Here is a 71,762-nt window from a genome sequence, read left to right as displayed (position 1 = left end):
GCAGAGGTCAGTCACTACAGACATCCTCTGCTCCCAGGGCCAACCCAAGCCTCCCACACCTATAAGCCCTGCGCAACTGCGCAGGTACGCAGCAGCGGGTGCTCCTTAGTCCGTGGGCGGCACTCCCGGGGCGGTGCGCAGATGCGCACCTCCGACACCCCGGGAGGAAGCCGCCCGGCAAAGGCGCAGTCCCTGGCAGCGGTGGCGGCGACGGCGGTGGTCCGGCGTGGAGGCGAAGGGGGCATGTCAGGAGGGTCCGGTTCCCCGGCTTTTAACCCCACCACTCTCACCTGGTGGGGCTCCTCCCAAACTTCCCCCCAGATGGTCCTTAAAGGGCCCCACACGCCCAAACGCCCTTTCTGTCATGAGGCTTGGCATCATGGTGCCAGGGTTCAGGGGCAGGAAACAGAGATGTAAGGCATTCTTGTCTTATCCCAGATTTTCTTGAAGTTCATTCTGCATACCAATGCCAATAGTCAATAAAGTGTGACCATAATTACCCCGTTTATTGTGCCTGCCTCTTCCTCCCAAATGGGCAGTGACAGCACAAGGAGAAAACTTTAGGAGAGGGAGCATAGAGGACACAATATGTATTTCTAGATGAGAAAGCTGCATGGCAAATTGGCAGCTTGCAGTGCCCATTTTGAAATTAAACAGAGGTTGCAAAAAAGCTGAGTGGTTCCATGAGTTGACCTACCCAGCAGATAATATATAAATGTGTTTACATATGTGAAATAGTGCCTTTCCTTCAACTAAAAAAATGTCCAGAAAGGGGAGGGGTGGCAAGTGTGTGGGGCCAGCTCCTTCTTTGGTGGGCTTGCTCTCTGTAGTCACTGTCTGAAGCCCTCCTTCCAAAGGTGTGCAAATGCCACTCAGGAAGCTTGTTGTTGTTGTTGTGTGCCTTCAAGTCATTTCCAGTTTATGGTGACCCTAAGGTGAACCTATCATGGTTTTTTTTTGGCAAGATTGGTTCAGAGGAGGTTTGCCATTGCCTTCCCATGAGGCTGAGAGATGATGTGACTTGCTGAGGGTCACCCAGTGGGTTTCATGGCCAAGCTGATCTCTGGAGTCATAGACCAACATTAAAACTACTACACCACACTGGCTCATATGGGGTTATTCTATTTCTCAGAGTCTTGACTATCACACTGACCTGAGCATCACACTACACTGTTATAGTGCTATATTCCACTTTAACTGCCATGGCAACATCCTGTGGAATCCTGGGATTTGCAGTTTAGGGAGGAGTATTTAGACTTCTCAGCCAGAGAGCTCTTGGGCCTCGCTAAACTACAAACCCTGAATGCCACAGCATATTACGATGGCCGTTAAAGTAGAATAGTGCACTATAACAAGATAGTGTGCTGTGAAAACACATGAGATAAAGAGAAACTCTATGCATGTTGCCCAGTGCTTGTCATGAGTGTCGACCCCATAAATTAAGGGGCCAGAGGCCTACACTGAAACAGGATGGGCCTGAAGAACATGTAAACAAGGTGACCTTATCTTTTGTGCACAACTCTTCATGCCTGTTTTCCCCACACTTCACCTGTGGGCAGCCTCTGTTGTGTCAGTCATCGCCTCAGTCAGGTCAGAAAGAGACTTTTTATGACTTTCCTTGCAAAAACACGGACAAAGTCTCCACACTCTCCATCCCCAAAACTGTTATTTAACAGCATGGACACTGAAAAAATCTGTCAAAGCAGGTAAAAACCAGCCTATAAATTGAGCATAATTTCCAGGTGACACATAGAGAGGAGGGTCTAAGGCAAACATGGTACTGTGGCTGCATCCACACTCCAAACATAGTCCAGTTTGACACCACTTCAACTGCCATGCCTCAGTACTATAGAATCATAGGAATAGTAGTTTGCTGTGGCACCAGAGCAGGGCTCTTATGCCACAACAAACTAGCATTCCCACAATTCCATAACACTGAGCCAAGGTAGTTAAAGTGGTGTCAACCGGGATTATTTCTGCAGTGCAGATACAGCCAAGGACAGGATGGAACTGCAATTAGCCTTATTTTTTAGCAAAGAAGCCAATCTGAGGTTGGTTTCAGAGGGTCTACTGAGCCCCAAACATGACTTCAGTCTGTTTTAAGATCATGTGTTGTCTGTCTTGGAACCCATCGACCTCTAAAGTGAAAGGAATTAAAACTGGGGTGGAATGGAGAAGAGAAGTCAGTTCCTTTACTTACAAAAACCTTTCCAAGGAAGGGAGCTTCCCAAAGAAAAGAAAACATGCAAAAGGAGCCATTTCTTTGGCCCTGGGAGGGAAGAGTCCAACCTGCCATTGATCTGAGGCTTTCTCCTCAGGCCTCAGAGACCCCAGACCTTGTTTTTCCTGTGCTTAGCCTTTTTCCCTCAGCCTCTCTGGCCAAATGTGGCCAGATGTCCTCATAACCTCAAAGGAGGACAAGGCATCTCAGAATGTACTACGTTCCAGAAAAATAGAGGACTTCCCTAAAGATCAGCTCCAAACATTCATAGAAAAACTTTCATCCGTGCTGCTTAGCCTTGCTCGAAATGGAGGACATTTTGGAATTCCTCTTGGACAGAAGGTAGACATGTAGGCCCATGTCATGCAAAAAGGAGGACTTCTGGTCACCCTTGTTCCAACCTTGAAGGAGGACAACGTGCCACCAAAAAAAGGAGGCCACTGAAGAAATAGAGAGGACAAGACAAAATGAAAGCTTAAGACACTCATAGAGAAATCTAAAGGCACTGAGCTGTCCCCCCAGGTTTATTTATTCATTCATTTATTGTATTTTTATCCCACATTTCTCCCAAGTTGGGACACAAGGCAGCTCACTGTGTGTGTGTGTGTGTGTGTGTGTGTGTGTGTGTGTGTCTGTCTGTCTGTCTGTCTGTCTGTCTGTCTATCTATCTATCTATCTATCTATCTAGTGAGCTGCCTTGGGTCCCAACTTATTATTATTTTATCCTGCCTTTCTCCCAAGTTGAGACCCAAGGCAACTCGAGAGAGAGAGAGAGAGAGAGAGAGAGAGAGAGAGAGAGATGTAGATATAAATATAATGGTCCGCCTTGGGTCCCAACTTGGGGGAAAGGCAGGATAAAATCATCATCGTCATCATCATCATCATCATCATCATCATCATCATCCCCCCTCACAATAGTTTTCTTTTTTGGAGGGAAGAGTGGCCCTGTTGGTCCCAAAGAGTCAACCAAGACATTTTTAATTCAAGCAAGCTTTTTAAAATCATGGAGGCCTGCTTTTAATGGGGGAGATGGTGGGGTTGTTTTAGATGATTTTAACTTTGTTTTTAATTTTGTATGTTGTAATTTAAAAAACTTTTGACTGTTTTATTTCAATTGTTTTAAAAGTGTTGTTTTAATGTGTGTGTGTGTGTGTGTGTGTGTGTGTACACATTAAAACAACAACTGTCGTGAGGCTTGGCATCCTGGTGCCAGGGTTCAGGGGCAGGAAACAGAGATCTATAAGGCGTTCTTGCCTTATCCCAGGTTTTCTTGAAGCTCATTCTGCATACCTGGCAGGGGAATTACTTAAAGAAATCCAGCTGGAACGCGTTGACCTGAAGGTATCCCTAGACTCTGCTTCCCTACTTTCCTTGCAAACTCCTGAGGAAGCAAGTGAAGGTTGGGATGGCTGTTTGGGAGCAAAACAATCTCTCTCTCTCTCATATATAGACACATCCATACATCTGGGAGTGGGGGGTGTTAATGCCAAAATCTGAGAAAGGAAATGGCCTGATGTTCTGGGGGGACGTTATCTAATCAGGGCGTAAGAAATCTAATCTTTCCAGCAAGCAGGTCATATAATTAATGTTAATTTAACGCTCAGATTCCCAGTCATTAACTTTGATTCTCTTAAACGTAGTTTGGCAGGGCCCCCCTGATCCACAGCAATGGGTTTCACCGAATGTAAGAGCACAACTTGGTCTTGGGAGCGAATTGCTCCAGACCTCCCCGTCCCACGTCGCCCAGGCATTATTAAGCCGTGTAATTGAACGGTCCATAGTTTGCATATCAGACTATTAAAATAATGGGCTTTGCTTTTCCTCCGACACGTAACGATGCGGCCCCGGCGAAGGCTGGATGATGCGGATAATTATCACCGAATTACTACAAATGTTCTCTTCATTAAGATGATTTCTTTCGAGCGTTTTTTTATTAAAGTGTGAATAATGCATTCAACGGTGGCCTCATGGAGCCTTTAGAGAGCCCCCCTCCCCAAAACACAAATAACTTCCATCATCTCCCTACTAAAAAGAAAGAAAATACAAAGGAGACAGAACGCATTCCTTCTGTTACTCTTTATCATAAATTCAGGAAGGAATAATGACTGTCCCAGTGCAGTTCATTCATACTTTGCAAACTTCTCGTTGCTTTCTCCTCGCTTTGGAAGCAACAAAGTTTATATATATAGACGGCAGTCGGGTTTAGATCCCAGAGAGAGCGGATGGAGGATGGAAACCGACGGAAGCAGACATACACAGACAGGTCCCTTTGAAAAGATGCTGACCTCTTTTCTTCAACCGCAGGATAAAACTCTCCCGAAAAGCGGGGGAAGGGAAGGCGACCCCATTGTGGCGGGGAAAGGGGAGGGAGAAAGAAAGAAAGGGGGGCAAACCCCAGGCCATTTTAAACAAACCGCTGCAAGGTTCAGGGCTGACTCTCCATGAACTCATTCCCAATTAACTAAAGTATCTAACTTTCTTCTTGTCACTCCCAACCACGCGCATAACTAAAACCTTGAGCCAAGAACCTTCATTATAGTGCCATGGCTATTTTCTGGATTGAATAGGAAAATCAAAAAGGAGGAAAGGGAAGGCAAGGGAAGGCAAGGAAAGGACCCGACGCTGCAAAATAAGAGTCTCTCTTCTTTTTTCATTCATTCTTTCTTTTTTATATATAGATAGATATTTTAAAATGAAGAGCTCTACTGCCCTCTCTTCTTTTTCCGGTAAGAAAGGAGTTGTTGGTTGTGTTGTCGCCGTTTCCCTTAATAACAAGAGAAAGAGGACCAAGGGACACTACTAGTCGAGGACTCTGAATCCTCGCTTTAAGGAGCAGAGCTTTAAGTTTTTCAGCGGTCAGCACAAGCCCAAGTGTTACGGTTACAAAAAAAGGAAAGTCCCGCTGAGGGCCAAACACACTGCAGAGATGACCCAGTTTGACTCCGCTTTAACTGCCCTGGGCTCAGTGTTAGGGAATCTGTCAGAGAGAGCTCTGGTGTCACAATTAACTCCAGTGCCCAGGACTCCCTTGTACTGAGCCAGGGCAGTTAAACCGGCCTCGAAATGGATGATTTCTGCGGTGTGTTTTGGACCTGAGTTCTTCTGAATCGAGCCAGGATCTCTGCACAGTAACTTCGCTTCCCCAACAGAGCAAGAGCCAGTGATTTCTAAATATTCATCAGCACACTGGAAGACAAGCAAGAAATGAGATGGGGGGGGGGTAAACAAGGCCAGAGCAATGCCCCCTCCCTGTATTGTTTGCAGGGAAGACCGTCCAGCCATGAGGTCAACTTTAAAATGGAGCTGTATTGGAGGCAACCATAAGGAACCAGCATAGTGTAGTGGTTTGAGCATTGGGCTAGGACACTTTGGGAGACCAGGATTCGAGTACGGCTGGGCCATGAAACCCACTGGGTGACTTTGGGCAAGTCACACTCTCTCAGGAGAGGGCTGATTCCACAAACCTGCCTGATTCCATGCCCTCCTTTTCCAAGACATGTCCCCCATTTCTCCCTCTTGTCCAGGAAGACTTCTAGAATGCACTCTCTCTTGCCTTTGCAAACTCCAAAACCACACACACACACGCACAGGAGGGAGAGAGAAAGGAGGAGGCTGGGTCCAGTCCCCTTAGGGTCGCCATAAGTCAGAAAGGACTTGGAGGCAGACAACAACAACAACAACAACAACAACAACTGGGGGCAAAGCGACTAGTCTTAACCCTTAGAGCCGAAATGGCAGGGCTTCTGTTTTCTATCCTGGGTGTGTTTGAGCCTGTTGTGGTCCTCAATCAGTTGGGTGGCTGCCCACCCCCGGACCCCTTGCTCCCGATCCCTGCTCCTCCTTCTCCTGCCTAATCCTGACCTGTGCCCTGGCCCCCCATCATTAGTTCTGAGGCCAGACAGCTCCCTCGGAAGAGGGCTGCCGCTTTTCTTTCGCCCGGGACGAGGAGGGAGGGAGGGCAGCTCCCGCTCCTCAAAGAAAGATCTGGGGAGAGCCGGGGGAGGCGAGCTGTGTGTGCTCTTCTGTTTGGTTTCGCCTCCTCGCTATAGCAACCAGCAGTGGGCTGACAAAAATGCACCCTCGCTGGACAATGAATGGGCCGGCCTCCTTGTTGGCCTCCCTTGGAGGCTGCAACGACCTCCTCCTCCTCCTCCTCCTCTTTTTCCAAATCCGAGCAAAGGAAAAATACTCCACTTCCCTTCCACCCCCAACTCTACATTCCCCATCCCTAGCCGTTGCTGAAATCCCTGGCAAGAGGTCAGCCCCCTCTCTCCTCACGAGTAGACCCATTGCACCTCCCTCCTCAGGCATGACCCTTATTGGTGTTTTGTTTCGTTTATTTATTATTTTCAAGCCGGTTTACAGCCTCGAACTTTGGCTTTTAGGCTTGCCTAAACCTTGCCAAGAAAACCCTACGAGTCAATACAAGAAAACCCGCTACAAGTCGGAAATGGCTTGAAGGCACACAACAACAACAACAGCAGCAAAGGCTCGCACTAGGCAGCGTGGCCAAATGGTCCAAGTGCTGGGCTGCTACTCTAGAGACCGGATTCAATTCCCAGCTCAGTCATAAAAGCTCAGAGAGACTTTGGGCAAGTTGCACTCTCTCAGCCTCAGGGAAAGACAATGGCAAACCTCCTCTGAATACATCTTACCAAGAAAACCCCATGGTAAGGTCGCCTTAGAGTCGCCATATGTGAGAAACTACTCGAAGGCGCACAACAACAAACAACAGCAAAGCTCTTCAACGTGAAAAGAGATCTTGTAGCCCCTTGGAGACTAACTGAAAGGAAGAAGTTGGTATCAGGAGCTTTCCTAGACTTAAGTCTACTCCCTCAGATGCCTTTGGTGGAGTGGAAAGTCCAGGGAGAGACCTGTAAGTCTGTCATCTGTGTGAGAGAATCTCTATTCAAATTGTCTTCAACGCGTTTAGGAAATAACTAGCCTCACAGCTCAGGAGCAAGGATTGGGTGATACTTTTCTCTGAAGATGCCAGCCACAGATGCTGGAGAAACGTCAGGAAGAAACTCTTCTAGAACATGGCCACAGGGCCCGAAAAACCCACAAAAAAGCTATACTTTTTGTTGTCGTCGTCGTTGTTGTTGTTGTTGTGTGCTTTCAATTCGTTTCCGACTTGGGGAGACCCTACCATGGGGTTTTCTTGGCCAGTTCCAAGCCACTAACGAGCTTGGTTCTCTGAAGAGCTGGGAAGCTTGCCTCTTGACAACATGCAGGCATCTGACTAACATCTCCAGTGGCTGGTGGTGGTTTTTCCCCGTCCTGTTTGGTTTGTAACGTCTTGCCTGATGAAGAAGCCCATGGAGCTTCGAAAGCTTGCCACAAGTATATTGTGCATTTCGGTTGGCCAATAAAGATATCACTGATGGATTTTTGTTTGGATCTGTTAAATGGCCAACACAGCTACCCCTACATGTTTGTTTTCTTTACAAGAGTAACTCTTCCTGAGTGCAAAGGCACAAAGCCGGGTTAGTCTGGAGAATCAGTCTGCCAAAGGGATCTTGAAAGCAAGAAGTTGGCAGCAGGAGCTTTCGTAGACTTGAGCCTACTTCCTCGGATGCATGTCTTCCCGAAGGAACATCCTCGGGGTTTCATGGCATGGCTTCGGAGCCTATCCTGGGCTGGAGGGGAAAGAGTTTCGAGGGCCGCCAGGAAAAGCGTCAGGGGCCGGCTCTCATTTCCATTTTAAAACCGAGGAGACGGAGAGGGAACCGGGACCTTTCCCTGCTTTTGAACCCGGACCAGGGCGACTAGGCGTCCTCCTCTCCCAGGACGTGTCCTACATTTCAACTTTCTGCCCAAGTGGAGTTCCCAAACGTCCTCCATTTGGAGCAGGACTAAGAAGTTAAGACTGGACATTTCTAAGAGTGTTTTGAGCTTTTCTTTGGTCGTGCCCTCCCTTTTGCTCGGATGTCCTCCATTTTGCGGTCTCCCGTCCTCCTTTCCGGTTAGGTCCCCCTCACCCTTGCAAGAAGCGGGACTGCCCTCACCCACCCACCCCCCACCCCCCACCAGGGTCCCCTCTCTGGAGTCTGAGCCAAAGCAGGTTTTACTTTCCTTGAGTTTGAATTTTGCAGATCAGGGCTTAATAGAACAGAGGCAGGTCTGCTCAGGATTTTCTCCCCACTCTCAAGAAGCGTCGACTTCTTTTAAAAGCCCTTAACACTTTCCTTAGGGGCAAAGATCCCTATGGCCCTTTCCATCGTCCCACCTTTTCCCAACAAAAGGGTAAAAGCTGCTGGAATCGACTCCCAGGTCTTTTCAAGGAGGAGGAAAGGCACTGCCAACCTGCCCCCGCTTTCTGCTTTAAGTTAAGCACTGGAGCTTTTCCAAGCTGCATTCTTTTCTCTCTCCTCCTTCTTCTTCTTGTGCCGGGACTCCCCCTTGATGTCTATGTAACCTGTTCGAGGGGGAACCCTTTCCCTGAGTCAGGCAGAATCAGAATGAAATCCCTTTCTGAGCCGCATGTCGTCTCTCCCGCCAACTTCCTCGACTTTAATCCTCTGATCCCGAGGAAAATAAACTTATTTAGGTATCAGGGAAAGTGACCTTATTACTGTACTGGCACTTTGCCTCTCTCACGCAGACAAAGTGATCTGGAATGCAATATATAAAAGAGGATCCACTATAACCTTTTAAATGAATGCCATCCTGTGCAGAGGAGTTGGAAATTCTGTGGCTGATAGGAATTGTAATGCAACCCATTTGGAGAGCAGCAGGTAGGGGAAGACTGATCTCTACTTGACTATAGCAAAAAGTCGTCCTGAGATCTCTTATTGTCAAAATAGTATGGGATGTGTCCAGTTTTGAAGATGGAGGCTTCTCTCACAGAGATTCCCTCTGAGATTTCAGATCACTGGAGAGATACATCAACCCACTGTTAAACAGTGTTAAAAGCATCACAGTTTTGTGGATGTCGGATGATGCTGTATTATGCTACATGGCCAACACCGGCTACCCCTGGATACGAAATCCAACCCAGAGGTCCTGTAAAAAGGGAGTCCAGACAGGAATGGGGGAAAGACTCAACTGTTTCCACAAACAGCCATTAAAAAGGAAAGGAAGGTTACAACATGGAAGGCTTTCCAGGGACCTTTAAATGGGTCTGAGGGACCTTTGCATTGCTGCTCTTGATGACTGGCCTTCTTGGTTGACAAAAGAAATCCCCTTTAAAGCCGACTGTTCAGCGCGGAAGGAGAGTCACTTTAACCACAAACCCTTTGAAAACCACATTGCAGGCAGACAAACTCCTCTCCACCAATAAACGCATTTCTGTCTAAACGACAGTACGGAATTGTTTCCCAGCCTGATGGAAATTGTCCCCTTCTATATATATATATATTCACCCTCTTCTTTTCCTTCCTCCTCTAAGGCCTGATATTCGCCACTCCAAATTTAGCAGCCTTGCTTTGATAAATTACTCAAAGTAATCCCTGAAACAGCTAAAGTCTGACTGGTTGACGTTCCGTTAGAAGTGTTCATGGCGGTATCTGCCTATAAAATATTCACTGACGGACTACAAAGGGTGGATCATTTTTAATGACAAGATTCAGAACCGGCGGATGAAGCAGGGGGTTGGGGAGCGGGTGGGGTGGAGAAAAGAGATTAATATCCTGGAATTCACATCATTTTAATTTCAAGTACTGCACTTAGAGCAGTCTATCCTGCCTTGTTTGAACAGCGAGGGGGATAAAAAAAAATTGGCAGTCGGCTTAGGAGTTGTCAGAGGAAGACTAGTTGGAGGGGAAATTAGAGAATTTCCCTTCAAACTTTTATTTCCCCCCAGGAACTGGGCTGGAGAAGGGAGATGGCACCACTTTTCTGTCTTGTAGGAGTTGCCCAAAGATATTGTGGCTCGGCGGGGGGGGGGGGGAGTGGGGAGGAGGAATTTGCAGTGGGTCCTTGGTATCCCCTGGGATTTCGGTCCTGGATATCAATATCCATGGATGCTCAAGTCCCATTAAACACTAACAATTCTGTCCTTTATACAAAATGGCAAAAGGAAGGTTTGCTTTTTTTGGAATTTATACAATTTGGAATTTTTGGAATTTATATTTTTTTAAATATTTTCAAACCGTGGATGCTTGGATCCGTGGATAAGACAAAACACAGAAATACGGGGGCTGACTTTATTTCACCATTTTGCCCGACACGAGGGAGGAGGGAAGGAGAACTCCCCTAAAAGACGGCTTGAGAGGATGCCCGACCCAAGTTATCCATTTCTTCCCATTCTGCTTGGCTCCTTGGTTCAGCCGCCTATTTGTTAGAGCCACCACCTGGAGGAGAGCCCCCCGACTTGAAAGTGTTGCTTTTCCAGTCATCTTATCAATGCCTCCCTGAGGCTGCTGTTCTTTGCGGCTTGAAGGCAGATTTCATTAAAAACCAGCCCAGCTGCCTCCTCTTTGTGCCAGATCGGCTTCTTCTTCTTCTTCTTCAAGCGATCACTTGTGAAGAAGCCCCGGCTTCGGAGGGCCTGCTTTCTCTTTGGCTTCCCCCCCTCCTCCTCCTCTCCTTCCCCGCCCTTCACCTTCTTTCTCTGTAGGCCCTTAAAAGTTGGAGTTTCATTCATGTGTAGCTGGGCTCTCCCTCTCCACTAAATCAGGCTCATTCCAGCCCCATTGGGAAGCGTAGGACTGAATAGTGCCTCGTTCCCAAAGGTTAAAAGGAAACAAGATCAAAACCCACCAGGCTCACAATAGTTACATTAAACGCGTCCCAAGCTACCACATGCGAGTCTCCCATACATCCCCTAATGCTCGGCCTTTGAATGTGTGAGGGGAGCAGTGTTTGTGTGTGTCTGTATTCACAAGTCCTCTACACCTTAACCTCTTTTGTGTAGGCATGGTGTCCCAAATATTTAATGGAACATTTAGGATCGAGGGGCAAAAGTGGCAAAGCAATGGGAGAGTGTGGACGGAGGGAGAAAACAGCATCTTATTAGGATTGAGCTGGAAGTAAATCCTACTGTGAAGTCGGAGGCTTTCATGGCCGGCGTCCATAGTTTTTTGTGGGTTTTTCGGACTATATGTGGCCATGTTCTAGAAGAGTTTATTCTTGACGTTTCTCCAGAGGATGAAATCGGCCATAGATGCTGGCGAAACGTCTGGAATAAACTCTTCTAAAACATGGCCACAGATAGCCCGAAAAACCCACAAAAAAATCCTACTGAGTTTGAGGGGTCTTCGGTGATGCAATTAAACTCAAGGGATCTTAATCCTAGGGGTTACTGACTAGCTCCCCGAGTAAATATGAGTTGGACTGCCAAAACAACAACAACCATGTAGTTTTTCTTAGGTTCTGTGTGTCAGTGACAAGCTAAGTTTTCATATCTGTGCATTAATGATGTATGTGTGAGACGGAGAGAAAGAAGGGAGGGCAGCACGGTAGATAATATTTTAAAAACCTATCCGTTTCTTCCCGAACTAAGTCATTCATTTATCATTCGGGAAACAATATTGAAGGCACTGCCTGGATTAAGAGATGGAGATAGATGCTTTTGAAACAGTAAGGCTTACAGCAAACAAACAAATGGGACCATTGGAGAAAAGTTTCTATGTTTATATCTGCAAACGAATCCGTTCATCTAGTTAATCCAGGTGTCAGAGGATAAATAGATGAGCAAGAGAGCAAGGGAACTCTCCATCGTAAGCATCCTTGGGAAAAGGCTGGCTGGCCTTTACAGTTCTTTTGTAGCCTTCTCCTCTGGGCATAAGGAAGCCTGGGAGATAGCTTGCAGTTTTGAATGTTAGTCTGCGCAACCTGAAGGAGATTTCCTAGCTTGGTTGGCAACAAGAGACTGGCACCCACACGAGGAACCCCCTCTGGGACTGTTTTGCCTTCCTAGCTTAGTCAGTCCCTTGAGCTTCTACACACACACACACACACACACACGGGCCAAGCATCTCCCACATAGCATCCCATATCCCCCTACACACAACAAAGATACACACATTCGGGCACACACACCTCAAGTGCTCTGCACTTACTTACTTACTTCGTTCCTTCCATCAATCCTTCCACCTATCCTTCCTTCCTTCCTCCCTTTCCTTTCCTTCCCTTCCTTCCATCTTTCCACCTTTCCTTCCCTCCCATCCACTTCCTGCTTCTCTCTCTCTGTGTGTGTGTGTGTGTGTGTATGTGTGTGTGTGTGTCTCCCTCTCGTTCTTCCCTACGGAGACTATTCTCGGGGAGCGATGCGAGGAACGAAGGGAGATATCAAGGAGGCCTGTCAGTTCAAAGCGTCTTAGGGGTTGTTTGAAAACCCTCTCTTCCCCGTCAAAAGTAAGCAGCCCTTGTATTTGAACAGCTGCTTTGAACAGGGAGGGGATGGAAGGAGAAGAAGGACCGAGTTTGGGGGAGAAAGGGGGGGAGAGAAAAAGAAGAATAGAGAGAGAGAAGAAAAATAAAAAGAGGGATAGAAGGAAGAGGAAAACCCTCCACGGTGCCCACGACTCCGCCCCTCCAAGCTGCCTTTCTGTGGGTAGAGAAGAGGCAAGGAAAGCTCCGGAGACCTCCAATCCATCGGAGGAGGAGAAATACGCACAAGACACACACACACACGTACAAACACACTCAGCTTGGCCTCAACTGGACCACCGCCTCCTGAAGCCTTCTTCTCCCTTTCCCAGCTTGACACCCCCCACTTGCTTTCCTTCCAAGGAGCCTCTGCCTCCTCCTCCTCCACCACCAGCCTTAGAAGATAGGCTTAAAAGACTGGGATAATCCAGAAAATGATGGGGAGGCAGAGGCGGGACTCTGGCTTCCTGCCTCTCCTGAATTCTCCCACTTCAGCTCCTGGCGCTTCCTTCTTCTTCTCCTTCCTCCTCCTCCTCCTCCTCCTCCTCCTCCTCTCTGGGAAAGAAGCACACACCAGATATTTTTTGAGTTGGGAAAGAAGGGGAAAGGAGGAGGGATTGTGAGTGAAGAAAAACAGCGCTGGGAAGGAGGGGGGAAGGAGGGGGGATCCGTGTGAAAGAAAAAGGTGGGAGGGAGAGTCTGAGGGTAACAGGATATAATATCCTAATATAATATATTAGGACATAATATCTTAATAACCACAAAAGAGGACAGGGCACCGCAAAAATGTAGGGCTTCGCAAGAAAAAATGGAGGACATGACTCAAGGAAAAGCTGGACACACTCATATAAATATAAATTCGTGCTTCTTAGCTCTGCTCAAAATGGAAGACCTATTGGAATTCCTCCTGGGCAGAAATGTAGGCCATGTCCCGGAAAAAGGAGGACCTCTGTTCACCCTGTCCGCACCGTCCTGCTCCTCTGTGAGTGCTTTCCTTCCCTCCCCTCCCTTCCCCAATTCCTTTTTATTAGTTTGTAATGTCGTCTAATATGCGCCTGGGATTCGTGCCATCGATATAGAATCATAGAACCCTGGAGTTGCAAGGGACCTCAAAGGTCATCCAGTCGAACCCCCTGCCATGCAGGAACTCACCATCAAAGCACTCCCTGGGAGAGATGGCCATCCTTTACAGCGCTATATAAATAAAGCTTAATAATTATTATTATAATTATAATAATCCAGACTCTGTTTCAAAGCCTGCCAAGAAGGAGACTCCACCACTCTTCCAGGCAGCCTATTCCACTGTCAACCACAGGGTGACCAGAAGTCCTACTAAACGCAAAGGAGGACAAGGCACCGCAAAATGTAGGACATTCTAGAAAAAGGGAGAGCATTGTTGGAAGATCTATCCCTTAGATAGATAGGGATTTCCTGCATGCAAACATTCCCCCCCTCCTCTCTCTTTCATTAAAACTAACCATGTGATTTAGGTCACTCTAACTTTGGGACTAACAGATATTCTCTCTCAAGATTTTCTCTTGAACTGCTGTGCTCCCATCTTCCTCCTCTCTCAACTTTCTTTCGAAATATGATGAGATAAATATTTTTTTCTCTCTCTCTCTGCTTGAACTATTCACTAGTCAGATTAGGATATAGCTTTTACTGTATGTACATATAAATGAAAGCCATTGGTAAACTTTTGTTTGAACTCCAAGCCACTTGTGTTGTTTTTGGAGTCAGTCTTAGTTCTTAGGCGAAGCATAGTTAGACAAAGGCACATTTCTCCTACTCTGGTAATTTAAAGCTAGACCCTAACAGGCTTAGCTTTGACATTTTTGATATTTTAATATTTATGTTTCTTTACCAAAGGCCTTAGGAAACTTAAATTTTCCTACAAGCATGACGAAAGAAAAGCTCAAAACACTCGTAGAAATGGAAATTCATGCTTCTTAGTCCTGCTAAAGATGGAGGACTAATGTGGAATTCCTCCTGGACAGAAGGTGGAAATGGAGGACAAGTCCTGGCAAAGGAGGACCTCTGGTCACCCTGGTCAAACAGCTCTTAGTGTCAGGAAGTTCTTCCTAATATGTAAGGATAGTAAGAAAAGGAAAGGGGAAGGGGGGGGGAGCAGGAAAAGAAAGAGAAGTTAATGAGAGAGCTGGTTCTCCTGCCTTCCAGGGGCACCCAAACACTCCTGCTTGCAATCTTGGGGGTGGAGGAAGAAAGTAGCACCCTCTTCCTTTTCTACTTCCTTTTCCTTTTCCTTTTCCTCCTCCTGAGGCTCACTCAGCAGGACTGCGAAGACTGATTTCATGAGGCTTGTTAAGGGGAATAGAAAGAGAAAATTGCTGGCTGCTTTCCACTAGCTTTTCCAACTCATGCCAGGAGTGGGTTGGCCTTTTGGGAGATCTCTCTATTCCAGTGGGCTGCCAGAGTTATAGCAAAAGGTCTGGAGGAGACGTCTAAGGGACCAGCTCTCCAGCCTCCCTGACGAGACCAAAAACCCCTCTGAAACAAGCAAAGTGGGCTGTAGTTCTTGCAAGGTGGCCACTGGCCAGGTGTCCTTCTTGGAAAACCATTGCATCCTCTCTCCTCCTCCTCAGATAGGTTTTTTCCCCCTGCATGTCTTCTCTCTATTTGCATGCCATTTGGTCCTGCTGGATCACAAGGGCAATAAATACCTTTGTAATTTGGTAAACACATCGTGTGATCCAGCTAAACTTCCTTAGGAAGTTCTCAAACAACAAAAGATTTCCCTGCTTACCCTTCGGTCTACCATCCCCATGTTCTCTCAACTTTCTTCCGAAAAGCGGTGAGAGAAAGACTTCTTTTACCCCAACTATATTCACTAGATAGGTTAGGATGTAGCTCCTTCAAGTTTTGTTTTTAAACTTCAAGCTATCTGTATCATCCTCAGTTCTTAGAAAAGCAATGTTAAACAAAGACTGCTGCTCTGATGATCTAAAAGCAAGACCCTAACAGGCTTGGCTGTGATTTTTTTTTTTTTTTTGATATTTTGATATCTTTTTGTTTCTTTACCAAAGGCTGAAGCCTTAGGAAACTTGAATTCCCCCACAGTCCTCATAACCCTAAAGGAGGACAAGACACTACGAAATGGAGGGCATTCCGGAAGAAACGGCCAAATCAAAGCTCGAAACACTCATAATAGAAATGTCAATCCATGCTTCTTATTCATGCTCAAAATGGAGGACCTTTTGGAATCCCTCCTGGACAGAAGGCTGAAATGTAGGACCTCTGGTCACACTGCGTTTTTGTGGCTCCTTTCAGTTTGCTGACATTTTTCATCCCTCCTCTCCCCGATTTACCTTCAGCAATCCAGAACAAGAGTGTACACTGTTAACAGCAATTCCCGAAGTGTTTCTGAAGAGACTCTGGCCCAAACGAAGTTGATTCCTTTGTTGGGATGCTGCTTTTGGATGAGATTTTAAAACACACACACACACACAGCACAACAGATGCAATGTTAATTTAAGAAAGGAAACAAGCACAGGCCAACTTCAAGCAATACCAACAGGGATTCTCGATGCCCCCCCCCCTCTTTCTTTTCTTGTTCCTGGTCTTGGGTGAAAGCAGTACTCTACTGAGACTGAGACTTTGGTGTAAGAGGCAGTATTAAGTTATGTGTAGCAGTAGTTCTGTTCAACAGTTAGAGAAATGGTTGCAACTGCTATTCTTTTCGCAATTTCCAGCACTAAAACTGCATTGAAGTAAAAGTAGGACTTCAATCCTACCCCCCCCCCCCCCAGGGGGGGGGGGGGGGGAGAGACGGATATGGGAAGACCATCCAGTATTCATATTCGTGGCCACATTTCAGACCTTTGGCCACTTTCTTTGAGGGCTTGTCGGTCATCTTTTCCATGCTTTTCCCTAGGCCTCCATCGAAATAACTCCTTGAGTAGTCTAAGCACGGGAGTTGAATGACGTTTGCTTCTATATTTTGGATCCTAAGGTTCTCCACCGATCCTGGGTACACTTCCCCCTTGAAAGCCTCACCTGCACAAAATGTTTCTTAATCCAGAATCATAGGATCAGGCTGCCAGCCATAGGACCCAGGGAAAGGGATAGGATCACATTTGAGAGGGTTTCATTTCCCCGCCCACCCACTCACCCACTTTCCTACAGTTACCCCTCTCTTGCTCTCCGAGACATGGCTCTCCCTTAGCAGGAGGATCAATCATGAACTGCTCTGGCAAGAAAAATCATGAACTACTCTCGCTTCTGTCTTATGATGGTTGTTGCAAACCTCTCTCCTTGACCTGGGCAAAGGGTAGCTTTCAAGCATTAGACTGTGTCCCTTTTCTCCGACCTGGATCTGTTTGTTCCTCGTAGAGCAACAACATTCTCTTCGACTCCGTGTGAGGATCGCAGGCCTCGGGGTTGGGAGATCCAGTGCAGTGGATTACCCGAGGATCCCTCCTTCCCAGGGAATCTTCCCCACCTGTCTCTAAGTACCAGGGAACTTCGCTTCCTTTCATACTTTTGCAAATGCTGGCCAGACATTTATTTCTCAAGGCTAAGATCCTATATCCATTCCTCCTCTTCCTCCTCCTCCTCCCAGTCCTACTCCTCCTCTTCTTCTTCCTCTTCCTCCTCTTTCTTCCTGTTCGTCTTCTTGCTCCACTTCTTCCTCTTCCTCCTCCTCCTCCTCCTATTCTTCCTCCTCTTTCCTCTTCTTCTTCCTCCTCCTCCTCTTCTTCTTTCTCTTCCTCCTCCTCTTCTTCCCCCTCCTCTTTCCTCTTCTTCTTCTTCTTCCTCCTCTTCCTCTTCCTTTCTTTTCTTCTTCTTGCTCCACTTCTTCCTCCTCCTCTTCTTCCTCCTCTTCTTCCTCCTCTTTCTTCCTCTTCTTTTTTCTCCCTCTTCCTCCTCCTCTTCCTTCCTGCTCCTCTTCCTCCTGTTCCTCCTCTTCCTCCTCCTCCTTCTCTTCCTTCTTGTCCTTCTTCCTTCTCCTCTTTTTCCTCCTCCTCCTCCTCCTCTTCTTCCTCCTCTTTCTGCTTCTTCTTCTCCCCCCTCACTGTTTTTGACTGTCTACCGCACCCCCTTCTTTCTATTCCACCTCTATTCCTCCCAATACAACTGCGCTTACTTCGGAGCAGAGGTGTATATGGGCAGAAATCCAGACAGTCACAACAAGGCGCCAGATCCCGTTCAAGCGAGATCCCAGGCAGCCCTTGGGTTTCAGGCACAGACCGACGGATTGAAATTACGATAAGGGTTTAAAGTGGGGGGTGAGGCTGTGGAGAAGGGGAGAGGGGGGCATGAGGCCGGTCTCTCTCTCTCTCTCTCTTGCCTGTTCCTAAGCTCCTGCCGGAACAGCGTTGCCTGTTTGGAGAAGAAAAGAAAAGGGAAAGAAAGGAAAGTTGCTGATCTGTAAACACACTGGTGGTCCCCAAAGGAGGGGAGAGCCTCCGCGAACAATGAGCCCCTGAGCTTTGGCTCTCTGCTTTGCCAAGCCGCGTGAAAGGCCGGAGGGACCCCGGTTTTGTTCTCCGAGGCTGCAGCACCTGCTGCTGCTCCTGGGCTGGACAGAGGGAACCCTCCCCGGGGAGCCCTTCTCCTCCTCCTTTCCCCCCAGCCTCGACTTCCCAGCCTCTTCTCCTCCTCCTTCCCCCTTCTCTTTCTCATCCTCCCATTGTAGGCAAAGGGAGCAGCAGACTGCATCCATACTGGAGAAATAACCCAGTTTGGCCCCGCTTTAACTCTTTCCTGGCTCAAGGCTATGGAATTCTGGGAGTCGGCCTCACAACAAACTCCAACGCCCAGAATTCCATAGCCTTGAGCCAGACAAAGAGTTACAGCGGGGCCAAACCGGGTTGTTTCTCTGATTCCTGGGTGCTCAGATTCGAGGGGAGAATTAGCGGGGTGGCAGTGCTGGGGACTCCGACTTTGCAAGGAGGGTCTGCTAAGTGCCAGGAGGCTTTGTGTGTGTGTGTGTCTATGTGTGTTGCATGTGTGTGTTGAAGTCCTTTCCGTCTTCTGGCGACCTTAAAGTGTTGCAGCAAGTGTGTGCCTTGCCCAAGGTCACCCTGTGCCTGTGCCTCTTTGCTGCCTGGCTTCCAGTCTTTTCCGACCTCGGGCGACCCTAATGGCTTTTCTTGGCAAAGCTCTTCAGAGGGGGTCCTCTAGGTCTGAGAGAGAGTGACTTGCTTCAGGTCACCCAGTGGGTTTCCATGACTAAACCAGGATTTGAATCCAAATTCATAGTTCAGCGCTGAAAGCAAAAACTGTCCTCGCTTTTTCTTAGCAAAATTTGTTCAGAGAAATAAGGATAAGGGTTTTGACTTGCGAGTAAAGAAACACGCTGCGTTGGGCCATGTCTCTGGAGACCAGGGTTCGAATCCCTGCTCACCCATGAAAACTGACTGGATGACCTGGGGCAAGTCACTCTCTCTCTCAGCCCCAGAGGATGGCAAGGGCAACCCCCCTCTGTAGAAAAGAGCCAAGAAGACCCCATGATAAAGTTCGCCTTCGGGTAGCCATAGCTCTGGAACGGCTTGAAGGCACAACAACACACACACATACATAAGGAAAGGCGGAACCCTCTTTTCCTGATCCTGCGGATCTCCCCAAGCCACTAAGCAGGAACCAAATGTCCCCCTGCTGCCCTTACTTTGTTGCGCGCAAAGTTACTCCTGTTACCAAACCAATCTCTGGGGAATAGCGCACCCACGGATTGTGACAAAGAGGCACCAAACCACCACAACCACAATCACCACAACAAACCCCCAACTCCTCCTCCGCCAGCCAATGAAGGGGAGGAAAGGACGGTGGGAGCTTTCAGGGGTGATTCCAGCCCGTGACTCTGGCCAGGGGGCTCCCCCGGTCCACAGGGGATGCTTGCCTTCAAAAGGCGACCCCCCCCCCCCCCAGTAAAGCTGGCAAGAAGAGGGGAGGGCTGGGGAGCGAGGAGAGGAGCCCTCCGCCCAAGGCAAGGCGGCAGCCGCCTTTTCCAAAAGCAATAGCCAGGCAAACAGCAACAGGAGAGTGCGCCGTCTCCGCCGGCTGCGTGTGTGTGTGTGTGTGTGTGTGTGTGTGTCTGCAGGAGGCTCAGTTTGCTTTCTGCTCGCAGGGTTTGCTGGCTTGCTGGCTTGAATGAGGAAAGGGATCCTCCGTCCTCCTCGCTCCCCTTCCCTCTCCATCACAACTCAGCCAATGCCACTAGAAGTAAGCAACTGAGCGGTTCCTCCTCCTTGTCCTCTTCTTCTTCCTCCTCCTTCTTCCTCTTATTATTATTATTCGTCCCCTTCTTCCTCCTCTTCTTCCTCTTCTCCTCCTCCGCCTCTTCTTCTTCTTCTTCCTCCTCCTCCTCTTCTTCCTCTTCCTCACTCTCCTCTTCCTTCTTCTTCTTCTTCTTCCTCTTCCTCTTCTACTTCCTCTTCTTCTTCTTCCTCTTCTTCCTCGTCTTCCTTCTCCTTCTGTTCGTCTTCCTCCTCCTCTTCTTCTTCCTCTTCCTCTTTTCGTTCTTCTTTTCCTTCCTATTCCTCTTCTTCTTCCTCTTCCTCTCTTCCTTCTTCTTTTCCTTCCTATTCCTCTTCTTCTTCCTCCTCCTCCCACTCTTTCCTCGTCCCCCCCTCCTCTCCCTCTCCCTCCCTCCCTTCTCCTCCTCAGAGTTTGATTACAAAGAGACAGAGAGAGGGAGGGAGGGAGGGAGGGGAGGGGGCGGGGGGCGTGTCTGGCTGGCCAGGGCCGGGGCCAATGGGAGGCTCCCCCTGCGCCGGTTGCTAGAGGTCTCCACGTAGCTCAAAGCGGCGGGAGCCAATGGGGGCCGGGGGGAGGGGAGAGCCGGGGCGCGTGCCTGCCTGGGCTCCGTGGGCCTCGGCCGGGAGGACTTGGCGGCGGCGGCGGCAGTGGCGGGGGAAGCGAGCGAGAGGCGAGCCAGCGGAGGAGCCCCGAGGCGGGAAAGTCAGCTGTCAAATGCGCGGCGCCTGGCAGCGGAGCCCTCAGTCCGGCTCGGGGAGCCATGGCGACCACAGCCTCTAACCACTACAGCCTCCTCTCCGCCGGGTCGCCCATGGTCCACGGAGAGCCTCCGCCGGGGAGCATGCAGCCGGGCGCCGCCGCCGCCGCCTACCGCGATGCCCAGGCGCTGGTGCAGGCGGACTACGCCGCGGCGCTCCAGAGCAACGGCCACCCGCTCAGCCACGCTCACCAGTGGATCACCGCGCTCTCCCACGGAGGAGGAGGCGGCGGAGGAGGAGGAGGAGGAGGCAGCGCTGGAAGCGGCGGAGGCGCCGGGAGCAGCGGAGGCGGGAGCAGCGGCGGGAGCGGCGGCGACTCTCCGTGGTCCAGCAGCCCCTTGGGCCAGCAGGACATCAAGCCCTCGGTGGGGCAGGCCGGGGCCCGCGGGGAGGACTTGCAGCAGCAGCAACAGCAGCAGCAGCAGCAGCAGCCCAGCAGACCTCCGCACTTGGTGCACCACGCCGGGAGCCACCACGCCGCTGTGGCCGCCGCCGTGGCGTGGAGGACGGCGGGGGGCTCGGCTCACCTTCCCCCGGGGATGGCGGCGGCCAACGGAGGCGGACAAGGCGGGCTGCTCTACTCCCAGCCGCCGCCGCCGGGATTCACCGTCAACGGGATGCTGGGCGCCGGCGGGATGCACCACCACGGCTTAAGGGAGGCCCACGAGGAGCCCCCTCCGCCCCACCACGCCGAGCACCTCTCCCAGCAACAACAGCAGCAGCAGCAGCACCCCCCTCCGGCCCCTGCCCACCACCACCACCACCCGCACCCCCAGCACCCCCAGCCCCCCCACCCCCACCACCCCCACCACCCTCCCCCCCCCCACCCACACGAAGCCCCCCTCGCCTCCGCCCCGCACTCGGACGAGGACACGCCGACCTCCGACGACCTGGAGCAGTTCGCCAAGCAGTTCAAGCAGCGGCGGATCAAACTGGGATTTACGCAGGCGGACGTGGGCCTGGCCCTGGGCACCTTGTACGGCAACGTCTTCTCGCAGACCACCATCTGCCGCTTCGAGGCCCTGCAGCTGAGCTTCAAGAACATGTGCAAGCTGAAGCCCCTGCTGAACAAGTGGCTGGAGGAGGCGGACTCCTCGTCCGGGAGCCCCACCAGCATCGACAAGATCGCCGCCCAGGGCCGCAAGCGCAAGAAGCGCACCTCCATCGAGGTGAGCGTCAAGGGCGCCCTGGAGAGCCATTTCCTCAAGTGCCCCAAGCCCTCGGCCCAGGAGATCACCTCGCTGGCGGACAGCCTCCAGCTGGAGAAGGAGGTGGTCCGCGTGTGGTTTTGTAACAGGAGGCAGAAAGAGAAACGCATGACGCCCCCGGGAGGGACTCTGCCGGGAGCCGAGGACGTGTATGGGCCCAGCAGGGACACGCCGCCGCCGCCTCCTCCTCACCACGGGGTACAGACTACTCCGGGGCAGTGAAGCCCACCAGGAGGAGCGGGGGGGGAGAGGAAAGGGGAGGGAGGGGGAGGAAGGGGGATCGTCCGTCCTGCCCTCCTCTGCTCCTCCCGAAACCCCCACCCTTTGGATTGTCTCCCCCCACCCCACCCCTTCCACTTCCCTCCTTTAAACTCAACAGAACAAACAAAACCAGAAGGAAAGGCCAGGCTTGCTGCACACTGAACTATCCAAGTGGGTCAGGGATGGGGTGCTTTGGGACCCCTCCAGGCGAGGAAGGAAGGGCAAGGAGTGTGTCAGAGGCCAGAGAGGGTTTGCCCCAGACACACATGCAGACCCACACACACACGCATCTGGCCCACCTCTTCTCTTCCTTCAAGGTTTAAAGATCCTCCTCTCCTCTCCTCTCCTTTCCCTCCAACCCCCCCCCCCAAAGTTGGCCTGTGATGGTGGCAGGGTCTTGGTTGTCCTGAATGGAGGGCTTTTGGGGGATCTAGCCAACGGCTTCTGCAGGAGGGATGCTTGGGTTGTGCTGGGACACGCTTCGGGAGGGCTTTGTTTAGTGTTTTTGTTTTTGTTTCGTTCCATGGTTTTGTTTTGTTGTCTTTACTTTTGTTCTATGGGGACAAACAAGAAATCATAGGCGAGTGTGAGAGTCCTGCCGCTCTTGTCAGAAAAGAAGGCTCCGTGATTTTGCACTGCAAAGAAAAGGGAAAACATAATAAGAAAAGTTTACAGATTCCCTCTCCTTTTCCTTTCCTTTTCCTTCCCCTCCTGCCTCGCTGGGGAAGGAAGGGGCTTGCCTTTCCCGCCCTGAGGGCTGGCAGAGGTGGGGCAGTGTCCCCAGCCATGTGTGCGGAGTAGTAGCCCTTGCTTTCCTCTTTGTCTGTGGGGCTGTGAAGTGTCGGGCCGCCTTTTCAATGGAGGTTACTTTTAAATTCGCTCTTTCCGCCACCATCAACAACCTCCAGAGTCGGGAAGCCGGGCTCTTTAGGCTTAAGCAGATCTTGAAGGAAGTGCGAGAAAGGTGTTAGAGGACAAGGAGTGGAAGGAAAGCCACTTCCACTTTCCAAAAACTCTGGGATTACTAAAATGCAGGGGGAAATGTGTGGATGAGAGAGAAAAGGGGGGAGGATCTAGTTCTGGATAGGCACAGAGAGGGACATGTTAACTTTTAAACTGATTCATCCACTTTTCATAGCTTAGGTGAGAGCAGAAAGGGATGAATGAGAGGGGTGAGAGCCGGAGATAAACCTAGACGGGGCTTTCCAGTAGAAAGCGGCATTTTGAATGAACCTAAAGGAGGCGTGAGGGGTTTCAGATGGGAGATAGAGAAGAGATGCATAATCCTTTGCTTCACAGGTCCTGTTCAGAAAGTTTTCTGTGCTTCTGGGGCATCCAATAGCACCCTGCCTTAGGACACTTATAGCTGTGATTCGGATTCTCCATTCTGGTTATTAGGGAAAGAGTCGCTTGGAAGTGAGTTTCACTTCTCTCTAAACAGGAGGGTTAGAATCATAGCATAGAATCATAGAATCGTAGAGTTGGAAGAGACCCCAAGGGCCATCCAGTCCAACCCCATTCTGCCATGCAAGAACTCTCAATCAAAGCATCCTCAACAGATGGCCATCCAGCCTCTGTTTAAAGACCTCTAAAGAATGAGACTCCACTACACTCTGAGGGAGTGTGTCCCACTGTCGAACAGCCCTTACTGTCAGGAGGTTCCTCCTAATGTTGAGATGGAATCTCTTTTCTTATAGCTTGCATCCATTGCTTCGTGTCCTATTCTCTGGAGCAGCAGAAAACAAGCTTGTTCCCTCCTCAACATGACATCCCTTCAAAAATTTAAACAGGGCTATCATATCACCTCTTTAACTTTCTCTTCTCCAGGCTAAACATCCCCGTTCCCTAAGGCGTTCCTCATAGGGCAAGGTTTCCAGACCCTTCCTCATTTTGGTGGCCCTCCTTTGGACACGCTCCAGTTTCTCAAGTTTCTCTCCAGTTCAGAGAGCAGCCTCCCACTAGGATTTGGCATAGTCTGTTTCTCTTTTGTAAAAACAAAAACAAAAAAACTGATTAGACTTTCTAGTGACACACTCGCTTTAGGTGGCACTTATTTGCACGCCTATGATGTAAGTGGTTTAGGAACTGTAGCCCTTGCCTTCGAAGCCTGGAGCCATTCACTTCAATGGGAAGTTTCCTGTTGGCTTCAATGGAGGTGGACTAGGCCCAATGCACCCTCATTCAGAGAGCAGAATGGTCAGTTGCCATTACTTCTGTTTACATCAGTGGGGCTGGAGCAGAGAAGGTAGCCAGGTTTTTAAAAAACCCTCCCCATTGAAATAAATGGGATTCAGTCTAAGTAAATGGGTCTCTGGGGCTTCCTTTAAAATTTAAGCACCTGCTATATAGGTGGCCCAACTACCAGGGGATGCTCCTGTGCAAGATACACTCTCAGATGTTAAATGCAGCTGGCATCCTTTATTCAGATTTCAGCATAATGTGTGTGGCCTGAAAAGGGAAAAAGACAGAAAGAAAGACCGTTTTAACTTCACCGTCCTTTTCTGCTTCCTCACAACTGAGCTAAACGAAATGAAAACAAGGCAACCGAAATGCTGTTTCTCCCCCGGCCTGTCCTTTGTTAAGTTATTTTGATAGATGTGTTTTCTGGGGAGAAAGCAGTTTAACTCCAGAAGCCCCACATTCCCCCAAAATGGAGAGAGAAATGCTCTAGAGAGGAAAGAAGGGAGGAGGAGGAGGAAGCTGAAACTTGTACTGTATATGATATTCCACAATGGGGTGATGATGATGGGGCAACCCTTGCAACCTTGATAGGGACAGATTTAAATTTTGCAACATGTACTCAGCACAAAAAGCATAAATTAAAAGCGGGTGGGTGGGATGTCTCTGCATAACTTTTTAAAGAATAATCTTTACAAAGTTTTTTTCCTGGAGGAATGAATGTTCTCTCAGAGAAACCTACAAAGGAAGGTGGTAGGTGGGACTGAATAATATGGTCTTCGGTTGTTCTTCTAAGCATCAGATTTCCCTCTTTCCCCTCCCTTCCCCTTCCATAAAACAAACGCAGATTTCTGGGAAGCTACTTCATTGGCCTTTATTCTAAACCTCTCCCCCTCCCTCCCCTTCCAAGGTTGTGGTTTTATTTCTCCTCCAAAATGATATGGACACTGGTTTCTTTTTAAGGGTATCATAGCTGCTTTTGATTAAGGTCTGGGGGCAAACTCCCCTTATAGCCATGTTCAGGTCTTGGGATTAGAGAAAGTGGCAAAGGGAGGAGGGAAACAGTGAGGCTTATTAATATTAACTGAGTAAGGTCCGAAGAGGAAGTTTGGTGGAGGCAGATCCTCTTCTAAATAAACCCTTGGATAGATTTACTTTAGAATAATTTTTTTACATATAAATACCTTACCAAGCAAACCTTACCGCTCTGTATATATGTTTAATATTTGTCCTTTGAAATGCAGAAATAGTTTTCATGTTTTCTTTGTCTATTCCCCCCCCCCTTTTTTTTTTTCCTTTTCCTTTTTTATTTTTTAAAAATGCTACCCAGGGAAATATTTTCATATCATTTTTTTTAAGTGGCTTGCCTCAATGTATATTTATTTCTCTTAAAGCAAACAGGTTCTGGAAACTGGTTTTTTGTTTTGTTTTGTTTTTTCCTGTAGCTTTAAAATGAATAGGTGAACAAAGAAAACAAATCTATATGGGATGTAAACAAAATTTTGGTTCAGTCTCTTTAAAGACATTCTTTGTTTTTTGGTACATTTTGGATGTGCTTGTGGGGAAAAATAATAATAATAAAAGCGCAGAGATCCTTATATATTTATGTTAAAGTAATATTTTATTATCTACATAAAACAGAAATACACAAAGACTTTGATAGTTTGTTCGACTTATTGGCATATCTTTCATTTTGCTTTTGAGAGAGAGAAAGAGAAAAACAAAAACAAAAAAGTGCCAGTATTGAGTGGTTGGCATAGTGTCTTCGAAGAAAATATCTCTATAGCTGTCTATCCAAACCTAGATAGAGATACACACACTTTTGTGGAAGGGACTGACTCTAGTCTTGCTATTGGATGGACTTCTCTGACGTTTAGGAATTACTGTATATATATATGAAGTTTAGGAATATATGAGAGATCTTTAGACAGGTTTGGCTGGGGTAGCAGGTACCATGGACCAATAGTAAGGGACAGGCCTTTATCTGGTCTCAGATAGCACCAGATGTCTCTTAAGCCTCTCTGGGAACTGGCCTCTCATGTGTGAAAGCAAAGTGGGGGACTCTCTTTTTTGAATGTCTGGAGGATGTCTTGAATCTGGAAAGCTTGCTCAGCTTTCTGAGCAATATTTCCCTAGAAGGGACTCTGGTGGGAAGTGGAGGGAGACCGAGGCTCTCTGATCCGAGGCTCTCCCACTTCTTTGGCAGAATAATAATAATAATAATAATAATAATATCCAAGACGCTTTCTGTAGTGGACTTTAACTCCAGTCTCATTCCAAACTGAACCGGTGTATGGAGAAACTGTAGTTCCACTACTGGTGTGTTGTTGTGGCTGTTGTTGTTGTTGCTTTTTCTGTGAAGGAAACAGCGTGGTGGGGCATGTCTCTGTGAGGACAGACTCTCGATCTTTTTCCCTCCCCCGAATATATACACAGTATTTATAATTAAACTCTTCGATTGACGCTATACAAATGCAGGCGTTTTGCCTGACTCAGAGGGAGTTAGCCAAGTGGGTTTTTGTAGCAAAAACAAAGTTTTGCCAGGTAGACTGCATGCTAGGTGTTTTTTCCTCTTGTATACTTTTGAAATATTCTCCTAACCCTTTTCCTTTCTATCTTTCTTTCTTGCAACCAATAATTTCCCCTTAATATCATTCAGTCCCCCCATCTCTTTCCTTTCCTTTCCTTTCCTTTTCAAATAAGTATTTAGTCTAATCTGCAACTGACAAGTAGCTGAGACAAAAACCGTTGGACAGAACAGGATTGCGGTGTTAAGGCCACTTTTCTGAAGTTCCTTCTAAATCCGTGGTAGTTTAAAACCTGGTTAAGCGGGCTATTCCTGGGGACCCTTCTCCTCTAGTAAGCAATGCACAGAATCGGGATCCGCATCAAGTCAGCATTCAGACCGATTGCACTCAGCGGCTCGGATTTGTATTAAACTGCGTCTGTGGCGATGGAGGAGGAGGGGAAGGGAAGTCGTGTTTAAATCCTCACCAAACTTGAATTCGGGTCCTACTGAACTTGGCCAGGCTATATTGTTAAAGAGGGGAAATCCGCACCAGGTTTCCTACAGTGGTTTCATCCTTGTGGGAATGGGTGTTTGCAAGGCTTGTGGGTTGTGTAGTATCTTCCCCATCCCATCCACATCCCCCTCTCATCCCCAGCCCTCTTTGCAGCCTTCTTTAGACTGAATCATCTTTTCTAATGCCTGGTCAATATTAACACGCGTCCCTCCCGAAAGGATGCCGCGAAATGATCTTATCAACAGTCGGGAAGCCAAGGGACAGACAGAAGGAGTGTTCTCCGATCGCACGAGTAAAACGTTTAAGCTGGCTAGAAATTGAACATCCCCTTTGGTCAATAGTTTGTTGAATTGTTTGTACTCCCCCCCCCCCCAATACACTGTGTCTATATAAATAAAAATAACAGGACAGAGAGAAGAGAGAGAGAGAGAATGAGAAAGGGGGATTGGAGAGTTGAAAACTGGGCAGCATCTGCCCTCTGCAGGACGTTTCAGTGGCCTGGGAGGGAGTACAGTATTTTGCCTTCCACCCCTCTTTTTCCCTTTCTCTATGTGGTTTGAGGGGCGGAGATCACATGCATGCTACTTGGTGGGTCGGGTGTGATGTATATTTGGGGGGCCCTGGCTTCCTTCTCTGAAACGTGGTTTAAAACCAGCTTCCCGGCCCCTTTATCTCTCTAGAGGAGCTGCATCTCCCATCCGCGCTGGTAGAAAGGATTATAGTCCTATATATGGACCCCTACAAGTCCCCCTTCGAGAAGAAGCGATGTTTTCTTTGGAAATCTTTACCCCAAAGACAGACAGACAGAATGAGTCAAGGTAGAGAGTTCTGCCTTTTGGTGCAATTGTGCGCTTGCATCTCTCTCAAAATGGGTGGAATTTGAACTTCCAGGGTTAAGAATCTAGAAAAGAAAAGAAAGAAAAACCCTGCAGATGGTGGGCTTTCTGAAGGGTAGGAAGCACCTTTCCTTTCTCCTCTTCCTGAAGAGAGCTAAAGGTAGATCTAGAAAGGGAAATGTGGGGGAGAAATTCCCAGTAAGTCTGAGAGGTGACTTGGGGCAAAAAGGGAAGGGAGGAAGCCTTGGAAAAGTTGCAGACATCATCACTGTTGGTAAAACAAAATAAAACCAACCCCAATGCCTGATTCAGGGGCTAGGATTAGACCCCAGGAGTTTGTTTAGTGTAGTGATCTGAGAGTTGGACTGCGACTCTGGAGACCAGGGCTTGATTCCCAGCTTCGGCCATAGAAACCCACTGGGTGACCTTGGGCAAGAAGTCACACTCTCTCAGCCTCCTCAGGGGAAGGCAATGGCAAAATCCCCTCTGAACCAAGCTTGCCAAGAAATCTCTATGATAGGGCCGCTTTAGGGTCGCCATAAATCGGAACCGACTTGAAGGCACAGGACAGAAACTAAAGCAAGGTTTAGATGACATGAGAGAGAAAGAGGGAGAATTCCAATTTTCTTTTTCCGAGAGCATTTTTCGGGTTTAGCCGGGGAACCCCTTCCGTGAAGGTTTCTCCCTCTTCCCTCTTCCCTTCCTCTTTTCTTTCCTCGGCTGTTTGGTCTTTGTGTGTGTCTGTGTGTGTTGTTGTTGTTGTTTTCTTTCTCCTGATCCTTTCGGCTTGATGTTGACATGTTCTGGCCCATGTGATAAATGCGTATGTCAAAGGACGCCTTTTTTTAAGGTTTAAGAGCCGGGGAGGAAAAGACAGCCGCCTTCCTTCCACAAGGGTTTCGTGGAGCGCCAAATTGCGCCGAGTCCCGACTAGCAGCAACTGTCTCGATCCCGAAGCCAATTAGGCCGATTTGTTTGCTTGTCATTCTCTGAAGGCTGCCTGCCGCTCCTTTTCAGTCCAAACCATTCCCGCTGAATTGGTGTCGTGCGATCCGGGCCGGGAGACAAGAAGGTTTGGTTTGCAGAAATAATCCGGTTTGACACCCCTTTAACTGCTATGGCTCAATGCTCTGGAATTCTGGAACCAACTACAATTCCCAGAATTCCAGAGCATTGAGCCATAGCAGTTAAAGTGGGTTATTTCTGCAGTGCGGGTGCAAGCTGAGGCTGCCCAGTTTCCTTGCTCTTAGTGCTCTGCGATCCCTTTGGAGGCAGAGCTAGAAAACCCTTCTGGAACAAAGAAGGCCTCCCAGAGTCTAACCTTCGCACCCAGGCTGCCGTTTTGCATCTAAACCCCAACGGATTGTCTCTGGAGGCAAGCAGAAAACAAAGACCTTTTTTTCCCTAGAGACAAAAACAAAAAGGGGAAAGGAAAAAGGAAAAGAAAGAAAGAAGGAGATTCTGCTCCTCATCTTTCAGGGCCAGGGTTTTATTTAGTAAAGCCTTCCCCCTGATTTAGCGGCGAAGAACCCTCACCCAGCTCAGAGGGATTTCCTTCTGGAGCTGACAGGGATGTCGGGTCTTAAAGGGTTTTACTTGGAGGTAAGACCCACCTTGTGTGGATCCAGGCTCTGTCCCACTTTGAAAGATATAATAATAATAATAATAATAATAATAATAATAATAATAATAATAAATATTTATTTGTATCCCGCCTCTCCCTTTTGAGGACCGAGGCGGGTAACAGCAGAATGAAATGCAAATACAAAACCAAAACAAATAGTAAAAAACGTTCCCTTAACACCCCCATATGCTCGCCTTGCCTTTTAAAAACACCAACAACAACCTGAGTGAAAAGGCTGGAGGAAGCCGAGAGAGAGAATTTGAGAATGGAAAAATGATTTTTAGGCAAGAGTCTAAGTCAAGAAAGATGGTTATTGGGAGCATTAAGATGTATATAGCACACTGACGGTATATATCTGGAGAAACAACAATATCAGGTTGTTATTTACAAACGGATTATTTATTTATGAGAACAATTTTGTTAAAAAGGGGTTGTTTTGCATCAAAAGTCCAAAGCTCTTCAGGAAAAGAGAATGTCATGGGATTTCTGGATTTGAGGGGTATGTTTAAATTACAAAAGAAATCGCTTTTTCATTCCTAGGTAAATTAGAAACAAAACCTTTCGATTTGTTCCCAATCTTTTAGTTTGTGCCCAATGCGAACAACTGAACCTCTTAAATTGTTATGTAGTTTTCTATGACCTACGGTTACTTACTTAGGTTTAAGCTCAAAAAGACTAGGACTTTTAGGGAACCGGTATAAGATCAGGTTGAACGGCTCCAATTCTACTAAAATCGCATTAAAATCGGGTTTATGGCCCAGACCAAGAGCATAACTCTAAATCTGAGCAGGACTGATTTAAAAGTGAACATGAGCTCCTGCCGCAAAAGCACATTTATTTAGATGTTCAGTTCCCTAAAAATCAAAGTTTTGATTCAGCAAAGCGTGTTTTGAATGACATATTTTAAAAAAGCAAAAACCCAAAACCAAAACTATAACATAAAGGTGCCTAAATAGCCCAAAGGCACCGGATCCTCTCTGATCTTAACAGCTAAGCAGGATAAGCCTAGGTTAGTTTTTGGATGGGAGACCGCCCGCGAATACCAGGGGCTGTAGGGCTACATTTCAGAGGAAGGAACTAGGAGGACAAAACCTTTGAGTACTCCTTGACTAAGAAAACTATGAACATTCATAAGGCGACCCGGGACTTGAAGGCATATCCAAACGCCCATAAGTTTTAAGCCTTAAAGGCACTTTGCTTCCAACGCACCTTTTAAGACCGGTCCTTTTGGAAAGAGCTGGAGAGAGCACTTCCCATCCTAAACTTGTATTAAACCACTAAGAAGTTGTGAGTTGTTACTTCTTCTGCGGCTGGAAATATATACTGTACTATAATGCCTCAAATATAGACTATAATGCCTCAAAACCCAGCTGGATAGCACTCCTCTCTGAAGGCTGCCCACAGTCACATCCCCTTTTCGTATTGTAAGAGGATGGAAACAGTGGTGAATAGTTGAACATTTTATATATACTAGGGGGAGAGAGAGAGAGAGAGAGAGAGAGAGAGAGAAGACACAGGTTGGCACTCACGAACTCAATCAAGTAAGTTAAAGTATGTGAAGTCGAAGGCTTTCATGGCCGGCATCCATAGTTTTTGTAGGTTTTTCGGGCTTTATGTGACCATGTTCTAGAAGAGTTTATTCCTGACGTTTCCCCAGCATCTGTGGTTGGCATCTTCAGAGGATGAAATCGGCCACAAATGCTGGGGGAAAGTCAGGAATAAACTCTTCTAGAACATGGCCACATATAGCACGAACACCCCCCCCCCAAAAAAAAACCCTAAAGTTAAAGTACTTGGCGATGCAAACTGAAATCCCTTTCCTCAGGAACAGCCCCATTATTGTCAAGCAAACAAGGGTTTGGACTGCAGCCACAGTTGGAAAGGAAAGATTCCTCCTGGCCCCTTGACTTGAACCACATTTGGCACTGAAAAGGATGGGGATTGACGTCTCGTTTAGAAGAGGGCGATCAGGGTGAGGAGCATTCAGGTCTGCTGACCCTTTGATTTGGAGCATCCAGGCTCAGATCAGCAAACCTTGGATGACTCTCAGATCCCTCGAGCAGTTCGCTTCGCCTTCTTTGCCTTCTGTTTATGGCCTTGTGTTATACATTTACTCACTCGAGAACCAGCGTGGTGGTTTGAGTCAGGACCCTGGAGAGCAGGGTTGGAATCTCCCCTCAACCCACTGAGGGGTCTTGGGCAAGTCACACTCTCTCAGCTTCAAAGGAAGGGACAAGAAGCAATCTCCCTGTGGACAAATCTTGCCAAGGAAACCCCGTGATAGGGTCGCCATAAGTCGGAAACGACTTGAAGGCATAGAACTTTGGGAGTCTTTAAGCAGAGGCTGGACGGCCATATGTCGGGGATGCTTTGATTGGGAGTTCCTGCATGGCAGAATGGGGTTGGACTGAATAATAACTCTATTACTCTATGATTCTATGAACCGTTCGCTCAGCCATCAGGAGTGAAGGGCTTTCTTTCGGAAGGGGTTTTATTGTGCTTTTGACACCTCGGGTCTGACATTTTAGGAAGCCCCCTCTGATTTGCGGAGGGAATTTCTTCCACCTAAAACAACGTGTGTGTCCAAAGATCTGGTATCATCATCATCATCATCTTATTATTATTATTATTATTATTATTATTATTATTATTATTATTTTTAATAGAGGAAGTAGGGGGGGCGTGCGGGACTGGGGTGGGAAGGGGGGGGGAGAACCTGTGGGGGCTCCTGGGGGTGCCAGGGAGTGTGGCAGCCAGCAAAGGGTGAAGAGGTTCCTTGTTTCTCACTACTTTCAGTGGCATGATGTGTGGGATCTGAACTGGTGAGCCCCTTCCTTCCCTAAAGAGGAGACTCAGCTGGGGGGTCCAGGGCCCCCAGGGAATCGGGGTCCCATCAAACTCCTCCATCAACCGATCTTACGAAGTTGGGAAACTTCAAGCCCAGACGTAAGGCTGAGGTTGGTCTCAAGCAACGGGTGCCTTCTGCAAACCTTCCTAGAAAGTGAGACCCCCCCCCCCATTCACCAATGGGTCCCCAGAAAGGCATCTTTCCCATCATTGCTTTTGTTTTTTTGGGAGGGACACTCCAGTCCTCTAAATCCAGCCTTTGGGGAAATTGCTCAACCATCCAAGCATCCGTGGGTTGCAGTATGGAAGGGAGGCGGCAATGCAGAAAGTGAGTCGGGCACCAGCAGGAGAGGCAAGCAGGGAGTGTTGGTCTCAAGGGGGTGCAAACAGCATTTGACTGGGGACTGGGGAAACTGTATCCCAGGATTTAGTGGTTTGGCTGGGAAGATGGGAAGGAAGGAGGGGAGGAAAAAAGGCATCGCCTTTTTCCTGGGGAAAGTCGGGAGGGAAAATAGGACATCTTGTCACCATCTTGTGGACCCAGGGTGTCCAGACTTGGACCTCCTTTCCCAAGACCTGTCCTACCTTTCAGCCTTCAGTCCAGGAGGCATTCTAAAACGTCTTTCATTTTGAGCAAGACTAAGACGCATGGGTTTACATATCTAGGAGTGTTTTGAGCTTTTTTTTTTTTTTTAAAGGGGGGGGGGGTGAATGGCCTCCATTGTTTCCTCCCCCCCGGAAGGCCCTCCATTTTGCGGTGCCTTGTCCTCCTTTGTGGTTATGAGGACACACCTGGCCACCCTGGGTAGGCTGCTCGCCATTGGACCTTAACCACAACCCTCCCTGTTTAGGACTCCAGAAGCGGGCCTGATCGCGCCGCTGGCTTAGAGAAATACATGTCGGTGTGTGTATGCATACAACTAAAATACAGTTGAACCCGACGGAGGAGGGGGACCCAGGTGTTCCCCTACCGGCTTGAAGGGTTTAAAGACTCTGTGATGGAGAGAAGGAGAACCCAGTATGCTTCTTGGCCCGACTTTTCTTTTTGTTGGTGGCTCTTTTTGCTTGCTTGCTTGCTTATTTGCTGGCTCAACTGGCCTTGCAGTTTCAAGGCCAGCTGTTTCCGCTCCTGGGGTCCTGGTTTGTGTAACTTTCTTCCCAAGTGGTAGAATTCAAAGATATAGCCGTGTTAGTCTGTACAATCAGTAGGTAGCACCTTTGAGACTTAACTGAAAGAAAGAAGTTGGCAGAAGGAGCTTTCTTAAGCTTAAGTCTACTTCCTCAGATGCATTTAAGATGCATTTACTCCCAAGTGCAAACATTTGTTAAATGGCCAGCACAACTCCCCCTGCATGTTTACTCCCAAGTATTCATCTTCAGTGGAACTTAACTCCCCCCAGAAATGTGCCTAGGATCCCAGCTTTTGCAGAAGCGTGTGTTTGTGCATTTTTCAGCCCCTGCCCCACAGAAAGCACCCTGGAGCCGTCTCTTTCCCCAAAGTCTGAGGGACTTCCCTGCCCATCGGAAAGTTTTGCCTGTGTGTATGTGTCCTTTTAGTTGTTGGTCCCTTCAGAGTCCCCCCCCCCTCTCTTTCTCCAGTCCTTGCCAATCCCTGCCAAGTCCAAGGCGGCCCCCTTTCCTTGGCCAGGAGGGAAGACTCAGACAAACAAGGATGGTGCTATTTGTTTTCCCTCCGCCTGTGGATTTTTCCAAGACATTCAAGGCAGGCACAATCATTAAACTAATTTGTATTTGATTGTTTGGGCGGACCGAGGGGTGAGTTTTATTGCACCAAAGCATTCAAGGAGGCACGCACCACTGATTAGCAGTATGCATTAAATAAAGTTGTTGGTACACATTGTCTTACCCCATATAGGCAGCCTTATTATTCTAATTACTCTAATTAGGGCATTTGCAAGGGTTTGGATTTGAGTCGCGCACAGGAAAGATCTAGGGCTGGTGTCCTTTTGGGGGAGGCAGTGGCAAGGAGGCACCTTCCTTTCCTCTGGGCAGGGTCTCCCAATTTAACCACCCCACTTCCAAAATAGACACTAATACCCCCCCTTCAAAAATCCGCCTATTAAAACTGAAACATTGACAAGTGTATTATCCCGGGAGGGGGAAAAAAAGTATGTGTTTGAGGTGTCTGCGTTTGCAGATATCTCACCTAATTTGCAGAGTTTTTAATTTTTAGAAAAATCTGAAATATTCAGAGCAATAATTTGTTTTCTTTCCTAATATGTTTTGCACACCTAAAGCGCACAAATGCTTCGTTGTGTTTATTTGAAAGTCCTGTAATCCCCATCGGATTCAAAAGGGTTTAACTCCTAGGAAAGTGCGCTGAATCTATTTTCTGGAAATGTCTTTCCTTAAAATTGAAATGAAGCTGATCATGTCCTGATGCCATCGGTTCCTCTCTCGGGTGGCTTCGATAGGGAGCTATAATGATCTCCTTAATCCTGTTTGAGACAACCTCCCCCTCCCCCGGAAAATAATAATAATGATGATGATAATAACCTGAGAAACTTTGCTTTTATTTCCTCCCGCCTCTTAGAAGGAAAAGAAAAACAACAGATAGGGCTTCAGATGTCTTAACGGGAGAGAGATGGATCTGTTATGTATCTGACATTCTCTTTAAAAGAGAGTAGAGCAAAATATGCCACTTAAAAACCCATCTATCCATCCATTCATCCATTCTGCGGTTGGGAGATTTCCTGCTTGTGCTTTCACTTTAAATAATTTTTTTAATTAAAATAAATCCCGGTGATTCTTAGGACCATCCCCAACCCTCCTTGCTTTTGAGTGTGTGTGTGTGTTTGTGTGTATGCTTTTGTGTTACAAAACTAGTCATAATCAGACGATTCGCGCTATGCTGCTTCTGAGTTCCTTTCTCAAGCCAGGATTTGGTGGGATTTTTTGTGAGTTCATCTCTTGCCTAACCTTTTGCGCCTTTAAAACGCCTCCTCTCTACAGCGGGGCTGAGAGTTTCTCATTTCATCTCATTTTATTTTATGGAAGATCCCCGAGTTGCTGAGACAGGCCCAAACAGCCCCATTCCCCTAATCCCCAATTTAACTGAGAAACCTTTCAACAACAACAACAACAACAAAAACCCTGAGCCTTTCATCTGCTTGTGCCCAAAGGTGAGAGAGAAAGGGCCATGCGGTGTTATATTTTAAAGGAGAAATTCCCACCCCAGTTTCATATTCTCTCTCTTAAATGCTTTTAAATATTCTCTCTCTCTTTTTATATATATGCTTTTGTGGTTTTGGCCACAGAGGAGGAGGCGAGGGGAGCTGGGAAGCCTCGCCCAGGCCTGGTTTAGGCCTGCTCCTTGGATGTATTCTCTGCAGATCTTGGATCCAACACGTTTGACAAGCCACAAGCTCCCATCTCCCCCCCTCCTTCTCCTCTCCTCTCTCTTTTCTCATTTATCCCACCGGATTCACAAAGGAAGAGAGAACAGAGGAGGAGGAGGAGGAGGAGGAGGAGGAGGGAGCTTTCTGGAAGCAGCCTCTGGGCCTCCAGGGAAGAAAAGGCAGCCGGGTGGGAGGGGAGGGGAAAGGAGAGATGCCTCCCAGCAGAAGGCACCCCAGGCCAAGTGCGGGAGGGGACCATACGTCCTCCTTTTCCAGGACACTTCCTCCGTTTCAACCTTCTCTCCAGGAGGAATTCCAAAAGGATCTCCATCTGGGGCATGACTAAGAAGCATGGATTTGGAGTGTTTTGAGATTTTCTTTGGCCATGTCCCTCCTTTTCCTTGCACGCCCTCCATTTGGCGGTGCCTTGTCCTACTTTGCGGTCATTGGGACATCTGGTTACCTTGGCCAAAGCCCAAAGATGTGGTGGTGGGAGAAATCGAGGGAGAGGGAGGAGTGGTGGTTGGTGTGGAGTGTCTGGGTCCTGGGAAGGGAACCTGGGGGCTTTGAGAGCTCCCCATGCTTGCTAGCCCGACTTGGCTAGCTTTCCAAGCCAGAGGCGACCAGGCAGGCAGCAGGAGCAGGGCATTGGTGGGGCCTTGTCCTCCCTTGCGCTTAGGACAGGGTGACCAGAGTTCCTGCATGGCAGAATGGGATTGGACTGGATGGCACTTGTGGTCTCTTCCAACTCTACTATTCTATGATTCTATGATCTTCCTTTTCTAGGACCCGACCTCCATTCCCACCTTCTTCTGTCCAGGAGGGGGTTCCAAAATGCCCTCTATTAATATGAACAGGGCTAAAGAAGCATGCCTTTCGATTTCTGGGAGGGTTCTGGAGCTTTGATTTGGTCCCGTCTTGAGTGCCTGGTCCTGCTTTGCGGTTCTGAGGGCATCTGGTCCCCCATCCCTGAGCAGGAGAGGAGAGGAGAGGCTGGCAAGGGAAGCAGGCAGAGAGAGCCCAGTGCTCTCCAAAGCCTCTCCCTCTGTCGTTCTCTGTGTGTGTGTGTCCCCCGGATTGATCCCCCCTCGAGAGCTCATTGTGCAAGAGCCGCCCTCCTCCCTCCCGGCATGAGTCTGTTTGGTAACAAAGTCTCCCCAGCGAGTGTATTAGAGAAGAAAGCCTGGCTTCCCTGGCCCTCCTTCCCTCCATCCTTCCCTCCTCCCAGCTCTTCCCAGGGCAGCAGCATCTGTTCGGGAGCCCTTGCCTTCTTCTCTAAAGCCAGAGTAGAGCCTGGGCGCCTCGCAGCGGCCGCAGACAGACAGTGGCTTTCAGAGAGAAGAGCCACAGCCTTTTGGGGGGGGGGGAGTTGGGAGGGAAGGAAGGAAGGAAGGAAGGAAGGAAGGAAGGAAGGAAGGAAGGAAGGAAGGACAAAAAGAAAAAGAAGCCCAGGCGTCTCTGACCTCTAATGTCGGGTTTGGCAACGAGAGTGGCTGCTTAGAGGAAAGGCCCTTTGCGTAAAAGAGAAGCTGGTCAGGGTCTGGTCGTCAAAGGGTTAAAAAGAGAAGGCAACTGAATCTCTGTGTGTGTGTTTGTGTGTGTGTTTGTGGGCTTGGTAATACCCTTCTCTTGATGTTGTTGTGGACTTTCAAGTCATTTCCCCCACTGATCCTGGGCTTTTCTTGCAAGATTTGTTCAGAGGTGGTTTGCCGTTGTTTGCCTCTGAGGCTGAGAGTGTGTGACTTGCCCCAGGTGGGTGTCCCTGGCCGAGCTGGGTCTGGAAACCTGGTCTCCAGAGTTATAGTTCGACATCCCAATCACAATATGTCAGGCTGGCTCTCTGACCCTTTTCCCTCCTTGTGCATCTATTTCTTCCTTTTCTTCATAGATCTCTAAAGCAGGGTGAGAGAGGTCAGGGTTCTTAAAAGAATGAAAAAGGGGGAAGAGAGGGAGGAAAACCCCCATGGTGTTCACATTGCCTTCCCCAAAGGGCGAGGGGGACAGGGGTTCAGTCCCTTGAGTTCCTCTGATATATAGCCAGCAAGGCCAAAGAAGAAACTAATAAAGCAGTGCAGATTCCAAATGCCAAAGGGGAATTGCAGGGCAGTCCTTATCTTTTCTGGAGGGGGTGTTTTTGCCTTGTTTTATACTGTCATTTAGATAACACATTGGCTAGAATGTATATTCTTTAAAATGGATTTCTTCTGAATTTCTTTGATATGAAGGATATGTTAATATACTATTGATGTGTTTCTAAATAAGAGGGTCAAGTGTTCTTGCAGCGCAGCTTTCCCAACCCAGTATCCTCCCAAAGATGTTGGACTACAACTGCCTTCATATTAGGCATGCTGGATGGAGTGAGGGAAATTGTAGCTTGCCAGTCTGGAGGGAGATGGATTGAGGAAGTATGTGGTGACTCAAGACCCTTGTTGTTTGAGTGTCTTTTTGTCGCATTATAATCTGGGCGGTATAGTTTTCTCATGGAAAATGTGCAAAGCCTTGTCTCCCTTCGTCGGCATTGCTTAGCTATCATTTAAATTTTTATTTGTTTACATATTTATTTGCTTTCTTGTTTATAGGAAAGGTAGAAGTCTGGAAACTGTTGAGGTTTAAGTCTATCCAGATGTAACGTTTGCACAATCCTGAGTACACTGACTTTCCACCTAACAGTAGAAGGCCATATTAAAAGACTGGACTGGAGCACTATCTAACACCATCCCATTAAATGTTGCAAGAGATCCTTAGAGGTATGGTGCCTCTAAACAGGAATGGCTAAAAAGGTGTTTGTAGCTTCATCTTTCACGAATGCTAAATACCTTTGAAAGCTATTACAGCTGGTGGCCCTCACTGACATGTTATGGGAATTAATTCATTTGCTAATAGTGTATTTTGTGGAATTGTTGTATTGGAAAATCCTGCAGTTATTTCAGTCCTATTCAGAACACATCTCGGCCCCTATTCTGGAACACTTTATTTAGTAAGAAATTAATCCAAGTTCTGGCACAAATTAAGCCTCCAAAGGCAGGGATTTATTTTTGTATGGAATAGCAAACAACCACTTTTCCCTAACAATCTTAAGGTAGAAATCTGATGGCATGAGCCCCTCAGGACAGTAAACATTTGTAGGATGGCTGAGCAAAACTGTCCTCTCTTTGATTATGTATATGTCATGGTAGACAAGAGACAACCTAGCAAAAGGTGGATGAAGAATCTTTTTTGGGGGGTGGGAGGGGGTAGTATTTATAATTTTGTAGGACCATTCCATATATTACATAATGAAATATAAGGAGCAAAGGGCCTTGTGGCACCTTGAAGCAAACACATTTATTTGATGTACACTTTCTTGAGATCCAGTATACTTCATAGGATGTGCCAGTTGCATCTGATGAAGGAGTCTATGAAAGTTGATGCCCTCTGAAACTAATGTCAGCTATTATTCTGTTGGTTTTTCTGCAACTAAGTAACACAGCTACCCACACCCCTTACAAGTGGAGTATAAGAAACTGAAATCTGATTTCTTTGTCCTGATTTAGGATGATCTCACATATTTTGGGAAGCTATGGCTGATAATTTTGTCCCAGCTTGATCACAAAATGTTTAGAGTCATTTCAGCATGTGGAAGCTTGATATATGTGATTGTCACAAGGTTTGCACAATTTAGCACATGGAAGCCAGGCCCAGATGAAGAGTTTGTAGTTTGTTTATTTTTTAATATTTATCTAAATTTGCTTTTGGCTCACCTTTTTATACTTCAGTGTACTTAGGATGCTATGTGTGAAGCTGAGAGTAGATTTGCTAGATGCAAGCACCTATCTATAACTGTTTGTTAGTGAGAGCCATACTCACAACCTAATGAGGAAACTGGACAGCAGATACAGGTAACAGAAGGGCTTGCATAGGGCTTTCCCTCACAAATATCAGAAAGACATACAAATTTTCAAAACCACAAAACAACTTGTATAAATCTCTTACATAGCAGAAGGGGACCAAAGGGAGGTGAAGGTAAAGGTAGATGCAAGATTATTCTGAACCCTTATCCAGGAACTTGCCATGACTTTAGAAACCAGGAGTGGCAGAAGTTGCTCTGTAGAGAGGACATGTTCTGCGTGGATCTCAGCAGAACAGGCAGGTGAATTCACTGTCCTCATGCTGGCAGGGGCTAGGAGCAGCATTGATGGCAGATCACTCCACATCACAGTGTCCCTAATGCAAAATGCATGAACTGGAGTGATAGCCAGCTTCTGCATGTCCTTCTCTTTCTTGCCAGCCTACGCACATCTTCTGGTATTCTTGTCCAAATCCCCATTGCTTGTCCTGCCTAGATATTTAGCCACAAAATAATGGCCTAGGGACAAAGCAGCACAATCTGAAGTGCTGAAATAACTAATCCAATTCCCAAAACATGGGCATGCCTACAGTACCTGTTTCACTCCTTTTACAGCTTCCAAAAACAGTCCTGCCAGACACTCATCCATTAATAACTTACACTGACTTCCTAGTGAATACAACTTAAACAGAGCATGGATCGATGGTCATTTAGTATATGGGGATAACTAATTTTATGCTTTAGGCAAGTTAAGATAGTATACGAACAGTTGTTGTTTTCAGCAGGTTAGTGCATTATATGATCAGTGGATGATGTATATGAACAATTTTCATATGTTGCATTCTGATGCTATTATTGATGTTTAGAGAACAACCAAACTTTGCCAGCATTTCTAGGGTAAGGTAAAACTGCTTTTCACCTTCCTGGGACCATGCAAGTTTTTCTCTGCTTCTGCTTTTTGTTTGTTTGTGGGGAAGGATCTAATTCTAATATTTGTCAAATCTACTTTTTGCAAATTTCAGTGCAGTTCAAATAGACCGAGATTCCTCAGATCCTTCCAGCAAAAGGGATGCACAAATCTTTGCATTTGAAGGAATTTTTTAAAAATTGTTTTAAAATTATTTTAAAAAAACCAAACATCAAACAAAACAATCAATCCATTCTTTTCCTGTTTTCTTTTGGCACACAACACAGATGCTGACCTCTTTGCTCCTCTGTGTGTAGAAATAAGTTAAGAGTAAAGTCTACAGGGTGGGTGGATGATGGTTTCTATATTCAGATAAATTCGGATTCAGAACTTGCAGGCAGGAGATACTTTGGATGCAGAAGGCTCCATTTAGAATAGTGACATTAGATAATCAGGAATCCTCTCAGACATTTTGACTTTTTATTCAGCCATGATGTAGTTTTCTTTACACATACTCCATATCTTTAAACACACGTGGAAATACATGATTGAGAAAACTGTTTTTTAAAATTAATATTTGGTCCTCCTTGTTGCAACAAATCATCCTTAAAATATCTGCTATCACTGGGAGCAATAAATTTGGGCAGCAACATGTTTGGTCCCTAGTCCATTTTGCCTACAGTACACAATATGCTTATGGCTGGAGGCATCCTTAAAAATAATGCACCCTCTGAGACAGCCACATACTTACACATAGGCTAGATAGGGTCTAAAGAGAAGCAGCACTTCTCTGACTTTAGCCAGTTCTTCTGGGTAGTTTCAAATAACCCCAAAATATGTGCATCATGCAGTCACTGGATGTTACCTGTATATGTCATTTACCTACCTGATGTAACATCATGGATAGGACCATGAACTGTGAATGAGGAAGTCTTCTGTTCAAGCCATAGTTTGACTAAAACTTGCAGAGTTGACTCAAGCAAACCATTTTGTCTCAGCTTTAGCTTGCTGTCAGAAATAATGATTAGAAAAGTGAAAATTGTTGTGAGGATCTTGGAAGTAAATCATTTTATTAATTTGTATTAATTAATAAATTGCCATGCTGCCCTTGGCTTACACAACATAATTAATGTAAAGTGCTTTGAGCAGCTTATACATAAGCAGTATTATTTTATTATTATGCATTAGTATGCTCACACACCATTAAAAGATCTTTCTCTCTCTCTCAACACGCACAAATACCCAGTTATACGTAGACACAGAAGCATAAATACATAGCAAAACATACACTTAATTACAGTGGCTCACGTTCCATTTGTTCTAGAAATAGGCTGACTTTGGGGACCTACTTTGGTGTAAGTGGTTTGATGATTGCATACCTAGCCAGCCGGTGCGTCTGTCTGTCTTTCTCGTGTTGGGGAACACTTTTTAAAAAAAAGAACCCCAGTTCTCTCACAAATGTGCTCTTTGTTGGAAATCCTTTGGCAGCATATGAAGGTTCAGAGGCAGCATGTGTTTCTTCCTTCTTATTACAGGAACAAGACTGGGGAGATGCTCTTCCCCTCCCTTCAAACCACCCCCTGACAACGTTGCTTCAAAGCTGCCTTTAATTACGGAACAACTTGCTTGATAGTCGGATAGAAGAACGCGGCCTTCCCTTCACAAGGCATCTAAATTCCACATGCTCCCTATCTATTCAACTAGCCCTAATGGGCTTTAGCTTCTCATATTATTATTAATTATTATCTCTGGGGTGGCTCTGGATTATGTGATTTCTTTGCTCACCACATAATGTTTTTTATCTCTCTCTTTCATTGTTGTTATTGCTGGTAGTGGTGGTGTACAGTTTTCTCCATGGAGTGAATTATTCCCGTTTTGAGACACAACAGGGGAAATGCTACACATTAACAGGATTGCCATCATTTCTTCCTTTTCTAAAGGTCTTGGATGAGGATTTTGCATCACAACTCAGAACAATTAAGCTGTTAAATGTGCAAAACTAACACTCACAGAAAAAGTTTTCACAGAGGAAAAGAATTGTCTACCAGCACATATCTAAACAATTAAATATATTACATTCAAATACATTTCCTTGAACAATTTGGTGGCACCCAGAAAACTTAAAAAATTACTTTCATGCTGAAAACGTTCCCCCTGCCCCAAAAGTCCCATTGAACTATGTGGAGCCATTCCAGAGTAATTGCTCCAGAGGTTGTAGTCCATTTCATTCTTGAAGTGTTTCCTATGGCCACAGAGATATCTCAAAGCTTTTATGTACACATTATCATTTATTGCCTCATTGCTGTGACAAGAGGCAAGTACTCCTTTGCCACCATGAACCTGTGTGAGCTTATTTTTAAGCAATGTCAGTAGACATTCACTAGAAATGTGGTCTAAAATGGCAACTCCTTAGGGAATAAATTTCCGTAGAAATGTATGGTGTGCTCTGAAACTGATCTGGATTAAGCAGTGTAAGGGTTCCAGACTATATCGTTTCTCCTGCAGGAGGTACCAGAAAATGTGAAATGTATAATGACAAAAACAGGTGGAGAATTTTTTTTAAAAAAAATGGGACCCTCTTTTGAACTTCAGAAATTGTCCAATAAAAAAGTGTCACCTTACCTTTTGGTTCACTTATTTTAATACACACTAAGGTTCTACCTTACACATGTGAAAGAAATATTCTTAAGCCAACTATATAGAACCAGGATTCAACCTAATGACGTTTTCCAAGTGCTTTTTCTTCAAGGAAACACAGGTGGCACAATGACATTACACAGAGTTGAGCTGATTCATGTGGTCAAACTAGTGGAAGTGTTAGGGTGTGTTATATATGAATATGAAATACTGCTACATGGAAGAGTTGCTTTTGTTATGATTAGCTTCAGTGTGGGTAAGTAAAACATTTCTGTTCTTACTATACAGCAAGAGTGGGTAATGTGCACCTTGCCAGATGTTGGACTCCAGCTTTTGCCTTTTCTTAGCATTGGCTATGCTGCCTAGGGCTGATTGGAGTTGTCTAACAACAACTGGAGAGCTACACATTCCCCATACCTGTTCTACAGCATTTCCTCCTTTTAGTTTGGCTGGAAAAATTATTTTACACAACACAGTTGGGTCATTCTACACATTCTAGTGAAAACAAGATACCGAGGTTAGAAACACTTAGCTCACCAAAACATCTTACACATTCCCTTACTATTAGCCATGCCAGCTCACTGTAGGCCTCAGTGTCTAGATTCTAGAAGCTGAAATTAAAAACATCTGGAAGGCCAGATATTATCTACTCCTACTGTAACAAAGTACAACTTTCAAGCCAGGTAGTTGCAACAAGAAGACAACCATTGGAAGAAATTGTCCCTTAATCTGGGATGAAGGTTCCTCCTTAAATGCTGCCCTTCTGTCTATTGTCTCTAGCAACTGTGGATTGTGCTACTATTGCTTACACTCACATTACAACTTAAGAGGCTGCGACCTGAATAAGCAATATCATAACTAATTTCTTGGTCATTTTATGTCACTCCCAGGCATACTTATCTAAAGAGGGAGCATCAAACAGCTTCTTTTCAAGATCAATTTCAAGTGGCTTTTCAAGCCACTGCAGCCAACTATGGCCTCTCTCACCTGAGCTGCCTAGAAGGTGGAAATAGTCTTGTCTCAAGTCCCCCATGTGCTTACTGTCTGCCATCGAGGACTTGCTCTTTGGAGAGAGAGATCTGAGAGCTCTTCTTGTGTGTGCAAATCAATAAAAAGTTAAACGCCAAGTGTTGTGTACTTCATATTATACACATTTACATGTATATGTGAGTGAGCCTATGCATAGAGAGAGGGAGGGAAGGAGGGAGGGTATATCAATTTCTGCATTAAACACAAATTCTGGAGTCATGATCATTTATGGCCATTAGAAAATTCATAGACAGCAGGCTTTATTTTTGTTTAGATTTATTCTGTACTGTTCAATGCACACTAATGGTGTTACATAATGAATATTCTGCTTAAATCTCATCTCACAGTCTTACAACTAGAAAGTGAAATGCTAGAACTACAATTAATTATGCTAATTAAAACACCTATATAACAACAACAACAACTCCCTGTGACATCACTCAGTATAAATAACCTCAGGGTGGTACTCTCCATAAAGATAACACAATTAAAAAAATAATAAATATAGTAAAAAGCTCTTAGCTTAGATGCCAAATATTTGAAAATGTAAAAAAAAACCCCAAAAAACCTATAGCCTGGTGTTGTATTTCAACTTTTGTTCATCTGCGGGGAAAGAAGAGATGACTCAGGGTGGATCGGGGTACATTTCAGGGGTATTCCTGACGTTGCTGACAAGAGAAGCAAAATATGTGAGCGATGGATGTGGTATATTTCTTTCCTTCCAACTCCCTGCTCTTATGCTCCCACTTCTGGCCAGCATGAGCCCAGTAGGGCTTTACTCCTGTTAGCCCCTTCTTGCATCCCCATAGGATTGCTTTGCCCATCTGCACCAAAGAGATGGCAAAGTGAAAAGCAGCATCTCTATGGGAGTGTTCCACAGACTGGGTGCCACAATGGAGAAATCCTCTCTGATCACAGTCTTAACAACTAGAGAAGATTTGGGGGGGGGGGGGGTAGGGTTCTTCCAGGTAGTTGATCCCAAGTTGCAACTTGCTTTTATTTTTTCCTTCTCCACCTCTGAAGCAAAACCGAGTAAGAACTGCAGGAACTGGGCTAGCAGGTAAAGGGAATGGGAGTTGGAGATCAGTAGAACTGGAAGTCAATAGCAGTGATGGGTTGAGAAAAGGGATGTGTATCACAGCAAATGATGGGATGTGGTTGCTCAGCAATTAAGACGCTGACTCTGATGATGGTAAAGTTGAAAGATTGGCAGTTCAAGATCCAAGTGCTGCATGACGGAGTGAGCTCCCATCAATAGTCCTGGCTTCTGCCAACTTAGCAGTTCAAAAGCATGTAAAAGTGCAAGTAAACAAACAGGTACCACTTGAGTGGGAAGGTAACTGCACTCCATTCAGTCATGCAGCCCACATGATCACAGAGTCGTATTTGACATTGTTGGCTCCCTCAGCTAAGTAATGGGGATGAACACCACCTCCTACTTAATAATCATGTCAAAGGGGAAACCTTTACCTTTACCTTTTACTACACCAAATAAATACATGAACCTATTCAATGAGAACCTTCTTTCACATCTTTTCTTGATCTTGAAGCAGTAACAAAAAGTGAGTCACCAGCTTTAGGCCATTTTAATTATGATTTCCTAAATGTGACCAATGGTAATTTGCTGGGATTTGAAAAACAGAAGGTGGAAATGGTCAGAGGTCAAAATGTTTTCTAAGCTACATAGCACATGCCACCATTTTATTCATGTTTATTTCTGAAGCCCTGTGCATGTTCAGTCAACCTTTTATGCTGTTATTTTATAAGGTATGACAATGAAAGCATTAAACACAAAGTAACATATTTAGATAGAGCTTAGTACAGCTAAGAGATGATGATGACCAAACATCAGATATTTGGTGTTGGTATTGGTACCTGCTAAAGCCCAAAACAGCTATAGTTGTGAAAATCTATTCCAGTCACTTTATCATCCATCTGAGTGCATTCAACATATTCTTCCTATTTTCTTGTTTTCTTTTTCCACTTTGGAAAAAATTGAAAATGTGATTTCCCCACCCATTATTTTGAAATATAGTTAATTCCAGGACTACATATAAAGTTTCCAATCTCATAAACAGGAGGATTCCCATGGTAATAAATGGGACTGCATTAATTTATGTGGACTTCACCCAACACCCATCTCAAAGTTGAGTTAAAGCCATTCAGTATTAAACAACAGCTCAAAATGTTTCAGACTCATTTTTACAGTTCTGTTTGGATCAACAGCAGAAACAAAAACAGTATGTGTAAATTCACCTTTTCTCCAGAAAAAGAGGGTAATATAATTTAAATACACATGATTTTTTTTGTAAAAACAACTCAAACCAAGTATTATTTTTTAAGACATATTTCTGGGATAGCCCAAAAGAGTTCCTCCTGTCCTGTGAAGCAAAACCAAAAGACAAAATTGTAATTGCAAACTTCAGAATCTGGATAACAGATTCTAAATGACTTTGAAAAGCTGTTGGGCACAGGTCAAACCATAATAACACATGCACAAACCCAGGCTCACCACATCTACAGCATGACAGGAACTGAAATCTTATTTTAAAATGTTACCTTTGATTAAAAAGAAAAAACAAAGATCTTAACTTTAAACTACTTCTGCAGTGTTTTAAATAACTGGTAGAAGAAAGTGGGTTAAATCCTATTGCTCAATGGACACAAGTTATACTGGATTCACTATTCCTTTCATGTTAATTTGATTGCCTCTGCTTTTTGGAATAGGGGAACAGAGACTTGAATAAAATGGAGCATCAGCCACACACTAAAGGAAAATGTAGCTGCTTAGTTTCCCCACAAAAAATCAATTTATTTAAAGTTTAAAGTGCATAACAGCCATATGAACTAGTACAATCATCTGGTGCCCTTTGTAAATGACAGCATTAAATATAGAACAAACAATCACATGAACATGTACAAACTTCCTTACCCCTCTGAGTAACAATGATCAACTCCAAAACATATCTGAGATGCATTCTAGAAAAAGCTGCTTCAGAATAAAGCCCTTCATTTAAAAAACAACAACAACCAAAGTTCAGAAAAATTACTTTTTTGGATGACAGTTTCCAGACCCTGCCCACCCCAGCCAACATCTCCACTGATCATGACCAACAACTGGGGGATTAAGAAAGATTAATCAAAACAAGTGTGACTTTTCAAAACTCAGAAATGAACAACAACAGAAGTAACCAACCCACTGAGATAGAAAGTACAGTATTAAAAGAAATCCTGGATATGTGGATGGAATGTACTTCAAAATGTTTCCAATTTTATGAGCATCACTTTGCTGGAAGAAGAGAAAAATTCAAACTCTGGCTAGGTCTGAAGTAGATTTTGCATTAGCTTGCAACAAAGGAAGCAAACAGTAGGGACTTCTGAAACCAAGAACCATCTCTGGAGGGAAAAAAGACCTCAGCATTCTTCTGCTATCCAGCTATAGAGTATGGCTGTATTCTATTGCCTACAGTTGGCTCAGTGTTAGGTTGTTGCATTCACTGCCATACTATCAGGTAAAAAGGAGAACCTCTAAGAGTTGCAATGGTGGCAAAGGTTTGTCTGCCCCAAATCAATATCTAGATTCCCTATGAAGCTCACCTCCCAAAAGAGGCATGTCTGTGAGTATCACAGCTTATGTAACTCATTATACTACAAATAAGTGTAACGTTATTATCCCAAAGTAACTACAAGCATGGCTCAATGAACAAATCCTCTTACAAATGCTTCTTTTTACGAAGTCCTTTTATATCCCTCTGCCCCCCCCCCCCCCCCCGCATTGTCCTTTATCTAGATGGATTATTTAGCAGCATAGAAATAGAAAGGATGGTGAAGGAGGGCTACAGAAACAGACTTTTAGTGCCAGGTTGCACGAGTATGTTGCAGTAAGTAATACAGGAAAGCCTGAGCTGGGAAAGAATGAGATCCTAGTCTAGTGGATCCTACTGCAGGTGTGGCTGCCTGCCTACAATAGGCAAGGTGCACAGCAGCCTCCAGATACCCTCAATGCATGAAAAGAAAAACAGAGAGAAAGGGGGAAGGATTAGTCTGCTTTACCAGCTACTCTCAGCAGGTTAAGAAAGCACAGATCTACAGAATAAATTAGAAATCATAGGAAATGTTAGGGCTCGTGAATATAAAAATCATTCCAGGGTGCATTTTGGAAGAATCTTTCAATTGATTATTAGAATATTCAAAATGTTTTGCTTACTTGTCTTACCTGACCTGGTTGTTTCACTTAATATGTGCATATTGTTAGTTGTGAATAACAATAACAACATGTGCTGTAATATGTTGGCTTGCCCTTCTTTTTTCTGGTGTAGCAGTTTGAATGGAGCCAGCATAGCATAGTGGTTCGAGTGCTAGACTACAACTCTGGAGACCTGGTTTCAATTCCCAGCTTGACCATGATACCCACTGGGTGACCTTGGGTAAGTCACATGCTCTCAGCCTCAGGGGAAGGCAAGGACAAACCTCCACTGAACAAATCTTATGAAGAAAACCCCATAATAGGTTTTGCATTCGAGTCACCATAAATCAGAAATGACTTGAAAGCACACAACATACACGCAGTAGGTTGAGCATTGGCCTATGACACTGGAGACCATGGTTTGATCAGGAAAGCCAACAGTGTTTTGAAGTGACAAATCAACCAGAAGGCATTTATCCCTATTTTTTCCATATTATTTCTGCCATTGGTGCCAGATTTTCTGTTAAAGAAATAATGCCCTTAAGTACACCTTTAGTTACAAACAAATGTGTTGCTTTTAACTTATCACTTCCAAAATTCTGACATAGATATTCTACCATGTTGTTTTTCTCTTGGCTTATATTGCTGTTTACCATTGACTTATTATCCTGCCTTTCTCCCAGAACTCGATTCAAAGCACTTTACAACATAGATTAAAGTAAAGCACAGCTAAAATAATAACTGCAGTCTGCCCTCCAAACTTGCTGGGGTTTGGAGCACATGACCCCTGTGAAAGTGGGAAAACTTAAAATAATTCTAACCTGCCCCCCACCCAAATCATATTTAACACACCAAAAAAGTACACTCCAAGGATTAAACCTCCAGTGTGGATGCTGTTAAGGCAGTAGGGTTCCTTTGCAAGGCAGAAGTGGATGGCTGGCAAGGCTTGCCACTGCCTCCACTGCTGCCCTACACCATTTGCAATAGGGACTAACAAGCCTCACCTCATGTTCACAGTCTCTCATAGTCTTGTGAAGTTTGTAGTCCCTAATTAAAATTACACATAGCAGCAGCAGAGGTGGCAGCAAATAATCCATGAATAATCAAACCCACAAAAGTTAAACCTGAAAATGTGGATAGCCGACTGTAATTCTACACTAACTGAAGGCAAATTCCTGCTCCTATCATTTATGTCTGTTTCTTCCAACATTTTCAAAAAGAGGGAAATTCCATAAGAGAAGCCTTTACTGTAAAACAAAGAGTTATAGTTGGAAGTATACTGTCAAAGGGAAGGAAATATAAACCACAGATTATTATTAACTGTATTTATACCCCCAGAATTTCCTCCAAAACTAGGATTGAAGGCAGCTAAACCTGGACTCCAAACTCTCCACTGTCATGATAATGTAAAACATGGGTATATTAAAGGACCCTTTAATGTCTATCCAAGTAAGTGCAAACCATGTGTCCTAATCTTTGATTCCCTGAAAATGACCATATGCACTGTATTTAACGGCAGAGGTTGGCATTCTGTTATAGGCAATTATTTTATGTCATAAAACAAGTTTATAATCTCATAACTGTTTGGGGTTCATATTTATAATTGTGGCACCATTGCCATGTCTGCAAATGTCCCTCAAACCCACCTCAAAAATTCAGGCAGTGATACTGATTTATGGAGTTTTGTGGTGCTATTGAGTGAGACGGTGGTGAATTATGTGTCTAGCTCCCAAATGCCAGTAAATTGTTGTGACAGAACCCCACAGAAGGGCTTGTTTTTCCTCATCACTTTGTGGTTCACAGATAAGACGGTCTGGACACATCCACCTTCAATGCTTCATTCACCAGCACCACAGAACACCATCCCTCAGTACAGCTTCCTGGATTTTAAGGTGAGTTTAATGGCCCGTTACAAATGGGCACCCTAGTATGCGACGAGTGTGTACTAGGGTTAGAAAGGGGTGTCACTTCTTGATGCCGCTAACCCTAGTATGGACCCAGTCCGTACAAAATGGCGGCGCCCTATATAGATGGGCGCCGCCATGACTACGTCACCACCGCGCCGCCTCCAAACGAGGCAGCGCGGTTGTGATGTTGTTGCGCCATGCGAGGGCGCCTGTCATGGCCAGCCAAGATCAGCTCTTGGAGGATGAGGATGAGCCTCCTCCAGAGCAAGGGCTGATTGAGGCAACGCCAGGTGCTGATCCTGCTCTGCCAGGTCCCAGCTGTGCTCTTCCAGCCCCAGAGGAGGAGGTTCAACCAGGTCCTAGTGCTGAAGAGAGGCCTCCTATAGTACCACAGCCTAGTGGTGACTCTGGAGACGAAGCTTGCCTGCAGGTGCCTTCCTACCAAGAGAGAAGGGCCAAGAGTGCTTGCAGGCGCAGATCAAAGAGGATTGCCGAGAGGCAATTAGCCAACCAGCCTCAGGTGGCATGAGGGAGAGTTTCCCTTACTTAAGTGGGAGAGAGACTGTTGCTGGTTGCTAAAGTTTATTGCATGATCCCTTGGCGTGATTGCTGCTGGCACTAGCTCCTCGCATCTTGATTCCTTGCTACCTTGACCTCGGACCAGACCTTCGTTATCTCCTGGCTGTTTTGACCTCGGACTGTTTGATCATGCTGTTTCCCGGTATCCTGATTTCGGCTTGACTCTCGGAACGTTCTGACTTCTGGAATCCTGACCTCAGCTTGTATTCTCGGACTGCTCTCAGTTTGCTTCCTTGCAAAGTCTGCTTTACTTTCACTGGGCTGAAGGTACTGTTATCAGCACTTATCAGTGTTTGCTGGCAGCATTCCCGGACAGCACCTAGAGCGCCCTTTCCGCGGCATGAGAAGGAGCTCCGAAACGGAGCTCCTTCTGTGGTTTGTGTCACTGGCGCAGCCTTTAGACGGCTGCACCAGGGACGCAAGGGAGAAAGGGGCCGAGTGGCCCCTTTCTCCTCCTCCCTGCCGCCATCGGGTGTCCTTGGGGCATGAAGCCCCAAGGACACCCCTTTCCAGGCCGTGGGGAAGCAGCCTTTTGCCGCTTCCCCGCGGCCTGGAAAGCGGCGGATTGGGGCCTCAGAGGCTGCCGTTGTGGCAGCTGAGGCCCTGATACAGCAGGGAAAGGGCCGGTTACAGGCCGCCCCAAAGGGGCGGTCTGTAACATGCCAATGAGTCTGATTGGGAGATGGAGCATAGCCACAACATTGTAGTTTACAATCCACTGCAAGATCATGGTCAATGTTGATGCTGTGGAGTTGTACCCACCAATAAGCAAGGAATGCAGATCATATTAGATCATATCACCCTCACAAACAAATTCTTCAAAATGCAGACTTTCATCTGAACATACACCCCAAGTAAAAACAAAAAGTGCACTGTAGTCTTTTATATTGTGGACCATTACAACTCGGTGTCAGTTTTCAAAGAAGTAGCTGCATTAATCTCTTGCAGCATTTAAAGGAGGAAGGGAGTGGGATAAAAAAAGACTAACTGGTATTTATTTTAGCAAGTTCTTTTGTGGATTTAAATCCACTTCTTCAGATGTAGCACAGAGTGATATTAAGGCTTCAAGTAAAAAACATATTTACACAGTTGTGGGAGTGGAATAGAATGTAATAGGATCCAGAAATCAAGCAAATCATGTCCCTTGTCCTAAATTTTCAAAGGACTGGGTGAGATGATACATGTCTTTCAAATCTTTACAGTGGTCAATTTGTGCTGATGTATGAAAGCAATACATCTGCTTACCCAAAGTCAGTTTGCCTGGATTCAAACTCTTTCTCTCAGAATGCCTGAACCCTTACTAACACTCAGTACAACATTTAAAGAAGTGGGTTTATATCCACAAAAGCTCATACTAAAATAAAAACCAGTTAGTCTTAAAGGTGCTGCCACATTTCTTTTTTTTTCATCTTCTTCCCCTGCCTTCCACCTTTTAAACTCTGTGTCAAACACCACTGTTTCAGAAATAGGAGAAATGTGATTGCTTTTCAGTTCAGGTTGTGATATAGGGTAGTACGATATTACTACAGATTTTCCACTAGCCTTGCTGAAAGTGTCTCTGAGCCTTCTCTTAGAAATTGCTCTTGTAATTTACAGTTAGAAGTTGGTAGGACATATGGAGGGAAACTTTATATCTTAGGGTGCAATCCCATCTGCAAGTTACACCATGTTTATACATTGGATCCTACTTATTTGGCTTACCACTAAGCCCGTTAAACAGAATGACACTTCCGTCCTCCAAATATGGATCAACTGAATGGTCTAAATGTGCATAGGACTATGCTACAAAGCTGTTCCTTGTAAATGAAGCCTGTGATTTATTTCAGCCTTTCCATAGTGATTAAATTTGTAGGGAGTGCGGTGGCTAGTAGATTTATGGTGCAGTGTTTACTTGGGATGGATGTTAAGGCACAAGAAGGGTATATCAATGTGCCCTTGTCAGAGTTAGTGTAAGAGGGGATTATCTGTGCCCCAAAATTATGTTCTTGTTGAGAATATAATTTTTTTGCTTTAGACTAGACAACCCCCATCCCCTTCAAAATCTCCACTATCTTTTTATCATGGCAGAAAAAGTTAGCAACCAGCAGTGCATTATTCTGTCAGGTCTGCAAACATAATTATTCACAGTACAAAAATGCAAACATGAATTACCTTTGCTAATGTATTTTTAAGGCCTGATATTCTCATAGAAACACCAGATACATCAAAGTGATCACCTTATCAGTAAATAAATAGAAAGTGAGGCAGCTGTTATCTCTCACAGAAAAGAAGGAACATGTGGAACCTGCAACAAAATGTTGTAGCCTAGCATGTTCTGATGAGAGTGTCTGTGACTTGATTTTCTTCCCCCAGTTTTTCCACTGTCCTCCATCCCACAAATTTCAAGGCACACAGCATGGCTTGGTGGGTTGCTCCACTTTGAATATTCTCCCATTTTGGGGAGCAGAAAGAATAGACTTGTGCCTAATGCTAGTTACATTAAAATTCTTTTGATTTCTACATCATTGTCTACGAACAGCAATCACCTCTGTCCTTGAGACCAATTACAAACAGGTTCTTAATATGAACCAAGAAATACGTTTTTCAAACAGTAAAATTTCATACTGTCCTTTTTACAGAAGACACTCTTATTTTCCCACTCTTCCCTTTCCAGTCATTCCACTCAAACCTTCTTTGCAGCTGGTTATCAGCTCTCCTCCCCAGTCAACATGTCATGCTGATGATTTCATGCAGTGCTAATTTTTGTAAAGATGTATGGCCTTTTACAAAACTCGAGAAATATCCCAAATCTGATGATCTCTCTTCTGGCAGGGTTGGTGCCATTCTAGCTGCAGCTTCATGAAAACAGGAAGACTTCAGATATAAACAGTCTTTTCTGGACTGTTTTCATCCCCCACCCCACCCCCAGGCCTCCATTATAAGAAGAGCTACATTGCAATATTTTATTTCTCCACTAGCACCTATGAAGAATGTTCACTTCTTTTCCTGGAAACATCGTAAAATAGCTTCTCAATGTAAACCAGGAATTTTCCTATCCAGATTGTGACATTTCCTCCCATTTCATATATATCTTCCTTCTCCATCCTATTTCCATATACTCCATTCTATTATTCCTTCCAACTATCCCCTTCCCCAGTTTCTAAGGAGGGTTATTCCCTTTGATTTTGTTTTGTTTTCATTTGCTTTTGCAAGCTGAGGGTTACTGAAGTCTGCTTTTCTATGGATAGCACTATTTTCTATCCATTTCCAAGCAAAGGGAGAATGGAACTGGCACTGGAATGTAAGTCTATGATACAATGGGTATGATATTTATTGCCGTTCTGTGCCTTCAAGTGATTTGTTACTTTTGCAACCCTAAGATGACCCTGCCATGGAGTTTTAATGGCATGGCACATTTGTTCATTGGGAGGATTTGACCATGACTTCCACTGAGGCTGAGAGAATGTGACTTGTCCAAGATCACCCAGTGGGTTTCGATGGCCAAGTGGTCTCCAGAGTCATAGTCCAAATTCTTAAGCCACCAGAAGTCATTCCCAACTATGGCAACTATGGTGAACCTATCAAAGGATTTTCTTGATGAGTTTCTTAAGAGGGGGGGTTCCACTGCTATCTTTGGAGGCTGAGAGAGTGTGACTTGCCCAAAGTCACCCAGTTGGTTTATATGGCCAAGCGGGGATTTGAACACTGGTCTCCAGAGTCACAATCCAACATTCAGACCACTACACCACACTGGCTCATGCTATTAGTTTGTGGTAATTTTACCTGTTATTTGTGTGTAGGCTATATAAATGTTATGTGAACATGTGGGTTATTCATGCTAAGCACTAAAGTTTGTTATGTGTTTAAAATAAAACACTGAAATATTTCCTAGATTAGAAAGTATTCTCATAAAATAATTCCTTTAGAATGGTGATGACACTAGTGCTCCAGAAGAGGCTTTATTGGAAAGAGTGTCATTATTATGTCAACTTCTTGAGAACTGATTCTCTTCATACAGTGTAAAATAACACCAACCACTCATGCCCCCAAATCACATATGGATTCATTATTCATTTGCAAACTGAACATAAATGTTAAAATACAACCCATTGTGTTGCCTATTAGCATGTATGGATGTGAGAGCTGGACAGTTAAAGCAGAATGAAAGAAAATAAATTCATTTGAGATGTGGTGCTGGAGAAGAGTGCTGAGAATAGCATAGGCAGACAAAAGGACAAACAAATGGGTCCTAGAACCAATCACACTGGAAATCTCTCTGGAAACCAAAATGGTGAAACTGAGGCTGTTGTACGTCATGATAAGGGAAGGCACATTGGAAACAACAATAATCCTAGGAAAGGTGGAGGAAGTAGAAAGAGAGGAAGGCCATGTGCTAGATGGATGGACTCTATTAAGGTGAACTTGGGTATGAAGTTACAGAAACTAAACAGAGCAGTGGAGGACAGGGAGTCTTGGAGATGTTGCCATGGGGTAGCTATGAGTTGAGATCAACTCAAGGGCAGTTAACAACAACAGCAACAACAACAACAAATATTAATTGTCAGTTAATAGATTATATTTATGTAATTGCAAAACTTAGGGTAACTAATCGGTGCACTTCTCCAGCCCTTCCCAACAAATTAAAAATTCTGACTTTTCCCCCTTTCTTTCTCAATTCTGCACGATTCTTTAAATTCAATCCTGAATTTCACTGTTACTAAGAGCAATGGTTGTTCGCTTATCTTTTCCAAACTTGCACGATCTGCAAGTTTAATGAGTACACCATCTACTTCTTCATTCACTCATTAATGATGATGTTAAATGGTACAAGACCAAACTTGCATGTGCAAAACACTGCTGGATACTTATTTTGCATCTTATCTTGATCCCATTATTGACACCCTTAAGTGTTTAGTCATTCAACCAATTACATATCTTTCTTATCATGGCTATTTTTTCTGAGTTCAGTTCAAGAGCCATTTGGAAGACATATCAGTTGTGTTTCCTAATTAAGATAATTAGATTAGCTTTGTATGAACTATACTTACCACTGTATTCAGCTCATGGAGTTGTCACAGATATGATTATGAATTGTTTATCTGGTCTATAATCTTCTCAGTTTCTGAAGTTAAATAACAATTTCTTTCCTTTTTGTTCTCTTTATGAGACTGGGATGGCAGTCAGATATGTTCAGATATGGAAGCAAATGTGGCCAGGTAATTTTGTCACAGTTATTGAGAGTTTCCTTTGTTAAATGGACTTGACTTGCAATTTTTGCTCTTTTCTAAATGGCTGCCTAGAAGTGCCAACAGAGTTATGTCTTTGTAAAAGCCAAAATGAAGTATTTTTCTATTTTTCTTACATTCTGACTCATTTGGAAAATCTTGTTTCTAACAAATAGCTGAAAATTAAGTTATGAGTTTGCTTACACAGTTCTCTTTGTGTATATTATAATCCCCCCCCCCTTTCCTTGAATGGAGAGGGCCAGATTGCTTACCTATAACTGTAGTTCTTTGAGTGGTCATCTGTGAATCAAACAAATGAGTTTTCCTGCGCCTGCACAGAGACATTCAGAAACTTCTAGAATTACCAGGGAAGACTTTTTGGCAGTAGCTCCACCCACCCTATATATATCTCTAGTGTTCCCCTCTTTTTCCTCAGTTCCAATGGACGCTGCATAGCAGCACAATGAGGGAACATGTGCAAGACACAACCTGAGGGGAGGATGGGTGGGTTTGTGTGAATTCACAGATGACCATTCGAAGAACTACAGTTACAGGTAAGCAACCTGTCTTTCTTCATTGTGGTCTCTGTGAATCACAGAAATGGGATACACTAACAAGCTACACTCACAGGAGGAGGGAGTGTTGTGCAACCAAGCACCATGTCCCATTACCATGTACAGTTTTCATGAATTGTTAGATTGTCACTTAACGAAGCTGCACATCTGCCCTTGTCTTTGATGCCCTGTCTTGTTGTTTTAAAAGCCTTTGCACCCATTTAATGAAAATGAGCAAAATCTCACTCCTGGACTACTGTCTCTTTCTGCATCTTGTTCTGTGGGAACTGAAGATAAAGATTTAGGGCAGTGATGGCTAACCTTTTAAGGACCGAGTGCCCAAAGTCAAAGGTGTTACCCAGTGCCAGGGGCGGAACTTCTGGCCACATGCCTGTTCTTCCTCTTCCCAGGAAGGGGAAATGGTACCGGATGAGGAAAGAACACTATTGCCGCTTCTATTAAGAATTCCTCCAATGTAGTTAACTTAAAAAACTTTATCTGAGCATTTAGAAATACAGTTTAAGAATCAAAACAATAGGATATGCCAGTATTCTGCAAAACCCTAACACTAAATGTATTGTACATGAACAAAGAAGCCTTTCCATTCATGCGCACTTTGACTGTTGCAAGACTCACTTTTGGTGCATCTGTAGATGTGTGTGAAAATTCACTCACAACTTGACAAATCTACTGACACATAGGCATTCAAGGCTTCACCAAAGAAATTTAATTATCTTGGCTTTGGGAAGTAAGATATTTGAAGGAATTTCAATATTACAGTTTCTCTGCAAGTCTGAAGAAAAATGGCAGCACATTAGATTTTAGTAATAGTTCAGACAACTTGCACAAATATGCATTTAATTTTAATTTCTGCTAGTTACACAAGTATTTTAAGTTGATTTGCTTATTTGGAACATACTTTCTAATTAAAGTGCATTAATTGGGGGTTATGTTTTTGTTATTACCTATGAAAAAGAACTCAACAGAAATCTCTTTTATAGTGACCAATGCCCCATACTTTCTACTCCACTATTTCCTCCTCCCCCCCTCCTTCCCATCACCTGAAAATTGTCTCACTGTGATAAGGATTAGTATTCAAGCTAATCTAAGTTTTATTTTCTAAAGATCAAACACTGGTACAGTACTTTACTTTAAAGTACAGTATTTTATTTCAGGTTTTCTCTTTCAAACTGTCTACCTTCTCTATCAGGTCCTCTACTGGACAGAAGCAGACTGAAAATACTTGACCCACTTGCAACTAATAATATTCTGAAGTAAATGGTAACCCCGACTGATGCCAACAACTCTTTTCTTTAGAATGTTGTGAGACAATCTTTTGAACAACTGATCTGTTTAACTAAGAAGTCTAACATTTTACTGTGTTTCCTTTTAACATAATGGTTCCCATACTTATTTGGACTACCATCCCCTTTCTTCTTGGGTGACAACCCTAGTGCCTATTTCTCATTAGGTCCACAGTTCTACTGCAAACCCAAATCAACCAACATACCCACAGAATGACAGAATTAATAGAGTTGAAAGAGATCACAAGGGCCATCCAGTGCAATCCCCTTCCATGCAGGAACTCCCAATCAAAATATCCCCGACAGATGGCCATCCAGCCTCTGTTTAAAGACCTCCAAGGAGGGAGACTCCATCACTCTCCAAGGAAGTGTGTTCCACTGTCGAACAGCCCTTACTGTCAGGAAGTTCCTCCTAATGTTGAGGTGGAATCTCTTTTCCTGTTGCTTGCATCCATTGTTCCGGATCCTGTTCTCTGGAGCAGGAGAAAACAAGCTTGTTCCCTCAACACACACACACTGTTTGTGCTGCTACCATTTTTCTTGGCCTGTCTGACAAAAGAGAACAGGAGCAGGAGCAGCACAGATCCAACCTGCCAATCAAGTTTGAGTAAAGTTCACAAAGCTTAAACAGAGTGCCAAATTTGAAAGCTTATTTTCACAACCACTTTTCTCCCACTCAGTGGTCCTCAAACTGTGCCCTTTAAGAAATTTTGGACTTCAACTTCCAGAAGCCTCAGCCATGTTGGCCAACAGTCTGGGATTCTGGGAGCTGAAGCCCAAAATCCCTTAAAGAGCTCAGTTTGGAGGACCACTGCTCTAACTCCTTCATCTAGTTAGTCCCCAAATGTTGCAGCTTCAAGCCCCAGAAGTGATGCCCTGTGGACATGAGTTTCGCAACCACTATTGCACTACTAGCAATGTTTCATGCAACCCTCATCCACACCATGGTCCTAAAGGCTGCTGGTTCCTTTCTCTTTCTTGTGTGCAAATAATTTGACTGAAGCCCCCCCCTCCATCCCTTTTTCCCTCACTGACCCCTTCCGCCCTATTCCCCCTCACCCTCCTAGATCTTTCCACCAAAGAACTGCTCACTTTGGGAATCACGGCTTTAAAATGTCTTTAGACAATGTCCCTGGAAGTTATCTTGTTTGGCTTGTCTCATCTATCAAAGAGATGGGGAAAAAAGTTGGCTCAGGGCTGAGTGATAAGATGACAGAATACTCAAGATTTTTAATCTCCTTCCATAATTGGTGGCACAGCTTGTTTACCTCAACCATCTGGGCTTGTTTGATCAATGTTATCATTTCTCCTATCCACTGTGGTGTAGTATACCTTCTAAATGAAGACTATGAAAACACAGAAACTCCGTTGCTTCTCTAGAACCTGTAGGCTTGTTGTCTACATATATGTGTGCACTGAAATCAGACTAGATGTTATCCTAAGATGAATGTTGTATTTTCATGCAGTGAGAAAATCAAATTAGGCTTGCCTCCCCAGAGTTTGACGTTGTCAAAATCCCCTCCAAGTCCCATTTCAATGTGTTTTATATCTGCTTTCCTTTCAGAAAAACACTATGAGTAAACTAACACACAAATTTATTTATGTTCTATTATATATTTGACATTTCAAGTAGTTTTCATTCAGTATTAAGGCAAGAAACAGATTAATCTTCAAGTGCAATTAAGTAATCAGGGAGGAGATGCAATAATCTAAGCAAAAACTTTTTTGTGTGAATGTAGTATATAAAGCAGAAAAATACTGATATGTATTTGGACTAGAAACAGGTTTTTTAAAGAAAGGAAAGGTAAACTGATTTTTAAGTTATGAGCATTTCTTATAAAATGGCTTTCTTGGATAATATGGCAGAGATTTCTTCAGGAGAACAGAGTTCTGCATAGAACAGAGGCCCCACTGAGTAACACAGTTATCTTTCATTCTGTTGCAGGATCCAACAAGCTGCATGTAACATGTATGTGGTCCCTCCAAAGGTGCTCTGTGTGAACTGAGCCTCTTCTAAGAACTTCACATCATAACTTTTAAAAAAAGAATTAGGGTAATCTTGGAAGTGACCTCTTGTGTAGCATGAGTTAGACTTTGAAGCAGAAATTTGAAAGATCCAAACACTTGAATGTGCAAAGGAGGTCTTTGGATTCCAGCCCAGACACAGAACACAGTACTTATAAGATATTTGATAGAACGATGGTTTCTTTCTTTCCAGTATTCAAGACAATCCTTCTTGAAAGTGCAGCCCCATTTCCTTACAAGATGCAATTACATGTTTTTTCAGTCTTCAGCCTTTCAAATAACCCCAATACAGTAACAGTTTGAATGGTGTGGTATTTGGCAATCCCCAGGATTATAAACATTGGTCAGAATTTCTGAATAAAGAATTTAATTCATTCTTGGACAAGTTTTACAAGTCTAATTTCTAGGAAGAGAGTAATCTTGATTGCTCTGAGATGTAAACAAAGAAATTGTAGTATAAACCAAAACATGTTTTCTTCAGCTATACTTTAAACCCACATGTTCTTGTATGTTCTGTTGATTGTAAAAATTGAAGGCACAAGTTTTAATTCTATTTACAGTTGGAGATGTTCATATACTTTGTTCAAAGGAAACTTCCATGCATACATACAGAAGCTACATAAACCAAGGGCTATTTTTAAAATTAAAAACTGTAAACACAGTGTACACAGTTCAAAAGAGCACACTTTTGTTGCAAGTATGTACAAATATGGTTCTTAATTACACTAAATAGATCTTGTAAAAACACATTTTAAAAGGGTAAAATAACTTTTCTACTGAACAGTTTTATGGTTACTGTTTTGACAGAAAAGTACAATGTTCAGATTTAAATAATTTGAAGACCTGTTCATAAACACAGTATTTCATCCCTATGGCTATAACAGTTGAAAAACCCACAGGATAAAAAAAATTAGTATGAACTGCACAACACATAAAACTGGTGGCCATTTCCATGACTGTGCAACATTCTTCAAGCATCATGATCATAAAATTAATGTAGAAGTTTCTATATACTTCTTAGATAACAGTTAACATTTATCTACAGTTAGCTACAAATGATTATGTATCCACAGATCTGACCTCACTTGCATGGAGGGGGCAAACATTTTGCCTGCCAAGTAATAGTATGTTATCTCAAGTTCCCTGAAATAAAAGCTGAATGAAAGAAACTAATGTGGCCTTGTGGTTTGTCCATGTAGGAACCACATCCTATTCTGAATTCTTTGCAGGCTTCAAGTCCCCATAAAATATCAGTAGTACTGTTTTGGAATGCTGTATGCATTTTATTAAGTGCTCAGTAGCCTTACAGGGCTATAGTTAAATATGAGCCTTTTGAGATGAGAGCTCTCTGGCAAGCAAAAAACCCTGCCTGGCTCTTATCAACACGAAGGGAGGAGTGGCAATCACTGTTTATCATGTCTTATTTCTTCTTACCATTTTCCTCCCATGGTGAGCAATGAGAGAGAAATAATTTAGACCAGTTTCAGTATTAGTCTGAATGTTCCCTATTTTAGAAATATGGCTGGGGGGCTTTGGATTCAGAGCACTCTCCTGATCTTCACTCTTACCCCACCCTTTGATATTGGAAAGGTTAAAGGCACAGATATTTCTGCAGGGAAAGGGAATGGGATCCATGTTCTTGGGGTGGGGTGGATTCCAATCTATTTTTATGGTATCTGAGATACTGCCTGAGGGAACACAGGATTACATTGTTAATTTATGAACATCTGACAGCTTAATTTTATGAATATTTTGAAGCACTCATTTCTTCAAGAGTCTCCTCATTTCCAGTTAAGACATAGAATTCTTTGTTCACTGCTGTTTAATGCAACTTATTGCCTGTTTTTCTACCAGTTAAGAAGCAATGCCAATAAATACTGGCACAATTCAGGAAAAGTTATACATGCTAAGGACTGACTGAAATCCAAGGGATACATCCATTTAGATATACCAGGTGGTATGTACTTGCTAATTCCAATAGATTGGATCAAAAATTCTCCTTATTTCCCAGAAGCATTTTTCGGAAGGCAAAAACCTCTGAATCCGTTACTTGTTCCTCCATTTTGCAATTAATCCAAATATCAATTGTATGCTTGCTGGGTGTGCCAACTCTAATAATATGATCACTAATAAGTACTAGTTTAGATTAACAGAAAGTACAATAAAAACTTACATCTCCTAAGGAAATGCAAGAGATAGCACAATGCTGGAATTTATCAACTTTCTCTTCCAAAGATTTAAAAGCAGATAATGCAATCATGAATCTGGAGTGAGTTTCTTTATCCTTGAAACAACATAAAGGGGGAGGAAAAGCATTTTTAATTGAAAACCTAAAATCTATATGCAATCCAAAATATCTTCAGCAATAGTTTCACGGTGATTTATCTGAAGAACAGATATTTAAGAAGTAGGACTGACAGTGATGTGCTACATCTTTCAAGATCTCAGAAATGTTTCTACATCATCACTGGCTTCTCATTATATGCAACATGTTTAAGTTGCTAAACCTCCAGGAGATAAGAGGCATGGAGAGAAAAGTACATAAGTAAGTTTGGCTTGGTACGTATGCATGTGTGCAGTTTCAACTCCTGTTCAGTATCAAATTACAAGCCTCACAACTACTGATAACAGTTAAAAGGTTTTGGTTCATCTAATAAAAACAAATAAATATTGAAATATACATATAGGAAAATTTGAATTAAAGTTTTTTTTTAAAGAGGTAAGATGTTTTAAACAGAGGATCTCACTTAACTGGTACAAATAAAGATAATCTTAGCATTTTCTTTATAAAATTTAGATGTGGTGGTATAACAAAGATGCAGAAATGTGACTCTAACAATGCTACTTTTCTTCCCCTGCATGATTATTTTTATCATTTTTGCTTGATGAAGAAATTAGCAAACTTTGAAAGCTAGTGTAATTATTTTTTGGTTAGCTCAGTACAGGTATCACCACAATGTATATTTTGGGATTTGGATTCCATTTTACAATGTATAATAAATGCAACACTTTAAGATGGTAACACACTTAACAGCAATTCATTTATTAGAAATAAATATTAAAAGGCAAACCCCTTTAAACAAATGGCAATCTTAAAGGAGCTACTGTTACAACAAAATGAGTTTAATTTGCACTTCAGACATCTGAGGTCTACCTATGACCAAAGCATGTCCGCCTCTTAAAGGCCAATAACAAAAATTAAAATAGAGTACGCTCTTCAATTTGTCAGTTAGTCAGTGTTACAAATTTATTTTAACGTTACTATCCTACTACTATTAAATGTGCATTTAAATATCTGCCACTTTACATTTACATGATTCTTTCCATTTCAACATGGAGGCCCATTTGCCATATATAGCAAGTGGAATAATGGCCTATCCCAATTTAAATCTTTGATTTCCCATTTAACCTTCATATTAAGAAGAGTTAACCTTTTCTTCATTATTCACAGGATATTTTTTTCTTTGAAAAAAGGAATCACATATTCACAGGAAGGAAGATTGTCAAATCAGTTCCATATAGCAGCATATGAACTGAGTCACTGAGTGAAGCTCTTCTTGATGAGCACATTAGGAAAGTTGGCATTCAGTTCTAGGACAACTCTATTATCAATTTGTGAACAGAAGGACACGTCAAGTAAGGAAAGCTCTTTACAAGATTCCAGCAATTTTCTTAAAGATGCAGGGCTTACCATTCTTGTGCCTGGAAAGGAAGAAAAGAAAAGAGAGCAATTCAAGATTTAACCTTGGAAAGAAACTAAATATATGTTGCTATGGGGAGGCGTTGGCATCAGAGGCTGCAATATTAACACTCAGTAAAAAAAACTCCTTTGATTTTAAAGGTGTGTTCTATGTTTATTTATGTTTTTAATTTATTTATATCTGAACTTACTTGCAATAATGGCACTCAAAATAGCTCACAACGTGATTTAAAAAACAGGCAGAATTAAACTCACAACAAGTTATATTAAAATAAAGTTAAAGAGATTGTCCTATTAAACAACTAAACTAAAGGCAATTTTAAAATCTGATTGATTGTAGAAATAAAAGACTTTAGTCTAATCTAACATACAATAAAAATTCTGAAAGTAAATGTACAAGCCAGTGTGATATATGGGATTTGGGAGGCCAAGATTCAAATCTCTTTTCAACATGGTGTAGCCTGGGGCAAGTCATGATTTCACTCTACCTCATGAGGTTGTTAACATAATAAAATGAGGACTTTCATCTCCTCTTAGACAAGACAGAATTAATCTTGAACAACCAAACTATAATCATTATCTTTACAGTAACCACCCTTCTCCCATTACCATTTCTTCTTTGTCACCTTTGGAAGTCTATGGGCTCATATCAACAATGTGGACCAGTCAAATATTGTTTATATACTTATATGTGTTTGTACATATGTATATACCTATATATATGTACCATTCATATACCATATGAATCATATATTATACACACATCCATATATCTGTATCTATCTATTAAAATCTACCCATTGTATAACCAATAAGATGTTTATTTAAAGTAATTAGTCAGTGGCATCTCTGCACTCATTGTACAAATCACTTGTAAGACTCAAGGATAAGAATGGTAACACACACTCATAAGAATGCATGTTTCCATCAAAGGAAACATCTGGCAAATAAATTTAGATATATGAACCATATAGAAATTCTCAATTTTTTAAAAAATTATTTTTTATATTTATTTATTTTGCATTTAACAAGAATCTGACATTAAAGTGCAGAAAAGAGATGTTCTGCTGAAGGGTATATTCAACATCCCTGGATCTACCCTTGAATCGACTGGTGGCTTTCTTTTCTTCTTTCCACTCCATCCTCCAACGTTTAGTGAGGTTATTTATTCACCTATTTATATGTTATACATGTCAAGCAATTAAATAGTCATTTGACACTCTTTTAAAACACATATACATTTAACTCTTGAAGACCTGAAAAATGGTCCTGTGGAGAGTGATGTCACAGAAGATGGCCAGCCGCAATGCAGCTCCAAATGAAAACTAGCAGTTCTACTTTTTCTGGATCTCAGTCCAAAAGGGAAGACCAGAACAGGATGAATGTGATTCCAATGGCTTCAAGCTGTCTAACTATGTTTATATGTACCATTGCAAAATCTCTTCCTGTAGTGATTAATCTTCAATTCCTCAAATACATGTTCTGTATTCTTATATAGTTGGCCCTTGGTATCTGCTGGGGTTTAGTTCCAGGAGCCCCCCCCCCCACACACACACACATGGACATCAAAATCCATGGATGCTCAAGCCCCATTAACTATAATGGGACAGTAAAATGATGTCCCTTATATAAAATGGCAAAAACAAACTTTGCTTTTTTGTATGTATATATTTTTAAAAATATTTTCAAGCCATGGATGGCTCAGTCCATGGATAAGAATCCATGGATATAGAGGCCCAATTGTATAAGGTATAGTAAAATATATTAAAACATGTCACTTAGAAAAATCAGTTTTAAAAAGATATGCAACACATACTTTTCACTGTTTTATCTTGAGAAGGAAGACCATTAAACAGTATTAAGCATAATAAGGTGAACCTTTTTCTCTTTTTCTCCATATATTGTTTGTTAGTCCCAACTAGACGAGACCTATTCAATTAATTGTTAAATGATGAGTCAACGTCAAATTGATTCAATCCAATTGCTTCAGCTAGCTATCCATGGTTTTGTTCAAATTCATCATGTAGGAAAATTTGTAAGGCATCTTAAGGAATGTTTAAGCACAATTGTTGACTGAAAGCCTTCCATTTTATCTTTATTTACCAACTGAATCCTAGGAAAGTTTTAAGGCATTAAGAGCAATTCCTGTCATAATGTTCTCTAAAAATTCTTGGAACTCACCCCTGTATTTGATTAGGATGATAGTATTGAGAAGAGAGGCTAATGCTAGAGTCAGAAACCCCTTTTCTCTCAGGGGCCACATTTGTGGTATACTGTGACACTATGCAAAGGAAGGTCGTGTCAGATCTACAGTATACCTATTCCTCCCAATTACACCATTTGGTCACTCTCACTCTCTCTCTCTCAACTCAGATCTAAACTGATCACTTGCAGAGGGGATTTCAAATTATACCAAAGGTCAAATTCTATTTAGCTCATAAACTAGCAGAGTGGTTTGCCAGTTCTGGAGGTCTCTTTCAGAAGGGAAACTCTTAGAAATTCAGGTATGTAGAAGTCATTTCTGGAGCAGGGACTGTGTTTTTAATCTGCTGCTTATTTCTGTACAGAAACTGAGTAACTGCATTTTGAAACTGTCAAGGAAAGCTGATGGTTTTGACAGCCATGAAGGGGACAGTTGGAGCTTTTGGCATTCTAGGAAGCTGTGGGAGGATTTTTTAAAAAAATTTAGTTTATAGCATCTAAACAGCTATATTAAACATTCTCGTAACAGAGAAGAATGCATTGTTATTCTTTCTTCAAGCCTGAACAGTTTTACATATTTGAGAATAGAGCTTTACATTTGTATGAACTTAAGACAGAATTACCCATTTTAATTCAACAATCTGAGATAAGAACTAGTGTAGGGTGCATACAGATGGCTAAACCCACTACTTTCTTTAAAGCTGTACTTTATGCTGCCTGGCTGCAGTCAAAATATCAAATGGAAGTTTGTTTTTCTGAACATGTTTTATGCCCTTTTTAAAGCATAATCCACACATATGCAGTCATTTATGTGATGACATAATGACAATACATACGATGCCCTAAAGCAAGGACCAAAACTATCCCCTTTTAACATATTATCCACTTTCATATTTAAATGAGTACACTAAACCTGGCATTTTAGGATTAACAGGGAAGGAAGGGGAAAGGAAAGACATGGACATTATAAGTGCTCCCACTTGGGTTTATAATCCATCTATTTACGTGCAGAATTTAATAGGGGAACCAAATAAAAGGCATAAATACAGCCAAGAATTTTTCTCTCTCTGCTTCTTAAATGTATACAAATGTATGCAAAGGGATCTTGTAGCACCTTTGGTCTACCCCACGCATCTGAGGAGGTAGACTCAAGCCTACAAAAGCTCATGGTATGAACTTCTTTCAGTTAGGGCCGCAACCACACGATGCGGCCCCAATCCATCTTCAACCCAGCTGAAAAAGGAGTGGCAAAGAACTGCTCCTTTTTTGGCTTAAAAAAAAACAGTTTTGCTGACTGCACTGCAGCCAGAAGCCAGCTTCATGGCACTCTGGTGGCTTGCGGCATGCAAACGCCGTGACCCTGGAATGTCTGGAAGCTGGCCTACGTCTGGGAAGCCGGGTGGCACGCTCTGAAGCCACCCTGAATCAGGCTTTTTTTGCCTGTCTATTCGAGCCCTTAGTCTCAAAGGTGTGAAAAAAAATCCCTTTTTATACTTATTTTCCATACTAACACGCCTACTGTATGTCTTTGAATCTTAAATTTATGGGGTACTTGAACAGCATCCCAAATTTTAATTTCTACAATAGTGAAATTTTGCTATAACAATTACATCTCTCTCCAGATTCTCCATTCTGAACATGCATCTGAGGAAGTAGGCTCAAGTATACAAAAGCTCATGATACCAACTTCTCCTTTTCAGTTAGTCTAAAAAGTGCTATAAGATCCCTTTGCATACTAAGTACATCTGAACAGACATAGCAGAACATATTTGTGTGGCTAGTCAGGTAGTGCATTGGTGTACCCAAAATCAGTGAATGCATGCCCATCTCTCTATATTTCTATGATTTAATACTGTTCTAAGGAATTTTAAACCTTAAAGAAAGTTAATACTAAAGCAGAAGTAAGCAAAGTGTAAGTTGAGAGCTTGTTGTATGCCTTTAAATCATTTCTGACTTATGGCAACCCTATGGCTTTGGAGTTTTCTTGACAAGATTTATTCAGAGCAGGTTTTCCTTTGCCTTTCTCTGAAGCTGAGAGAGTGTGACTTGCCCAAAATCACCCAGTGGATATCCATGGCTGAGCGGATATTCAAACCCTGGCCTCCAGAGCTGTAGTCCAGTGCACAAACCACTACACCACATTGGCTCTCTTACTTATTCATTCTGTCACGCTGATCCCCTTTGGTGAGCTGTTTGAGGACTTTGATATGATAACCATTAAAGAACATTATTTAAAGGACAGTATTACTTAAAGGGCCCTATATTTTAATTTACACAAGGGTTTTCACTTTCTGTTTGCTTACAGTCAAGTGCTGTGAATTTTAACTTGTTAAAAGAAATCACTGATTAGGAACTAAGTCACTTTTTGAAACTGGGTATTCTTTTCTGTGTAAATATCAAAAGGTAGGTCAAATATATGGCAAATCTGCCTCCAGAACAATATGGAGCGTTAGATGTAAGTGGCTGCTGTGCTGAGAGAACAATCGCAACTGGACATGATACAGCCCTCCTTCAAACAAGTGGAGAGTCTTTCTTTGTTTGAACTTTTCTATATCAACTTAGGATATATCCCCCCCACACACACCTACACAGCTTTTTTTATTCAATTGGCTGAAATCCTTCTAACATGACAAAGAAGTCTTGTTTAAATCCATATGGAAAGCAGACTGCTCATCTAATTTATAGCAAGTAGAATAAATTGATACTTAGTTTATTACAGGCTGAACCTCCCTTATCCGAAATGCTTAGAACCAGAAGTGTTTGGGATTTCTGAGGGGGGAGGTTGGGGGGATATTTGCATATACATAACAAGATATCTTGGAGATGGGACCCAAGTATAAACATGAAATGCATTTGTTTCATGCACACTTTATGCACATAGCCTGAGGATAATGTAAACAAAATATTTTAAATAGTTTTGTGCATGAAACCAAATTTGTGTTCGTGGACACTGAACTATCAGAGAGCAAAGGCATCACTATCTCAGCCACCCATGTGGACAATTTTAGGTTTTGGAATACAGTACTTTGGATTTCAGAATTCTCAATAAGGGAGTGTGGAGAGACCGCATGCAGACTAGCCAATAGCTGCCCGCTTCCTTCCCCTTCGCCCTGAGAGAGAAAGCAAGGGTCCCTTCCCTTGCCCCCTCCCTCTGCCTCATGGCTTTGGGGGGGTCTCTCAGCTGAGTGTCCTCCAAGGCCTTAGGGCAGACAGAAGGAGCACGGGGTCCCTTCCCTTGCCCCCTCCCTCTTCCCCATGGCTTTGGGGGTCTCTCAGCTGGGTGTCCTCCAAGGCCTTGGGGCAGACAGAAGGAACACAGGGTCCCTTCCCTTGCCCCCTCCCTCTTCCCCATGGCTTTGGGGGTCTCCAAGACCATGGGTGTCCTCCAAGACCATGGGGCAGAGGGAGGGGGCAAGGGAAGGGACCCTTGCTTTCTCTTTCAGGGCGACTGAGAGAGGGGAAGGAAGCGGGCAGCTATTGGCTGTGGCTGGGGGGGGGGGCATCCAGGAGGGAGCAAATTGATAGCCCTGGCAAGCTGCCCCTGCCCCCTGGCTCAGTGCCATCCCAGGACTGAGGGAAGCCCCCTACTAGGTCCCAGGGGGCCCAAGTTAGGCAGGGGAGGGTGCTAAACACGGAAGTAAACAACGATCATCGGGAGGGAAGAGAGGGAGGGAGGGAAAGGAGGGGGAGGGGGAGCTGGGAAACTCGCAAATAATCAAAATCACGAGTTCCAAGACCACAAATATGGAGGGGCAACTGTATTAGCTATACAAACATATAAAAAAGAAGTAAATACTGAAAAGTTAAGAGAAATCAATACATAAGAGACTTCAGCTAGGATATATCAGCTCAGAAGGAATCATTAGATCATGTACCAATTTTTGTTCCAGCACCAGAAAAATGGTACAAGATCTTCATGGCCAGTATAACTATGTTATATGTTATGTGGGGTGGGGGAACCAGTACAGTGAATGAATATTGTCTCGTACATTAAGAATACCAGTCTAAATAGATAATATTATGTAATTTGCAGAAACGTACAACACTGGTTCACACTGGCACACAGCAAGATGCCTGTGTGATGTGTTTCTTTTGTGTTTGCATATTGCACTTATGTACTATTTTTTTTAATAACACTGGACTATCTAGAAACAGTACCTAAATTCAATCACACACTTGAGTTTAAGTCAATTAAGTAGCTTTTTGAAAAGTCTTTTCTTTACATGTTTTGAAAACATTCATATCAAATTCACTATATGGGCACAGCTTGTGTACCATAAGCTAATTTTTCTGTTATCACCATGATGTGGATTAAAGCGCAAAGCATCATATGTAACACATAAAAATAGTCCCTTTTTATTTTTTGCAAACCAATTTTTATTCTTATTAGTAAAATGCTTCTATTTTTTTGAGTAACACTGAGAATTATAGTTTTAAGTTTCAGGATAAAAGTTTCTCATGCCTACTGCAGTAGAAATGAAAATGTATTTTTATTATTTTTAATAACATGTTTTCTTTTTAAAAGAAGATGCTTAACAAGATCCAGTTTCTTTCAAAAAACTTTTTGCATGAAATGGGAAGTAATTAAACAAATCAGCAGCCTCATTCACAATTCTATAAATCAAAGAACCTAAAATTGATTTTAAACTCATGTCCCATTGTTTGATTGTGTATAAACTGTTTTTATGTGTGAATGTGCCACCTGGAAAGAATAAATAAATTTATTCTTGAGAGCCTTATTAGATACAACACATAATTTTGTCTGCTACTGATACAGAAAACTGTTTTAAAGAAGAATAAAATGCTCCTGGTTTTACTTACCCAAAATATCAAGCTGTCGGAGATTAGTACAATTTGCAGCAAGTTCCTCTATGTCTGAGTCACACACAGACCTGTTGGCTGTCAAAAAAAGCTTTTGCAAGTTTGGGAGTTTGCGGGCTAGTTTTGCAAAGCAGCCAGTGCTGCTCTGAAGTGTCGGGCACCAGCCAAGGTCAAGCTCCTCTAACAAGGGACAGCCAGTAGCTAGCTCTGCTATTCCATTTTCAGTAATGTTTTTACATCGCCATAAATCCAGTGTTTGAAGTTTTTTGCACTTTGCTCCCATCATACTAGCAATTGTGTCATAGTCTTCAATCTGTGAAGAAAAACCTTTTTTGAGTGTATTGTTTTTTATACCGAGTCATATTTAAGCATTCACCTATGTACTTACACCCATGCCACTACACAAACCATTGGCTGCCATTTCCTGGTTATTTCCAGGAAAGAAAGAAACAACTACACAGCCAAAGCGTGCAAATATGGTAGGTGTCCCTGGTAAATTGGATGGAAATAATTGCTAGTTTTCCAAACAAGATAGCACAGGAAGCACTGACTCACACTACAGTCTGACATATTGATCTAATGCCAGAAAATATGAAGATGTACCACTTATTTAATTATCAACTGAGTTCATTTACATGTACAGAACCTATCTGGTGACACTGTAGTAAACTAAACTGTATTGTGTACTAACTTTATTTGGCTTGTGGCTGGTAACAAGGCTGCTGCAACCTCACACAGTTCATTTCAGCTTCTGAACAGTATGTTAGCATTGCAACACATAAATGGGATAAAGTGTCCACAACATATCACCTAGCCCCTTGGTTGAAAATAGTTAAGAAGTTGCTAGCTTTTTGATAATGTTAATAACTAAACAGTGGATAAAATATTTTAGGATAAGCAAAACATTTCTCAAAATTGGAAGAAGATGCATTTTACTTTAAAGGGCAAGATGAAAAGCCATTCATGTTGATGTCTCCTCAAAACTGACTTGGGAATGCATCCATTTAATTGGAAATATTGTCTGATAATTTCTG

At 43.9% G+C, this 71,762-nt stretch overlaps 2 protein-coding genes across 3 annotated transcripts in view; one reads left to right on the top strand and one right to left on the bottom strand.

The window, feature by feature from the left end:
• The first annotated feature begins 20,411 nt into the window (after nt 1-20,411).
• POU3F2 (POU class 3 homeobox 2) lies at nt 20,412-44,321 on the top strand. The gene is made up of 2 exons (XM_042445357.1): nt 20,412-21,917; nt 42,116-44,321. Exons 1-2 carry the CDS (start codon nt 20,514-20,516, stop codon nt 42,188-42,190), a joined length of 1,479 nt encoding a protein of 492 aa, XP_042301291.1. The 5' UTR covers nt 20,412-20,513; the 3' UTR covers nt 42,191-44,321.
• Nucleotides 44,322-63,027: 18,706 nt separating this feature from the next.
• Nucleotides 63,028-71,762, bottom strand: part of FBXL4 (F-box and leucine rich repeat protein 4) — a 40,970-nt gene continuing 32,235 nt past the window's right edge. For both annotated transcript variants that reach the window (XM_042442702.1, XM_042442692.1), the window contains 2 exons: nt 70,729-71,041; nt 63,028-63,707 (listed from right to left, as the gene is read on the bottom strand). In XM_042442702.1, the coding sequence (XP_042298636.1) occupies nt 63,544-63,707; nt 70,729-71,041 (477 nt within the window). In that variant the 3' untranslated portion in view covers nt 63,028-63,543. The remainder of the gene's footprint in view (nt 63,708-70,728; nt 71,042-71,762) is intronic.

This window comes from Sceloporus undulatus, chromosome 1 (assembly GCF_019175285.1).
Source record: "Sceloporus undulatus isolate JIND9_A2432 ecotype Alabama chromosome 1, SceUnd_v1.1, whole genome shotgun sequence".
Lineage (NCBI taxonomy): Eukaryota > Metazoa > Chordata > Lepidosauria > Squamata > Phrynosomatidae > Sceloporus > Sceloporus undulatus.
This window is presented reverse-complemented; position numbering and strand designations above follow the sequence as displayed.

What these genes read in the sequence shown, in the direction of transcription:
- POU3F2 (XM_042445357.1), top strand. Translation starts at nt 20,514, where the DNA reads ATGGCGACCACAGCCTCTAACCACTACAGCCTCCTCTCCGCCGGGTCG. An exon ending in CGCCTCCTCCTCACCACGGG is followed by an intron (nt 21,918 to 42,115) that starts GTACAGACTACT and finishes TTCTTATTACAG; the next exon opens with GAACAAGACTGGGGAGATGC.